Genomic DNA, 72,089 nt, shown 5'->3' on the forward strand with positions numbered 1-72,089 from the left:
GTTAGACCGGGGTTGGATAAAAGAAGAGCCTCTTGATTGAAATTTCGGGAGCGAGTCTGGCTGAAGACTCTTCTGTAAACTTAGCGCTTCCCGGGAGGCAACCCAGTAGAATGTTTTTGCTTTACTTTTATTTTTGTTTTGGGTTTTCTTGCTTTCTTGTGCTGGGTGTTTCTTGGTTTGTTTTCAAGTTGCTCTCGATGTTATTGGTTGGTTGATGATACCAAGTTTGATTCAAGTGTGGGGAGGTCATTAGTTGATTGATTGCCTCGTTGGTTCGTAAGTGACAGCTAGGTAGAGAGCACTGGAGTGTGAGGCTTTCGTTCGAATTGGAGGGCACTTGGCACGACTCACAGGCAATATTGTCATATTTACTAGGGGAGTCTGTTCCATTTTACTTATATTTGAATGTGCTTTAATTTATGTCTTTTTCCTGTCTTATTGAGGACAATGTGACATTTAAGTGTGGGGATAGGAAACTGACGTTTTTATAATTAATACGCTTATGGATGTTTCATGCTATCACCATGACTCTACCGATCTCTCTGCCGAATATTGAAGACTTTTGGAGAACGGTTGAGTATGATTGTTGGGTGGAACCTCTGGTTATGCGTGCTACCATCAATCGACAGGTGGTACAGTTCTCAGCTAATCGGTTCGGGATTAAAACTACTCAGGATCCAACTGAGTATTTAGCTACCTTTAGGAAAGAGGCCTTTCTTCGCATGGGGTACTTAGGTCCGTTGGAAGACTCTCAACGCCGAAAGGGGTTTTTTCTAGACCAATGGCGTTTATTGATGCATGTGTTGATCGTTTGCATGTCTGCTCGCAAAGCCGGCTCCGATGGTATGGGTGCGACAATGCAGTCTGCTATGACCGCGCTGGCATATAATAAACCATTTAGCTTCAGTCAAATGGTGTTCTATGAGATTGATCGTCAGCAGAGGGCAATGGCTCGGGAACGTTTCTTGATGTATCTCAGCTTTTTACAGATGATTCTTAATCACGTAGCTCCGAATCTTTAATAGCGTCGTCCTATTTCTTTTGTGGAAAGTGTGAACAAGAGGATTTTTGCTTAGTGTCGAACATCGAGCGCACGAAGTAATGTTGACTGTCGCCCGAGGCACACAATTTTATTTGGGTTTCTTGTGAATCCAGCATATGTGGCTCCACCAAATGATGGATTTGTTTGTTCAACCACATGATGATATCATACAACCACCTCCTGTTGTTCAAGATGCCCAAGCCCAAGTTGCTCCAGTTCATGATGCTCCTGTAGATGCTCCTATTATGTCTGTCGTTGAGTAAGTAGATCTTGATGTTGCTTTTGGAACACAAGGTATATTTGGTATGTCATCGGTCGGTGCTTCTGAAGTTCTAGTTTCGTTGGTTGATGTGTCTGGGGTTCTGGTTCCTTTAGTTGCTTCATCTGTGGGACGGTCAGTACCATCAGCCAAGGACTTTAAAGAAACTTTATATGATTCCTCCACTGATGAGGCTAATGAGGCTCAGCAGGTTCTTGCCTCTCAAGAAAGGGTACAAGGGAAACGAAAGAAAGATTCTGATGATGACAGTGACTTGGATTATGAGAAAGAGTTGTATGCTCTAGTCCGTAGATCCAAAAAGGCTAGGGCTGGTTTGCTCCTTCACAGTTATCCGGTATGTCTACACTAATACCATCCTCATCTGCACCCTTAACTGTGACGTCTAGTAAACCCACGGTGGCTTTGTCAGCACCATCCCTTGTACCACCTACAGTTGAGATGTTAGTGCCAAAGATTGTTTCCTTATCACAACGTTCTGTTACTCCATCTGAAGTGGTGGCCATATTTGTTGAATCTACTGTGGTGGCAATTGTTGTGTCCTCGGTTTCAATTCCTCCTCCGATTACTATTTCATCTTCATCAGAGATTCCGGTAACTTTGGGTATCCCTCCGTCATATGCTCAGGACATTTCTCACATGTCGTTTGCCTTTGATACTTCGTTGTCAGATTCAAAGCGGATAGCGGCTCTAGAACGTGTAGTAGCTGAGCAGTCAACAATTAATCTCATTCAGAAGCACGCTATTCAACGCTAGTGGCTGAAAATCAAATTCAGTTGTATCTCCTTATTGAACATGGTAAACTTTTTGATGCTTTAAAGCAGTTCTTAGCATCTCAAGGGGAGAGTAGTTGTAAAGGCGATGAGTTGAGAACATAGATGATGATCCCAATGCATCGAAAGATGCATGTGGTGAGCTGCCAAGAACTGAAAAAACTCTTGGGGCTTCCACATCTCAGGGGGAGTCTACTGCTCCATCTAGCAGTGCAAGAGGTGAGACTGTTGTGGTAGATGATGAGGTCGATATGGTTGAGATGTGTTGTCTTTTAGTGAGATTGAAAAGATTGGTGAACAGATTGAAATTAACAGTGGCTTAGAGGAAGGTGAAATACCAGATGATAGTGTTGAACATGATATTCCAAGTGGTGGTCAGGAACAGGTAAGTCAAGATAATAGTGGAGTTTGGGAGTCTAAGTGGGAAGAAAAACCATGGTGGAAAGAAGAGTGTGTTTACTGGTTTAACAAGACAAAGACACCGAAGGTGACTCCGATGTTCACAAGGAGTTACAATATCAAGGGGTATGCTGAATCAAAGAAAGGTATCATATGTTGGTTGTATGACGATTAACTCAAGGTGTTCGTGGTTAAAAGATATGATGGAATTCATTACTTTGCCAAGAAGCTGAGATCGTTTAACACATTGCCTGAATGTGAGGTAAAGGATTTGACTCGTCTGAGGTTGATTAACAGGAGTGAGGATATATTTGGTAGCTGGGTCGGTAAGATTGTGTGGAGTGAGGTGGTTAAAGAAAAAAGTTTCGGTTGTTAAAGCCTCAGAAAGTGAAATTGATTGAAGATACTGAAAGAGGGATGCGAGAAGATGGTAAGCCTTGGATAGTGACGAAGTGCAAACCGATTTGATGTCTAAAAGAGGTTCCGATGAAGACAATGCCTCAAGACGTGATGAAAGACTTGAAGTGGTGGTATGTAGATTTCCAGACTGCTGAAGCTGTGATGGAAGATCAAGATGAACATGAGATCTTAAGGGTGTATTATCCTATGCACCTGGTTAACTTGTCTCAAGCTGATTTGCAGGTGCTCAATGAAAAGAAGATCTTTTATATTCCGGCTTGGAAAGATGAGGCAAAGAAATATCAACGGTGGTCTCAGTTTGTGTGAGACACGGTGTGTGTGCCTGAAGTTCGTGGGTACGACTTATTGGATTACAAGACGAGACGAAACTATAAGAAAAATGAAGCTCTGCCAAGGGGGAGTATGTTGGTGCAATATGCCAGTAGTTCATTAGTCTTGAGTTTATCGTGTCTGTAATCGCTACTTTGGTTGTTACGTTTTGATGAACTTGTTAGTTTGTTCTTTTGGTTTAGCGAAGATAGCTGACAGCGAGGTTAGGGACAACTTCGCTTAGCTTGTTAGGCGAAGTTGTCATGGATATATAAACCTAACTTCTGCCGTTCTTTGTTCAGGTTTTTGGATCATTTGATGTGGACGGATAGGTTTATCGGGTAATAGTTTCTTATAGCTAATAACAGTTAAACCTTGTTCTTACGTGTTCATTACGTTCTTTCGTATATACACTCGTATCGCATACGTAGGGGATTCCGCACCCTTTGTGTACGAGATACTCCTATGTTGATCCGGCTGGAAACCTACATCTACGTTCCATTATAATCCGGGTTTAAAAAACAAAAAATTTATGGTGGATTGAATGATTACCTTTTTCTTACCAAATGACAATAATGCCCTTGAAAAGTGGGTCCATCAATATTGTTTATTAATGTTAGTTGTGCGTGTTTAAAGGTAAACTTAGAAATTGGCTAGTAAATTTTTAAAGTGGACACTTGTAATGGGACAAATAAAAAAGGAAATGTGGACACTAATAATGGGACGGAGGGAGTAAATAAAATTTCACATTTTCGGTCCTACAGGTCAAAACCCGAGATCGACCCGAACACCAAAGACGCCTAAATTAGTAACTGAGATTTGATCGATATGCTAGCATTTAATCCGGGTTCGGTCTTTTTTTGGGTCGGTTTTCAGTTAATTTCGGCCCGACACTAAATTTGCTCACCCCTGAGATAGGCAGAGTAAATGAGTAATATGAATATTTTTCTGAAAACTATCTAAAAAAAATTGAAAATGAATTATAAATTAAAAGTATATCTTCACAAAAATTGGAAAATGAAAGAAAAATACAAAAAATATAATCAAAAAATGTTTTTTTAATAATTAAACGAGCCAACATGTTTTTATACGGTTGTGTGTCGTGTTAAAAATTGACGACCCAAACCCGACCCACTTTTAGCGAGTTGTGTTAGTCGACCCGTACATAGGTTGTGTGTCGTGTTAAAAATTGACGCCCCTATTGAGATTCATTCATAACCCTAGATCCAAATCTAGAACAAAGCCATTAGACCAGACGACCAATATAAGCCACCACCACGTTACTACAATTGCCACCATAATGACCACCATTGCAACTTCGATTTCCCCACTGACAGTCACCATTAGATTAAAATTATGAAGCAAATTCATATCGAAAACACCACACAGATGCTTTTTGACCGGATTTATAATAATTACGAAAAATTATCTTCGTATAGAATGCTCAGACATCACCACCACTACCAGTCTCTAGTATCGAATTTGTAACAATTATGTAAATTAAGTCGTTTTTCAGTACAATTACCAAACAAGATTTATTTGCGTTAATTCTTTGTAGATTATTTTTTGTAATTTAATCACCTCAAGTCCAGCATAAGGCATAATATCCATCATATGCATCTAAGTTTTTTTTTAAATTACTCAAACATTCGGAATGACTCGTCAAACTCGTGTCAAGATCATACCCATGTAAACACTACAAGTGTATTGGATCAGCGGTAGTGTTTGGTTAATATAACAAGTGTGTGGCCTCGTTACATATGTCGTTAGAGCATCACCAATGCAGCATAGTCGTTCTTGTTTCAATCCATAAGCACAACACCTATTATATACTAAATAAATTAAATATATATATATAAAACAACAACAACAACAAATATGAACTTTGTGTGCATATTAGGTTTGTAATTTCTACTTTCTGATTTTTACCTTATAGTTTGAAGTTAGTAAGGAATAAAGAATATTATATATGTTCATAGTAACATGATGGTTTGGTTCTCTCCACGTTTTCCAGTGATTTAAAATCGTGAGTTAATTGCAGTTTAAAACTTATGTAAACACGGTTTTGCTGGCTGCTAATTTCACCCCAACTTTTAAAACCCCAGCTTATTAAACCCACGGTCTTCGTTTTTGGAACATTTCGTAACCGCTGTAACCACCCTCGTCTTCATCAGTTGCATCTAATTTGTCCGAGCTATGACAATTCACTTTTTCGCTATACTCGACACCTCATTGTTTATACGCAAGCTGAATAATCCGAAGTTGAAGTGATTCAACCAAAATCGAGTATGGTTTTAAGTTAAATGTAACCTTTTGTAAGGGGAATCGAGCTTTTTTCCACCCAGGGCTACCTCTGATTGCAAGTGACGGTAGTTTTGAAGAGATGGTCGGCCACATATCAACTACATGTTCCTCTTGGTTCATGGACCTAGGCTAATAAAGTAGGATTAGGATTAAGATTCGAAACCATAGCTTATTAAACCTCACGGTATTCATTTTTGGGGCAATTCATAACCCCGTAACGACCACCGTCTTCATCTAGTGCATCTGAGATTAAGCTATGGCAATCCACCTTTTCGCTATCCTCAATATCCCATTGTTCATTCCGGTAAGTTGAATAATCTGAAGTTGAATTGAAATTCAACCAAAATCGGGCAGGGTTTTAAGTTAAATGTAACCTTTTCTAGATGGAATCAAGATTTTTTGGAATCCATGGCCACCTCTGATTTCTAGTGGCGGTAGTCTTAAAGGGATGGTTGGTCGCATATATATCAACTACATGTTCCTCTTGGTTCGTGGGCCGGGAGCCCATCGAGTAGTATTAGGATAATATTATGATTTAGTATATGCAATATATTAGTTTAATAACTTGTTTTGTATGATCAAGTGTAACTTGATCGTATTATCGTAACTGAATTAAATAACCAATATGTTATATGATCAAGGTCTTTTTGTTTGATCAAATGTATTTTGATCAAGTTTTCACCTTGAACACTGTTTGTAAATTAACTACTTAACAAGCTAAGTACTTTAACTTTAATTATATATGTATTTTTTTAATTGTTGTGTGTATATTTCTTGTTTCGTATATATTCATTTTTATGTTAGTTCACATAATAACAAATCACAAAATAATAAGATGATTAGGTTTTTACTCAAGGGGTATGCAATATGATACTTTTATGCATAAGTGTTTACGTATTGTATGCAATCAGGTTAATAAGATGATTATATAACAAAATAGTAAGATCAGGTTAATAAGATGAGTAGTGTATAAAGTTTAGTTGCCGTAGTGGTAGTCTTATGCTTATGTGCATATGCAATGTGTAATCATGTTAGTTAACCTTGGTTAAAGTGTGTGTGTGCAATCTTGTACCTAATGATTAGCTAATTTATTAGTTTAGTTAAGAATTAGGTTAGCTATATGTAGTACATTAGTAGTGTAAGTGTGTTTAATACTTGTATATGTATGCTAGTTAATCAATTTTATGTTAGTTATAGCTTAGTTAATCAATTTCGGTTATGGGCCATTCTATAGTTCCTAATTTGGTTTAGGTATGTAACTTAATCCTTCATTGCACACCTATAACCTGAAACCTAAAGTTTATAATCATGCAACCTGTTTTATGTAACACATAAGTATGAAATATGTATGTAATGTGTATGGAATAAGAATGGAATGTATGCAATGAATATGTATGCAATTTACGCAATGAATATATATGAAATGTAAAAGGAAAACACAAACAACCAATATGTATGAAATGAAACAATTTAGTATATCCAATGTATATGGAGTGTGTATTAAAACAAATGGTTAAACACAAAGTCAAACATAATGGTCAAACACAAAGTCAACTATCAGTATTAAGTATGATGCTAGTTAATCGTGTCAACATTAGCATTATGTTAGTCAAACACAAAGTTAACTGTTAGTAATCGGTATTATATTTGTTCATCCGGTCAATTTGAGAATTATGGTAGTATAACAAAAAGTCAACTATTAATATTATGTATGGTAAAAGTAAAAGTAAAAAAAGTCAAACACACCATGTGTTATTAAGATATTGTGGGAGGAATAAACGAGGGTTTAAACTTTGTATTTCTAATAACCACAGGGATAGAAAGTACATGGGTATAATAGTCTTTTCAATGGAATTCGAACATACGGCAAACGGTGGGGTAATCTTAGGGCTTAAATTGTCCCACCTTGCGATGTTAGGGTCTCGATTGTTTGAAATTTACCCTAGGGGGAACCAACAAAACATTGTTTGCTATAAGGGTGAAAACTACAGTTACTCTAATTTACTTAATACTAAATCATTTTTTTAACAAGACCAGCGTTTGATATCTATGTGTTACCATTCAGTCAACAACCCCTATTTTTTTCTTTGAAATATAAACTTCATTAACCAAAAAAAACAAAACAACCACTAGAAGAAACAGTGCCCCTCCAACGAGCCCGGAGGAACCACTGCCAACACAACCAATTACATCAAGATAAACTTTCACAAATTAACCCAATTACCCGAAAACAAATTAGATCTATTCTTAACCAACAAAAAACACAAAGATATAATTTCATCAAGAACCTCCATTTAAGTGTCTTTCCCTTCGTGAATCTTCTTATATCTAGCCTTCCACAAACTCCAACAAGAAATAACCATAATTCCTTGAATGATATTCTTCCCGGTCTCACCTTTGTTAACCTTGTTGTCACACCTCGACCAAGGCGGCGGTGGAACATGTTGGAGCGTAACTTATTGATAGGACAGTAGCTCAAAATACACTAATTAAGGCGACAACAAGTTCAATAATTTCATTAACATTAAACAAGTACACAAATTCAATAATCATAACAAATATATCATAATTCTTTATTTGAATAAATATCCTATGGTAAAACTAATATCTTCAAACTTGAACAATATCACTACTTGTACTTGTAGCATGTATAAAAATAATGGAAGTTTGTCAACATGAATGTTGGTGTGAATACATAATTTTTAGTTGTATATATATAGAGGTAAATCATAATTCATATGTAAATGGTGAGCATAAAAATCTTATGAAAATGTAAAGAACAAAATAGATGTGGACCTGTTCACATTGATACAAAATCAATGTACTTAGGTAATTTATGATCATACTAGATGAGAATATGTGAGGATGAGATACCAAACCACCAAACAATAAATTAAACATTAAGCACATAAAGCAAAATCATAAAGCATGCAATAATCACACATAAACATAAACTGAATTGTGAATAAGGTATACATGCTACCCCTAAAATATAAAAGATGGAAAAAAAGGTATGTAAACTCACCTTTACGAGTGGATTAACGAAGATGAGATGGTCATAAAAATTAAGATAGAAACGGTCAAGCTCCTCGGGACACGTCGACAAAAGTTCCTAGTTTTTAACGATAATATAAATTAATTATAATGACATTATTACAAATACAAGACTTTTGTCGGATTTGTGATTTGATAGGGTTTAAGTAAAATTGCAATTATAATATCATTAGTTTAACTATTATTATATTTGAAAATAATTTAAGTAAGCTAGAGAGTATAAACAGATAAAATAATGCAACACAATATAACGGTTACTAATAGGTTTAAAAAGGATTTGGAGTCTTTTAGGGTTTAAACTATTATTATTATTATTATCATTATTTTTATTGTAGATTTACAAATAATTGAATTACATATGTAATAACGAGAAGGGTATATGAAAATTAATTATGTCCAAAAATATAGTTTGGTTCCTTAATTGAGAACTCAAAATATTGTTCTCATATATATATATATATATATATATATATATATATATATATATATTATTGATTTATTAAGAAACACAAGTTCATAAACAAGAAAAAAATAACCCGGGGTTCGGTTTATCATGATAATGTTTATCTAATGTTATACATGTATAATAATAATTAAAATTTATAATTTTTTTTTTAAAAAATTATAATTCCAAAAACTGGGCCTGGGGTCTTTGTTGGTGCTTTTGGTGTGTCAGTACTTCATAGGTTTATTGTTTGTCTTGTCTGTCATAAACAATATGTTTGTTTTTTGTCTTATAGTTAAACGACTTAGGGGTTAGCGAAGTTGTTAGTGCACGGTTTTGCGTCCTGAGTTTTTGTAATTGTCGTTAACGTATTGTTTATTATTTAATGTAATAATTAGAATAATTATTATCTAGTTCGTTATGTGTAAAGTCTAGTTCGCTAGGGGATGTTAACGAACTAAGACATTAAGTGTATTCCCTCCTGCTTCGTTAGGGGATGTTAACGAATCAGGAGGTGTTTCGTCTAATTAATGTATGTAACGAAGTAGTGTCTGGTTCGCTAGGGGATGTTAGCGAACCAGACCTGTCTTCTATATATAGTGAACACTGTTCACACATAATTTAAAGTTTTTGGAGAGTTTTAATTAACAAAAACCTTGTCCGATTCCTCTCTCGAATCTTCATCTTACTATTATATGAAATACTGATAATACATATACATATACAACATTAAATCTATAGTAATTATGAGCTAGATCCATATAAATGTATTAATCGATTATACACAGATCTGTGATCTGTTAGTGTTATAGTTATTAGATTTATACGAGAAGTAATCAGGGTTCAACAAGTGGTATTAGAGCTTTCGGGGCTCAATTACACTTGATTTGGTGTTTATTTAGAGTTTAAATGCTTAATTAGTTAATATGTTCTGTTTTGGTTGAATTTGAATCAATTTATGGATAGTTGATTTATTTATAGTTGGTTTGAATTGGATTTGAGGTGTTTGACGTATTGGGAAGGTGTTGAGAATTGGAATTGAGGTTTGGATTGGTTTTAGATTGATTCGGTATTGGCTTGGTTTGTGGCCGAAACAGGGTCGGTTTTTTGGGATAATTGAGCTAGTTATCAGAAATAATAGGTTAAGAGGGTTGTGGTATTGGATTCGCGATTGTGTTACGAGTATTTTGATAGATAATTTGTGGTTTTTGGTTACGAACTGAGAGTGTATTACGGATCTGAAACTTCTGGGTTTCTGGGTTTTGATGTTCATCATTTCCAGATTTCTGGAAATCTTCTTTATAGATTTGAAGATTTGAAGATGAATATGATTCGTTATCTTCTTTCTGATGATTCGTTATATTATTCACTTTAATTCGTTATTTAAGTTGGTTGATTCGTTATAAACTTCAAGTGATTCGCTAGCCAGTTCGTATCATTTATTGGTTCGTGTTATCTAATTTGTTATTTGGGTTAAGTAATTCGTGTGACACGCATCCACTTCGGGATTTGTGTTATAACAACCTTTGCCACGTGGCATAAGGTGTCAGAGTATGTTACAAACGGTTGTAACAACCTGATTCGTTATAGTTGATTTGCTAATCAACTGTGGGTGGTTCGTTATCTATTTCGCTAAGTTTTCCTTGGTGATTCGCTACTGAATACTTTTTAATTCGTTAAGCCTCTCTTATCAATTCGCTAGCTAATTCGTTAGTCAATTCGTTCGTTTGACTTTCTGATTCGTTAGATTAATTCGTTAAATTCAATTGTGGTTCGTTTGACTGATCAATCTTAACTTCATTAAGATTTGATTCGTTTTTTTATTGTTCACAATTCACTACAACTGTTCACAGTTTGCTACAACTGTTCACAGTTTGTTAACCTTATTAGTTGTTTGTTTCGTTACACCCTTGAACTTTCAAACTTGTCAAAGATGGCCGATATGTATGCATTGGCGTCTCAAAACATGTTGATGCAACAAATGTTGCAACTTGATACCAAGATAGGTTCACATTCGAAATGTCCAAGATTGATGAAGATCAGTGACCTTGCCAAGTGGAAACCTAGGTTTCATGCTCATTTAGGATCAGTTCATCCTGATTGTTCATATTGTTTAGATGAAGTCTATACAGTTCCTATGATTGGAGATGAGACTATTGGTTATACACCTAAGGCCATTTCATAATACTCAATTGAAGAAAAGAAAGCATTAGAGATAGAAACAAAAGCTTATTCTACTCTAACCATGGCTTTGCCTGAGAATATTTTTCATAAAGTGGGTAGCATAAAAATATGTGCTTCTTTTTTCAACACATTCGAATGAGAAGTATGGGTAACACAGCTGAAAGAAAGAAGGTGATACTTAAGTTTCAATTCAGAAACTTTAATTTACTCAATGGTGAGACAGTTGAAGAAATGACAACTAGATTCAATCACTTAATTGCTGAAATGGACAAGATGAGATTAGATGTCTCTGAGAGGGATAAAATTGACACTATTAAGAGTGTACTTCCAAGTTCTTATTCCAAATTATTAATGGTTCTCAAGGAGAATAATTATTTCTTGAATGAAGATTTGACTGCTATTGAATTCTTACAAAAGATTGAAGCTAGGGAATATGATCTTAAGTGCCAGAAATCTTCTAAGGAAAGTTAAGATCCTTCTTTCTATGGTGGTAGTATGCCTCTAAGTTCAACTATTTCTCCACTAACAGCTTTCCTTACTCAAGCTACAAGTGAGAATGCTACTACAATGTATAGTGATCCACGAGCCTGTTTCTACACAGCTGGAAATACTGGATCTTCTGGTATCTCTGGTTCATCTGGAGGATCGGGAACTTCATCATCTACAAGTCAATTTTCATCTCAAACTAATGTAAACATAAAGGAAGCTGAACAAAACTTTGTATTTTTGTCTGCCTTTATGTCTTCTTACGAGAATTTGGTGAGTAGCAAGATTGCAACAAGTGATTTAACCAATGAAGACTATGATCAAATTGATCCCGATGATCTTGAACTCATGGATGTAAAGTGGAACATGGCAATGATTGTTCGTAAGTTAAAAAGATTCATGCAAAGGACCGGAAAAGATCTTCCTGCTCTGAATAAGAAGTTGGGTTTTGACAAGTTGAAGGTAAAATGTTATAATTGTCAAGAATTCGGACACTTTGCTAAAGAATGTGACAAGCCAAAGAAGGAGTATACTGGTCCTCGTGGTCAAAATCAAAACTCTTCTACACCACGAATCAATGATACTGAAAAGAAACCATCTACTTCTGGGTCACATGCAGTGTTAGCTGATGGAGGTGTTGGTCACAACGACTACTGTGCAATAATAATCAAGCTAATCTAGCTATGTTTGGGTTTCCTGAATACACACAAGATATAAGTGGAAGTGAAGTTTCTTTTGACGCTGAAACTGAGTCTGAATCTGATAATCAAAGTGAAAAGCTTCCAACTAGCTTTGCTTGTATGGCTAAGATCAGTGATTCTGCTACATCTACTTTCATTGCCAAACAAAGCGAGGTTAGTAATTCAAATTCTTAAATTATCATGTGTTGATTGTGAGTATACTAAGTTAAAGATAGACTCATTAAAACTTCAAAATGATAATCTGTTAAAAGAGATTGTGTCTTTAAAAGATACTTATAGGCAATCCTTGACCTATCAAATCAACTCGAGAGAGAAAATTGAGGCATTGACTATAAGCAATCATGATCTTAAAGTAGAGTTATCTATGAAAATGACAATCAATGACCAAAAGTTTCAAGAAATCTTGAAACATCGTTCGAAAATAACCGAACTTGAAAATGAGGTTCTTGAGTTGAAGAACAAATTGGGTAAATTTCGAAACTCCTCGTTTTTGTTGAGTGAAATTATTGAAGTTTCTGGAAAACAAAAGGATTTAAAGAAAGGTATAGGTTTTGTTGAAATTCCACCACCATTTCACAATGATTATAAAATTAATCCTTTTGCTCCAACTGAAGAAGATGTTATTCTTAAAGAGCCTATGATTTCAGAAAATTCTAAACCAAGTAAGTCTGAAACTGTTAAAACCCAGTCTGTTTCTCAGAAACCTCATGTTCAAAGCAACAAAGTTTTTGTTGAAAATGTTGACAAAGTTATCATCGAGGATGTGTTTGAACCTGAGATTATACACAAGAACAAGAATATTCCAAGTTCTAATCACATACTGTGTGAACCTCATGAATTTGAGGAGGCTGTGTATGGTTCGCACACAACTAAGATGAAGCAAGATGTTTTTGTCAAACCGGTGAAGGCTAAGAAACCAGAAAAACCCAAAATTTCTGATGAGGATTTGTTGTGTTTTATAAATCCTAATGCACTTAAGCCGTCATCTGCTCGTGTTTTTAAGTTAAAGGGGATGGATACGATGTTCACTGAAAAAGACATTCCTCTTAGTATCATTAAACCTGAACTGATTGAGAGTGTGTTTTACAATGAAACTTCCAAGGTTCATGAACTTGAACGTCAATATGCTCATGCAAAAACATCAGTTTCATCAGATCCGATGACAAGAGCAAAGCAAGTTTTAAACAAGCTAAACAAGTTAAATTTGTAAAATCTACCCGAACTGACACGTTGAAAAGTTTTTCGAACTGTTCTAATCTAAATTTTTACTTGAAAAAGAAATCTGAATTATCTGATGAGTTTGCTAAGAGCATGACCAAAAATGTGAGTCATCATCAAAATTCTGCTTCATTCGTTCCAACTACTTCTCAACATCATCGTGTAGACATGCGAAGTTGCTTTCTTTGTGGTCAACATGGTCATGTTGTAAGAAATTGTAACCAAAATATCCATCAGAATCTTCACCCTTTTATCAAGGACCATTCTAAGCCGGTTCCTGTAGTAAAAGAGATTCTGAAACGACCAGTGTCATATGCTGATGATACTCATATCATGTTTTCAGATGTACATCCTCAAAAAGTAGTTCATATGAATGAAACTCATGGTTCTGTCAAACCTAAGTTTATTCCTACTGAACCACTATGCAAAAATGAAAATTCAAATGTATTTCAAGCCGCTTACTTAACACGAAAGTCTAGAAAGCCTGTAACTTATTCCCAAGTTACTAAACAACAATTGAATGCAGCTAAAGTTAACTTTTCTCAAGAAAACCAAAAGGTTCCCAAGACCGAGGCCTGGGCTGCCTTTTTGAACTAATCATTTTCTTTTGTGTGTAGGGTTCATCCAAGACCATTTCTGGTGAAAACTGGATCATGGACAGTGGATGTTCTCGTCATATTACTTGAAATCTCAACCTCTTATCAAACGTGAGAAATATTCAAGGTGTTTATATGGCGTTTGCTGGGAATTCTGGGGGTATGATTACACAGGAAGGTGATGTGTCGAATGGAAATATTACCTTTGAAAAGGTTAATTATTGTGATAAGGTGGATCATAATTTATTGAGTGTGTCGCAAATTTGTGATAAGCAATACACGATGGTGTTTACAGATAAAGAGTGTCTTATTCTGAAACCGGGTTATGTGATTCCCAAAGACATGGTTGTCATGCGATCACCACGATCAAATGATATTTATGTCTTAAATATGAATTCTAAAGTATCTACATCGATCGAAACGTGTTTTATCTCAAAAGCAACCGAGAAACTCCGTACTTTGGCATCGAAGAATGGGTCACATACATGTTCGAAAGATGAATTATTTAATGGCACACGATCTGGTAGATGGGGTGTCGTTGAAAAATTTTAAGTTATCCGATCACTGTGTTCTTTTAAGAAAGGCAAACAGAAGAAGAAATCGCACCCATCTAAGGTATTGAATTCCATTGATACTCCGCTTGAACGACTTCATATGGATTTGTTCGGTCCAGTGAATCGGGCTAGTATTTCTGGAGACTGGTATTACCTAGTCGTGACTGATGATTATTTGAGACACTCATGGGTCTTATTTATGAGTTCAAAAGATCAAACTCCTGTTTTGGTACAAAATCTTATCACTAAAATCGAATCACTTTACAAAAAAAAAAGTGAGGAGAATTCGAAGTGATAATGGAACTGAATTCAAAACACTATATTGGATTTCTTTTGTGTTCAAAAAGGAATTCACCGTGAATATAGTGCACCTTATGTACCTCAACAAAATGGTGTTGCAGAACGAAAGAATAGAACCTTGATTGAAGTTGCAAGAACTATGCTCGCTGATTCTAAGCTTCCTGTCCAATTCTGGAGTGAGGCGGTGAACACAGCTTGTTACACGCTTAATCGGGTTTTGACTGTTAAACGACTCAAGAAGACAAGTTATGAGCTCTTGAACAATCGAAAGCCTAACTTAAAGTACCTGGAACCCTTTGGGTGTCCTTGTACAATATTGAAGAAGGATGCGGGTAAATTTGAGGAAAAAGCGATCGAAGGTTATTTTTTAGGGTATGCATCTCCAAAGAAAAGGGTATATAATTTTACATCTGGTTGTGTTGAAGAATGGTTCCATGTGGACTGTCAATGGTACACTACTCCTCCTCAGGGGAAAGGTCCCGATTGGATGTTTGACTACGATAGTTTATTTAATTCATTTACTCCATCAATCGATCATCCACATGAAGATTTAGTCCGTGCTTATTTAGAAGAACATTTGGACATTCCAAGATTTGCAAGTTCCAATGATGTTGAAGCTCCATTTGTTGCTTCAACTGAAGAACATGATCATGAATCTCCTGTTTATTATGATACTGCTTCGTCTTCATCCGATGATAATGCAATTGTGAATGAGGATAATGTTTCATCTCCTGAATTGGGTGGGTGAACATTATACTAACTTATTTGAAAATGTTGCTGTTTCTGAAAATCCTACTCTTAGGATTCATAATTACCATCCACAAGAAAACATTATTGGAGATCTTGATGTAGGGGTTCAGACACGACATCAAATTGCCTCTTCAAGTGACAATAATGCTCTATGTGCTCATGCTGACTTACACGCATCTGAAATTGCAACTGTTGCTAAATTTACTTGTTTTCTATCTCAAGTTGAGCCTACAACTCCTCGTGTGGCTCTGCAAGATCCTTCTTGGGTAGAAACTATGCAAGAAGAATTACAAAAATTTGCACGTTTAGGTGTTTGGGATCTTATTGACAAACCTGCTAGAGTCAAGAAGGCAATTCCGACTAAGTGGGTATATAAGTGTAAGAAAGGTGATCGTGGAGTAATTATGAGAAACAAAGCACGTTTGGTGGTGCAAGGTTTTCATCAGCAAGAGGGTATTGATTACACTGAGGTTTATGCTCCAGTTGCAAAATTAGAGTCAATTTGAATCTTCCTGGCTTATGCTGCTTACAAGAATATCAAAGTGTATCAAATGGATTTTAAAAGTGCTTTTCTCAAAAGTGAACTTCATGAGGAAGTGTTTGTTCTACAGCCTCCAGGCTTTGAAGATCCTGAGTATCCTGACCGCATTTACCGATTAAACAAGGCATTTTATGGTCTACATCAAGCCCCGAGAGCTTGGTATGGCACGCTCACCGACCATCTGACGGATAACGGCTTCAAACGTGGAACTGTTGACTGCACTCTATTTTATAAGAATATTGGTGATGATCTTCTACTCGTTCAGATTTATGTTGATGACATTATCTTTGGGTCTACAAACGATTCATTGTGTAAGGAGTTCAAGAAATCTATGCAGACCAAGTTCGAGATGAGCTCGATGTGAGAGATGAATTTCTTTTTAGGGTTGCAGGTTCATCAGTCTGCGAAGGGAATCTTCATTCATCAGAAAAAATATGTGAACGACGTCTTGAGCCGATTCAAGATTACCGCCGGAAAAATCCCCACTACTCCTCTTCTCGTGGGTCACAATTTATCACCAGATGAATTGGGGGATACCATTGATCTGACCCTCTATCGTGCCTTAATTGGTTCTTTAATGTATTTAACTGCTTCTCGACCTGACATAATGTTTGATGTTTATTTATGTGCTAGGTACCAAGCGAGTCCCCGAGTGACTCACCTGGCAGCGGTCAAGCGTATTCTGCAATATCTACGGGGAAATCCTGACATCGGGTTATGGTACCCCAAAGATGACACTTTCGATCTTACCGCTTACCCAGACTCAGATTATGGAGGATGCAAGATCAATTTCAAATCTACTACAACAGGTTGTCAATTCTTAGGAAGCCGGCTTGTTTCCTGGCAGTGTAAGAAGCAGACAACGGTCTCCACTTCAACCGCCGAAGCTGAGTATGTTGCAGCCTCGAGTTGCTGTTCCCAGGTTTTGTGGATACAACAACATCTTCGCGACTACGTTTTGAAGTTTCTTGCTACTCCCATCTTGATTGATAACCCTGCTGCTATTAGTATCACCAAGAATCCCGTCCAACATTCTAAAACGAAACATATCAAAATTCGATATCATTTTATACGGGATTGTTATGAAAAGAAATTAATTCATCTTGAGAAAGTGCACACTGATTTTCAAAAAACCGATCTATTTACCAAAACTTTTGATAAAACACGTTTTAACTTTTTCCTAGGTTTAAATGGATTGAAGACCCTTACTAAGATCCTATATTTAGGATGATTATCTTTATTTTTAGTTTTGTTCTAGTTTATAATTTTAGTTATTAGGTTTTAGGGGGTGAATTCTAGAAAATACAAAAATATTGTGCTTTGACTTTGTATAGATAAAAGCCAAAAATATTAGAAAACATAGAAAAATCAAAAATATTGTTCTTTCTTGTTTTATTTTAGTATCTGAAAAACCAAAAACATTTTAAAATTAGAAAATTCCAAAAAAATTGTGATTTCTGAAAAAGTCAAAAAGAATGTGAATTTTCTTGTCTTTGTAAAGAAATATCCGAAAAAGACAAAAAGATTGTGTTTTTAATTTGTAAAGAGAAAAACCAAAAAGATTTTTGCTTATGTTCGCTGAAAATTATGTCATTTACTTCTATTTCGAAGAACATATACTTGTATATGTTTGATCCTGATAATTTCTTGGAATCTTCGGGTTAGCCATTTATCTGACAAATGAAAAGTAATTGGGGCGTTTGTTAAGCTCTCTACTTTATTTTTAGCTGAGAATTTAGTCAGTTATTTAAGTTTGTGAAGCGTGCTTGCATGTTTTGGTCCTATTCTCTACTTGTAGATGACTAGGATAGCCATTAATTTATGAACTAAAATTAACTGGGGCAATTTAAATCATTTTGTTTTATGCTCCTCAAAATCTTGAGTTTTTGAAGCAAAAAGAGAAAATGATAGTACATTGACTATTTGACCCCAAATCCAGAAAGAAATAAGCTTAAAAGACTGTGTGCTTAATCATTGGTGCATTGATAGGTCTTAAACAAGCTGCTAGAGTAAAATAAGTGATATAAATTTAAAGAAAAACCAAACTGAAAGAGGTGTTAGTCTCTAGCAAAAGTCTCGGTGAAGATGGCAGAAATGTAATAACCGATCATACTCAAGCCCTATAATTGTTGATCACCCAAAAATATAATAAAGCAAATAACAAGCGTTAGGATTCTGGACACTGTGAGTCTTTATGCGGCTTAATCATCTGGGTATTCATAAGCATGAATATTTCACTCGCTTCTAGAGCAAACCCAAATTCATTAAACTTGATTACTGCTGTACTCTGTACAATCTAAATTACTAACTTGATCAAAATCCGCTGTTAGTCATACAATTGCTCCTCCCTTGCGTGCGTCTCAATACCAATAAGAAACGGACCCCAGGGGATACAATGTATGTAAGCCGACAGATGGACTCGTGCATACTCACTCACAGTAAAGGAAACCTGATGCATTGCTCAAATATTCAAAAAGTTTCAAATTTTGATCAACATTATAATGGTTTAAGTCAAGTTGGGGTGATTTGGCAAAAATCAAATTAAGCTTGAACCGAGATTAGGGGCTGATAGTTTCTGATATTCTGTGCGCTAATTGAACCATAAATCATATCACAAAAATGCTCGAAGGTTTGTTATACGATTTAAGTGGACAACAATATCAATGACCGACTTAACGCCAGTCATAATATCGCTGAAATAAAAAACTGTGATGGAAGGGCATTTTGGTCAATATGATTCTCTGCTCAAACTCAACAAAAATACAAAAATAAGTACTGTTTTTGATAAATCATTGAAAAACACAAAAATATTGTCAATTTTCTAATTCGGATATTCTTTTGTAAATACATTCTTTAATTTTTACAAAATACCAAAAATATTTTATTTTTCGTACTTTACATATTATTTAATGGTTTTAAGTTATGTTTCGTAAAAATAAAACGATTTTAAGGTACTTAGTTATCGGGATAAAACGGTTCTCGGTAATTCTTTTAAGTTAAAATTTTATTTAATTAATTCATTATTTATTTCATTTAATTATTTTATTTAAAATTAAATAAAGATTTTAATTCGTTAAAAGATACTTCGTTATTTATGGATAACGAACTAGGTGATTCTTTAGCGAACTGGTTTTTAGTTCGCTCACCTAATTCGCTTCCGCACTCTGTAACGAATCATCCCTTTTTTGTTATACATATTTAATGAATCAAGACATGAATCATGGCTTGTTCGCTACCCAAAGGTAACAAACTGGAATAGAGAATTAGCTAATTCGTTATTTAAAATTCAAACGAATTGCGTAATTCGCACACTGTGTACCTTGGGTAGCGTGTTAAGCTATATAGGACAAGAAACACGAACAGTTCTTCACTGTTCATCTTCTTCCTTCACACTAAAGATACACTCTTCAAAATTTTCTCTGAAATTTCGACTGTCACATTTCGATATTTCAAGGATATCTTTGTGTTTCTCAGGTATAGATGATCACGGCGATGTGTTTTTCTTCAAAAATGATTGTGTATTCATAGATAAATTATGGACTTTTGTGGTTTAAGGGTTTTCCCGAGTTTATAAACTCATTTTATTTATGATTTGTGTTGTTGAACTTAATTATTTATGTTTCAATGAAATCGAAATGCATTTCCGATACCCTTGGTGGACTTTAATCGACGTTTGAATATAGTTTGCCAGGTTGATTATGTATTCATGGTCTCTGTGTTTATATTTGCTTCGGTTAGCCTTAGTATATATGGGTTTTGAGTCTCAATCTCATTACCATGAGCTTACTAGTGTGTTTCCGAGTTCAACACGCTCATTATCTTGATGATTCAACGATAGTTATGGATTAATTGATTCTGGATTCATATTGTTGACTATCTGTGTTCATATTAATTTTGACTTTGACACTGCAGGTCAAAGATTAAGTCTAATAAATTGACCATTCGTTCTCCTTAGCGAATTGGAACTGTATCGTGTCCAATTCGTTAAGGACATGTACGAACTAGCTCAGCGAAGAATGGAGTTCACGAATCAGATGTGGATTCGTTAAAACCATAATGAACTAGTTCCTTAGTTCGTCATTTTGAATAGTAATTCGCTAAGACTACTTCGTTAGCTTATTTACCTGATAGCGAATCGCACAATTCGTTACTGTATAGTAACGAATCAGTGAGATATTTAACGAATGACATTCAATTTTAATTTTTTAATTAAATTTAAAATTTACTTTTTAAATTAATTAAAGTTTCTATAAACCGTCTAAACGGGTAAATAAATTAAAAACAATGAATACACCACTTGTTAATAACTAGACATATATATTAATATTTAATACATATTACGTCTTCACATTTCTCATATTCGTTTATATTTATTCAGTATAAATGGCTGATCAAGTAAATCAAGATCCACCGATTGCCGATCAAGGGCAACACGGGCAACCACCACCAGAACAACCTCCACAAGATCAACCACCACAACAAGAACAACAAGACGATGTTATTTTACTACCATTTGACAAGAAACATAGTATCTGTGCTTACGTGAATCAAGATGTGGCAAATGTGGATGTGTTTGCGGATATGTTAGCCTTCTTACGACGCTCAGTGATACACTATGCTATAACTGCTAGACCTAAAGTGTATCTGAGTATTATCAGGCAATTTTGGAACATAGCTGAATATGTTGAGGACGACAAATACATTCGAGCTACAATCAATCAAACCCCAATTACGATTGATGTTGAGGTTATTCGCCGCGTACTTCAATTTGGTGATAATGATAACAACCCAAGTGAATTCGACAGGCCGTTGGTTAAAGGTTTATTCACACGCTTGCGTTATGGTGGCGGCATTAATAAGTCTATGTTGAACAAGAACGGGTTGTGTCCACCATACAAGTATCTTCTACATGTTCTACTTCATTGTATGAGTGGTCGTCGTGGTGGGTTTGACGAATGTAGACTTAGCTTGCAGTCAACCTTTGTTGCTTTGATTCTGAACAAGCCATTTAATTTCTCAGAGTTAGTCTTCGACCATTTGACAGAACAAGTTCAGCAAACACTTCAGTCAATGAAGTTCTTGATGTATCCTCGCTTTCTACAGCTGATTATTCAAGATTTAATTCCGAATTTGGCTATTGATCAAACGTTGGTGAACGATGTACTTCATATGGAACACATGACAGCTGAAACTGTGCATCGAATGTTAACTTATAGATGGGAGAAGCCACAAAATAAACGAATGATTGGTCATATAATCAATCCGAATTATGTATGTCCTCCTAATGAACGTTGGATCCATGACGATTCGGATTTCGAGCGTGAAGGGGGAGAAGGTGGGAATGATGATGGTGGAAATGATGATGATAATGATGGTAATGGTGAAGTTGGTAATGCTGCTTTTCAAGAGCAACAAGAGGCAGTCAATGCTGCTTTAGCTGCCACCATTGCAGCTCAACAAGAAAGGAAAAGGAAAGGGAAAGCGGTGGCAACTGGTGAGACATCAAAGAAGAGACGTGTTTCAGAGGGGGCTGGGGTAATTTTTGGGGTTCCACCACCACGTCAATCAACGCCTCAACGCTCGGCAGTGTTGCCTACTACTAGCACTCCGATGCTTACATTGACGACGACGTTGGTGTCACATGAACGGCTTGGTTTAATCCCTCAAATGGCGTTATCTGAGATACCAAGGCCTCCTGATACATTATCTACAGTCCCTTCAACACCTTCGATGAGGCCTCCTCCTCCTCCTCCTCCTCCTCATACTCCACCACCACCAAGTGACGTTTCGTTTATCAGAATCACTCGACCTCAAGGTCCAATCCAACCAGTTCATCCATCTTTGTATAACATGCCATCAAACCGTCAGACTAAGATGCTGCTGAATCTTCTACATCTTTATGAAAACCAAATGGCAGCTGATCGTCAGAACCAAGAAAGACTTATGGAGAATCAACGACGGTTGATGAGTTATATCTCATTTTGTCAGAAAGAGACTAAGTCGTTGCGTACGATTGTTGAGTCTCAGGGGGTGAAATTAAAGGAACAAGAGGAGTTAATTCTTCAACTGACATGCAAAGAAGATGCTCTGAAGAAAATCAAAGATGATTATAAAGACCCTGATGAGTCTGGTGTAGGAGGTGAGCCTAAACAACCGCATGGTTCATCTTCCGGTGCTGGTAAGTGGCGGTGAATACTCGGGTAAATAGATTATTGTGTATCAAGATCCAACTGCCGCCAAGCCAATTGAGATGATTGCGGCTAACACTGTGATATTTGTGGATGGTCCAGGGGTGTTTAAAAGTGTGGTGAACAGGGATGAGATAGCGGTTGGGGAGTTTGTGGAGAGGTCTACGACACGGGAACAAATTTCCATACTGCTAGGGCTGAATGACGAACAATTAACTCTGTTAGAAACTGAACCTGATGTTGAAGTGGTGAATGAAGAAGGATTAGAAGATAATCCGTCTATTCAGATGAATACGGATTTTATTTATGAAGAAGAGGATATTGAGATGGAAGACGTCAATGCTGAGGAGTACCCTGTCTTGTTTCAACACACTAATGTTCATCAAGGTGCTCCAGTATTCGATGAGCAAACATTTAAAGAAACTGAGGATGAGTTGGAAAAGATCTTGAAGTGTAAGCGGACAGTTCACTCACTTGAGTCATAACGGATGATGATATTGCATGATGGTTTAAAAATCAAAAGGTGGGTAAAATTATTAGTGCGTATCGATATGTTGATCGAGAACGGAAAGACACTGCTGCTGCTTGGGTCAAAGCAAATCAAGTGACCTCTTTCAAGACTGTTTTTAAGGTACATGGTGATATTGTCTCCTGGCTTTATGATTCTGAGCTGAAAGTATGTATAATCAAATGGGAGAAGGGGATCCAATACTATGAAAAGATAAGGGACGTTCTGACATTACCTCGGTGGGATGTTCGTACCCTCGCGAGACGTCCATTTATCAATCGTGGGGGTTACCGAACAGCTGAGTGGTTCATCAACACTTACTGTTTGAGGTCAATCATAGCTTCATGTTTTTCAACCCCAGGTCCCAAGACGTAAGCGTATTGACGAGATTGATCCGAGGACTGGCTGGAGAAAACTTGTCCTGAAGGTGAAGCCGCCAAAGATGATGAAGCAGGTTCCTGTGAAGACGATGCCTCAAGAAATGCATCTCTCATTCAACCGCTGGTACTATGACAATCGTACTGGCGAGGCCATCATTGTTCTTGGTAGAGGACTGAAGACTGAGCTCATCAAGATAATCGACCCGATGTGGTTGGTTAATTTATCAGAGACAGACAATGACGTGCTCCACAGGAAGCAGATTTTGTTCGAGAGCCATGATGACTACGACCTGGCTATGCAATTCCGACGAGTTGTTCGTGTATGTCATGAGCATGAAATTCATAGTTTCAGAGACTGGCAGTCCAAGCGCTTAAAATAATTTAAAGACAAAGAGCTCAAGATGAGGGGGTGTCTGTTAGTGCACGGTTTTGCGTCTTGAGTCTTTGTAATTGTCGTTAACGTTTTGTTTATTATTTAATGTAATAATTAGAATAATTATTATCTAGTTCGTTATGTGTAAAGTCTAGTTCGCTAGGGGATGTTAGCGAACTAAAACATTAAGTGTATTCCCTCCTGATTCGTTAGGGGATGTTAACGAATCAGGAGGTGTTTCGTCTAATTAATGTATGTAACGAAGTAGTGTCTGGTTCGTTAGGGGATGTTAGCGAACCAGACCTGTCTTCTATATATAGTGAACACTGTTCACACATAATTTAAAGTTTTTGGAGAGTTTTAATTAACAAAAACCTTGTCTGATTCCTCTCTCGAATCTTCATCTTAATATTATACGAAATACTGATAATACATATACATATACAACATTAAATCTACAGTAATTATGAGCTAGATCCATATAAATGTATTAATCGATTATACACAGATCTGTGATCTGTTAGTGTTACAGTTATTAGATTTATACGAGAAGTAATCGGGGTTCAACAGAAATTAAAGTTTAAGCAATGTTAATATAACTTCGCATAACATGAAGATATGTGTTATATAAACATATCTTCGGCTTAGGGTTTGCAGTTGTTCAATATTTAGTCCAGCCGTTCGAAATTGTGAAGTGCTTTACCGTGCATTGATTGATACCAGGATATTATTCAATATTAGTAAACGTTTGTTACAATCCTTGTTGTTGTGCTCTAGTTATTTACTAATACCCGTAAACCAAATACTTAGGGGATGCTGCACTCGTTGTGTTTGTGATATCTCATGTAGCGATCCATCCCAGGGACCTACAATTGGTATCAGAGCATTTTCTCTTAATTGTATGGTTCGGGAGTATCAACGATTATTATTACTTGAACCAAGGATTTTTCCACAAGTTTGATGCCCGGACATACCAAAAATTGATTCCATAGCCTACCCTCACTCAACAAACACCCCTCATAAGCCCTACACTCAAAACACAGTCATAAGAAACGAAAAACCAAACTTTCCAGCCGTCACAACGAAGTTGTCACTAGGGTTTTTGGCGAAGGTAGAAGTTAGACGAACTTGTTCCAGCGAAGTTAAGTTAGGCAAGGCGAACCCCTACAATTGACTTAGGCGAAGATGACTTATACGTTTGTCTAGGAGAAGTTTGATCAATCGGTTTGACCAGGCGAAGTTACATAACTTCGCTTACTTTCTGGAGAAGGCAAACTTAACAGACTGTTAGAATAAAAATAATATAATAATAATAATGTTCTAAAAATTTATATATAAAATTTTCTAATCATGCCATCAATGAGTATTTCAGAACTGATTAAATTGGAAGTGGAGTCGGGTTCTAGTACTAAAACACCCAAACTACTTAAAGGAACCAACTTCGTACAATGGAAAGATAGGTTCGAACAATACACAAAGTGGCAAGATGCCAAGATGTGGGTGTGTATTCAAGATGGTTATATACCACCCACGACCACATTTGAAGGAAGAGAACAACTGAAGAAGTACATTTAGATGGAAGATGATGAAAAGAAAATGTATGAGGCTGAAAGCAAGGCTCTAGCAGCGATAACCATGGCATTACTGCAGGAGAACCTTCACACTTTCAAAAAACATAAGATTTATAGGGATCTATGGGATGCGTTGGAGAGTAGATATGAAGGTGTCACACCCCGACTAGGTAATTGCGGAAGCGTAATACGGGAATGTAACAGATAAATCTGGTATCGCTGCGGAAGCGTAATTGCGGAAGCGTAATACGCGGAAGCGTAATTAGTTTGTTTATAAAGAAATTCAACAAACTAATTTACATCATATTACATGGATTGGTACTATGTTTACAAACTAGATGAAAATCACATAACCGGTTCACGAGGAGCTTCTTATTCATTACTATGTATTTACGTCTATTCATAGCTATTCAACTTCACTTCTAACACCAAGCACGTAAGCAATTCATTCCAACTTTGGTTTACCTGAAAAGCATGTTAAAACGGGTCAACTACGTCTAATTGGTGAGTTTCAAGTTTCACGAGTACGAACAAAATCAGTATACGAGTTCGTAAAGTTCACAATACGTATGTATTTATGTATATATGTGCATGATGTTTTTATACTAAGCCACAAGTGAAACCAAGACAGCTCGCACGCATGGCCACCCTTGCCCGTGTACTCCCGTTGGCATTTAACAACCACTTTGCCCCAAAGTATGTACTATGTCTAACACCACATAGCATAATGTAACAAATTTAAATGACAATGTGCAACTGGGTTAACATGTTCCGGCATACCCCTCCGGCCCTGTCAGTTGGGTTTGTCAAACTGATAGTACTATCCACACGTCACTGGCACGAAGTTAATCATTTGTGTTTGTGGGGGCTTTCAAGTGTTAGTACCTAGATAATTCACATCATCACAAGTTTTCAAGTATATAAGTACATGCTTTCCACCCCAAAAGTTCATAAAACAGTTTAGAAAGTGGAGTCGTGAAACTCACCTTATCGTAGTTTGAGCTGGTAATACGTGTCAGTAAGTAATATGTCTCGATTATAGCTTGAATCCTATAACCGGTATTGTACTGTTAATACTAGTACAATGTTTAACCAAATCGGGCTATATAACTAGTCTGGGTATAGCTGTTAGGCATAGAACATGACCATAGTCTTAGATTGTGACGTTGTACACTATGAAATGTTCAAAATCAGACTTGGCTCAGTTTCACCGTTTTCCGAGCCTAGCCAAGTTGATCGTTTATGCGTTTCGGGATTAGGTAAGTTCACACAAACTTAAGTAAATATATTGATTGAATAAATCATTTGATTTATGAAAGAATTTTGAAGTTTTGGTATCTGGATTGATCGCAGGGTTTGTTTCCGTTTTCACACGGGTTTGATTATACAAAACGCGTACAATCCACTCGAATTGTCCGGAATTCTCGTAGAAGGTTCGTTTTTATCAAATTCATTCAAAAATATGATATTTGACCACTTTTGACATTTTGACATACCAGTCAGTCCGTTAAACACAAAACTGTCGGTTTCGTTAAAACAATTATAGTTTAAATCTTTGATTAATCATAACTAATTATGTACTTATATATAAATTATGGGAGTTTTTGTAAAAATATATTAAAATATGGAGAATTTTATAAAAATGTTTTCATAAATTTTATGATTAATTATCTATTTATAAAAATTCATTTAATGTGTTATAATTAAGTAATAAATAGTCCGTTTATACCAAACGACATCCGAAAAATCCGATAATTTTTCCAAGTGGTCTTAATATCATCACATAGCCCCTGAAAAATCTCCAGAACCTAACTCTTTTGCCAAGATGCCTTTTTGCGTGTTTTTCAGCTATTAAAACTTGATTAAAACACAATTGCACAATTAATACTTAGACATCTCCAAATGTTCTAAAACTTTACCAGTAGTCTTAAAATAACAGTTATGTGTTCCAAGACAAATTTCATAATTTTTTATGAAGTTTATCTATTTTTCCTGAATAAACGCCAATAAACGGAAATAAATTCGCCAAATATTCTCGGTTTATCAAAAAATTACCAAATTTGAACAGGGACTCATTTACATGATCCCTAATGTCCCTGAAATCTTTCATAATATAACAACAAGCACGTCACAATCGATGCACAAACAGCCCCTAAACGAGTAATACGGCATTACCTTGTCGGTTTTCGGTGGTTTTGATGGTTTAAACGACTCTCCGGGTCTTGGGTCGCAAACTCAGTGTATCTACATATCATATAACATCAAACCAAGCATAAATCATCCATTGAACAACCTTGTTAACTAGTTTTTGGTTTTGGTTTCAAACCGAACTTTCAAACCGTAAAAACGTTATATTCATGTTCTAATCCGCCTTTTTGACCAAAAATTTATATGATACTGCTTTGTAGACATGTTTAACATCAAAACAAAATTTTACTTGATTTTTATGGTTTTTGAATGGTTAAACATGTTTAAAACTAGTCAAAGACTAATTTTACATGTTTAATCCCTACTAAACAAGCTTGAAATCTCATGAAACTAGGAGTTTACCTTTAGGGTTTTTGGCTGAAACATGAAGAAAGTGAGCAGAAATGAAGCTTCTTGATTTGGGTTTGTTAAACATGTTTAAAACTAGTCAAAGACTAATTTTACATGTTTAATCCTTACTAAACAAGCTTGAAATCTCATGAAACTAGGAGTTTACCTTTAGGGTTTTTGGCTGAAACATGAAGAAAGTGAGCAGAAATGAAGCTTCTTGATTTGGGTTTGTGAAAATATCTAACTTAGTTTAATATATATAAGCTACTAGAAAAAGTGAGGGTATTCCCTCTTTGTGGTAGCAAGTATAAGGGGCCCATTGGGCCTCTTTTTGGCCCAATGGTGCCTCGGTTTTTGTGCCACGCGTAAACGTCGGTCAATAATTTAATTCGGGTCCGGTTTTTTGAAAGAGAATTAATTCGGGTGTGAGAAATAGCGCGAAAACGAGTGTTTTTCAGCTTATTTTTGTAAAATAAGAAAACATAATGACTCGTTGTAAAAATCCAAAATATTTTCACGGATTGCTTAGAACATGTCATATAAGTGTTTCATAAATCGTTTTCGGCTTAACGGATGCTACAATGCTCGTTTTGATGTTAACGATTGCGTTTAAACTCATAGCGTATCAATAAACGAAACCTTTTTCGTTTAAGTGGTTTTAAACGTACTGGGTCCTAAATATCAATATGTTAGCCTCTATAATATATATATAACTTGTATATGACCCCTCAGTATATATACGGGTCATAATCAGTATCGGTCGGTTACTCGTTTAAGCACTACGAATTAACCGATTTATCGTTTACTCGCTACGTAGTGAATATAGTATACCTCGTTTTGTCACGAATGTCACAGAAGGAAATGTCACAATTAGAAATTCGAAGACAAAACTATTAAAGACTCAATAATCGGTCTTCAAATACTAAAAGAATGAGACATTGGATGACATCATCACTCGATATTACCATCTTATTACTAAGCTTGATAATTTTAACATAAAGATAGTCAAAACAGAAAAGGTTGAAAAGCTTCTTGATGCACTTCCACCTAAATGGAAAATGAATACAGTAAGGATTTGAGATAAAAAGGATTCCGACACGTATGAACAAGAGGATGTTGTTAAATGACTTAGAGGTTATGAGTTGAACAAGAAGAGAATGGGAATAGTGATTGATCAAGTACATGATCCTTCTATATATGGGGCCAAAAGTTCTTTAGTTTCAAGCTCGGGGTCTGCAACATATTACTCTGGAAATGGTAATGAAGCGGGAAGTCCACAAGTAGGAATGAACTCAGATGGTGAAATATGTTTTGTAGCGGGTGGAAGTACACCATCAAAATGTCAGGGAAGTTCCACCTGGTCTATGAGTAGTCATCAAAGCATTAACTACTCGTCTATGCCAGTAAGTGTAAAGTCGGCTGCGCAACAGTTTGCCTTGTATGCTTCATTTCTAGCGTCTTATGAAAACTACATCAAAGGAAAGATTTTGGATCCGACAACATTTGATGTGGATTATGATCTGATTTATGTTGATGAGTTGGAAGAAATGGACTTACAGTGGCAGATGGCAATGATAATAAGAAGAGTGAAGAGGTTTATGAACAAGACTGGAAGAAAGTTCGTAGGAAAAAGTCTAGGTTTTGATAAGTCTAAATTGAGGTACTATATTTTTTAGAGGTACATGCACTTTTCTCAAGAGTGCACAAATGAAAGAGTTTAAAGAAACAATAACACACAATCGGGTAGTTAGCTTGGAGGTAGATCAGAGGTAAAAGTGATGGTATCCCAACAAAGTGGTGGATATAATTTGAATGTTAAGGTAGAAGAGTGCAATGAGCAAGTTCATGTGGTGAAGTTGTATTTTGACAAGGAAGACGGAAAATCTTCAAGTGTTAGTGAACAGGCATACATGGCTGAACTAAACGATCTACTATCTGTAAGGCCCCGTCACCGGTAACCCTACCTTCATTTACTCATAAACACAGTTCTAAATATCAGAGTTAATTAAAAACTTTACGCGGAATATAAAACTTTCATAAAACATTACATATCCATTCATAATCATGTCTTAAAACATTCCTCTTGTCTTTCAAAATCAAAACATAACTTATAAAACATATCAGATCTTCTGATGCCAGGCTTTAGTCTTCTGCCATGTGTCCTCCACTCAAGCCAGCTGTCTCATCCTACTCACCTGCGTGCATACTAAAAGTCAGCCACGCTGAGTGAGTTCTAGTTAATCATACAATACCATACAATACCTTATTACATACATACGTACTTAACCTCATAACTTTCTTTCATACACACATAAGTACTCATACCTTCATTCTTACCTACATACTTTCTTTCTTACTTACATACTTTCTTTACATTCATAATCATACGTTTTAAAGAGCCTTTCGCCCTATAACCTCACAGATATTATAAGGGTCTGGTCCCTAACATCACAGATATTATAAGGGTCTGGTCCCTAACATCACAGATATTATGAGGGTCTGGTCCCTATCCTCACAGATATTGTAAGGGCTGGTCCCTAACATCACAGATATTATAAGGGTCTGGTCCCTAACATAACAGATATTATAAGGGTCTGGTCCCTTGTTTTCGAATATTAGTAGGGTTCGATTCCCTCTTCGTTACCATACAACCATACATCATACCTCGAGTATTATTAGGGCTCGGTACCCTTTTCGTAACCATACAACCATACAACCGTCATTTCCTTCTTTTATTAACTTTATTACGTTCATACACATAAACATACATATCATACTTACCATATTTATAACGTTACAACCTGACAGTACGTGCAATATCCGAAGATCGTTCACGTACCATCAAGCAATCATTCATACATATCACATATATCACATATGGCATACACTTATCACTTAGGATAAATGTATTAACAAGACATCAAGTATGCACACAGCCCCGAAAACATAACAAGGAATGGGGCTAGAAACTCAATTGGATCCTGTTACGCTCGCCGTTGATCGTAATTCCTTTCTTTAACTGGGCTCGGCTAACTGTACAATATTTACACATATCAATTAACTACTACTACTCGTTTTGTATTTCTATCTATATATGACCCACAACGAACGGGGGTCCGGGGGCAGCGCCCCTGGCAGCGGGGTTCTAGGGGCGGCAGCCCCTAGCGGGGTCCAAGGGGCAGAGCCCCTGGCTGGGGTTAAGCTTGGAAAAATTTTATTTTTGATAACTGCCTTAACACATTTTCCATTAGGTTTTTAATTTATTTTCTAAACGAACTTCACTTCAGGCGAAGTTAAACCTCGGGCGAACTTGGCTTCAGGCGAAGTTAAACCTTAGGCGAACTTGGCTTCAGGCGAAGTTAAACCTTAGGCGAACTTGGCTTCAGGCGAAGTTAAACCTTAGGCGAACTTGGCTTCAGGCGAAGTTAAACCTTAGGCGAACTTGGCTTCAGGCGAAGTTACGCTTGAAGGCGAAGTTCATCAGGCGAACTTAATCTTGCAGGCGAAGTTATCGCGCTGCAGATCTGTTTGCCCATAAATCCTTCGTTTCTTAGCCAAATAACTCGATTTTGGTACCCACGGAATCGTATGATCGGCGCCTACAAATCTCAACCATCAAATCGGCCTAAAATCGACGTTTTAGGGGTCCGATTTGGGCAGTTTGGTTTTCGGGTCCGGTTAACCCATCCAATCCTAACCATTTTCAGTAATATTAGCTTTGGAGGATTTGTTCTTACCTTACCAACTCAGATCTATCAACAAAATCTCGGGTCTCGGCTTCGAATCTTGATCGGTTAGAATGTGTGTGTTTTGAGTGTGTGAAGAAAGAAGGTGGAAATGAAAGATTGGGTTAGGGATGGGATATTTATATCCCTCTAAGCCCACGGACCCGAGGCCCATCCTCATTTAACCCATCTTACGCAATCTAAGCCCAACTCCCTCCTTACTCGACATTAAATAATTAACAATGTGCAATCACTAAACATAACTTTCTTTATTTATAATTAAAATTTTAGGATGTTACACTATCTGAGGTAAGTAGTAATGAGCCATATACCAGGTGCCAAAACTTAGCTGAACAAGTTAATATCTTAAATACTCAAAATAAACAATTTAATAAAATAGGTAAGCTCTTTAAAGGAAGACAATCAAAACATAAGGGATAATATCACCAATATAATCTAAAAGTTAAAAAGTCTTGAATAAGATTTAAGAATTTAAAAACCACACTTGGTGAAAAAGACCAAGTGATCGATATCTCATATGAAGTGGTTGAAGAAAAAACTAAGATAATTTCTAACAAGGATAAGGAAATAGCTTATTTCCAAGTTAAATTTGTTGAACTAAATAGAAAACTTGGACAATTCATAAATTCGTCTTTTATCCTGGATCATGCTTTAAGTTCTTTAAGGTCATCAACTGAAAAGGAGGGACTTGGTTACGTGGAAGTTCCTCCTCCTTTTAATAATAACTATACTTTTATTTACTCCCTCTTAGGAGCTTGACGAAGATAAGCCAAGTTCTTATCCGTGTTTATCAAGTGCCACAACATCGAAATCCAACTCAGGAACAATGAACTTATCCAAGTTCACCGTCCCTGATCTGGAAAACTTAAGTAAGATGAAGTTACATAACTTCGTTGAACATCAAGAAGCGAAGTTAAGCAACTTCGCCTCACCTGTTGGGCAAAAATTAAATCCGTCATATTTGAGAGGTCTCGCGCCGGTTAAATTGGTTAAAGGAAATTTGATGGACGAAGATGCGGGAACATTATCAAGGGAGGCAAATGTGGAGTTCATAAAACGAATAACTGGTTTAAACCCAGTTGTTTCTCCTTATGTTAAATTATCAAATTTGGGTACTACCTCATCTTTTAACCATGTGACCAAAAGTCAAGAATCTAAAGTGTACTCATTGGAAAATTAGTCCTGCTTTAGAATGGTAACTTAAGGGACACGTGGCAAGTATTTGTCCCTTGAAGAAATGACTACAAGCAGAAAGAAAAGTAAAACAAATGCCGAGGAAACAATCAACATATGACAATACAAGTTCTCGTAAAATGTACGTTCCAAAAATTAACCAAAGGATTTGGTTTGGTCCTCGTTTCCAAAGGAATCAACCACCATTTATCGTGAGCACTAAGGTTAATTATATTAAACGAGATTTTTATAATAATCAGCCTCGTTAACCCTTTTTCACTGCTAGTGCTCATTTCACATAATAGGTCACAAGGAATACCAAGTATGCAAAGTCAAGTAAATGGACGACCCAAGACCTCAAAAGCTTGGGTCCCTTGTACTAATTAAGTTCTCTTCCGTGTGCAAGAACAGTTAGAAAAAATTGCGCACAACAAGTGGGTTGTAGATAGTGGTTGTTCAAGGCACATGACTTGCAACAGAGATTTGTTTCAGGATTGGAAGAGTATATATGGTGGACGAGTTAGATTTGCGGGTGAAAATGGTGGTAGTATAAGTGGTATTGGTATTGTGACAAATGGAAATATCAAGTTAGAAAAGGTGAATTTCGTGGAAGAATTGAAACACACCCTTATTAGTGTCTCTCAAGTGTGTGACAAGGGTTATTCAATGCACTTTACAAACAAAGAAGCCCCGATGTTACATGTAACATTCGTTAATTTTTAAACCCGAAAACCCGACCCCATTTTAAATTTTTGGTTTTGTTCTATTTAGATTTATATATCTTTATAATATTATTAATTAATCTCAATTTTCGTTTCATGTATTTATGTTATCATTTCTATGCAAATATACTTTTTACCACACTTGTAGTATTGCATACTTATTTAAAACATTCATAATCAAGATAATTTATTCATAAACTTTTCCCATGAAAATCACTAGAATAAATCTTGGATTATTATTATTACAATTTTTTTCATATGTTGTATTTTTTTAACTCATAAAAATAAACCAATGAATGTTTAATTAAATAAAATTTACTGAAAGAGTTAAACACTTTGAAAACCTTTTAAACCATTTTAATTTTTGTTTTTAATGATATTAAATATGATTAAATTTCATAAATTCCATAAGACAAAAGAACTCTATATTTTCACTATAAAAGGAGGACAAATCCTTCATTATTTTCACACATCAATCCACTATTTTCTTAAGATTGAAAGCACTAACAAGTAAGTTTTATGATTTCATGCACTTTATAGTTTTTGTTTTGATTTAATTTTGAATGTTCATAATTTGTTTTTCATGGTCGTGATACTTTTATAATAAAAATATTATATTTTGGTTATAAGAAATCACTATGATCATGGATATCCAAGATAAACACTTTGATTTTCTAAATATTATGTCAAAACTTGTTATTTTGCAAGAACAAATATAAATATTATCTAGATGTTATTATCCGTTGATAATCATAAACTTATAAACCTTTTTATTTTAAATAAGATGATATATACAAACTGATTGTAATGAAAGATTTCTTACAATAGAACTAGTATACTTGGTTATCTAAATAATTAATTATTGATTATTTTATTTAAACATAAACTAATATCTATAATTTTTTTAAAATAATTTATTGAAAACAATTAAGTTACATTAATTAGTAAATTAATTAATTATGTTAATAGAATAAAAATAAAACGTTTAATCATAAATTGTTATTAATATTGTTATTTAATCTTATATTAATAAGTTATAATTATTCATCTACAAATCATTCTTCAACTAATAAATATCAAATGATTTATATAAACTTTAATTTATTTTTTTTAAACTCATTTTTAATAAAGAAATGCCCCAGGTCCCCATTTGCTATAAGTTAATTAACTTTGTAATTCCGGTAGCTAGTCCTTGATTTTGTATCTTCGTTATTATTTATAGTTTCGTGAGATTCAATTGCTTCGTTTGTTAACTGGCTTTCAGTTATGATTTCAAGTTGTCTCCAATATCAAATGTGAGTTTCTCACACCCATTTTTTTAACATCTTACATATTTTGGGGGTAACATATATATCGTATTCAAGCCCATTTGCTTATTTATTCTTATTACAAACTACAATTCGCATCATGGACTTGTGTGCTTACTTGTTACTTGCTCAAATATTACGTGCATTGATTTCTTCGATAAGTATGATCATACGCCCCCCTTTCACTTAGGATCGTGTTTCGAGTGGAAAAAGGGACCCCGATCGGAGTACGTTGGTGCACAATCCCAACTGGAAAAGACCTTCATTTATTCTTTACACCCAGGACATTTGATTTGAGTGTAAAGAACCCTTATTTGTTTTTCACAAGTTTTCATGGAATTGTATGGTTTTTATGTAGAATTTAAATGTGTGAACTCACCAACTATTAAAGTTAGTTGACATTATTTTATATATACGTTACAGGTACAATTATTAGAGGATGAAACGGACGAAGACACTTAGACCTAGGATATTTTAAATAAGAGTTGAATGTTTCATTTTCATTGTAATTTCTTTATTTGCCACTACTTGTAACTTGATGCATTTGAATGAATAAATGATAATATTTTCACTTAATAGTGGCACATGTGTTTTTAACAATCTATACGTCACACTCGGGCGTATTCTGCTTTAGTCGGGGTGTTACATTACACCCTGGATTTAAGATACCAGAGAAGTGGATACTGATGAGAGCACCAAGAGAGAAGAATACTTATGTAATGGACATGAAAGAAGTGTCAGCAGCAAATGAAGAATCCTGTTTGCTCTCACATTCATATAAGGAAGATGAATACATTGTGAAAACTGTGGTATTGGGAGTTCCTCTGAAGACTTTTAGTTTGAATATTAGTGTATCCCTTGCAAGAAAGGAAAGCAGCACAAGAAATCTCATCTTTCTAAGCTGATCAACCAATCGTTACACCATTAGATCTTCTTCACATGGAACTCTTTGGTCCAATAAATGTTAAAAGTCTTAGGGGGAGATACTATTTCTTGGTGATCACTGACGATTACACACGTTACTCATGGGTATATTTTTTGGTGATCAAGGATGAGACAGTTCAAGTAGAAATTAACCTGATTACCAAGGTTGAGAACATTGTTGGGGAAAAGTGAAGTACATCAGGAGTGACAATGGAACTGAATTCAAAACTACCTAAAGGATACCTTCTTCTTACAGAAAGGAATAGAGAATCATTTCAGTGCATCGTACATGCCACAACAAAATGGAGTTGCAGAAAGGAAGAATACAAATTTGATTGAGGTTGCTAGAACCGTGCTGACAGATTCCAAACTTCCTGTCATATTCTAGGAAATGGTTGTAGCCACAACTTTTTATATCCTTAAAAGAGTTTTAGTTGTTAAAAGATTAAATAAAACATGTTACGAGTTAATCATAAGCGAAAACCAAACATGAAAGGATTTGAACCTTTTGGATCCCCATGCACGATTTTAAAGAAAAATTCAAAGTTTGTTGAAGTGGCTGACGAAGGTTTCTTTGTTGGTTACGTAGTTGGTTCACCAAATAATGTGTTTTAAACATTGCAACTAACAGGGTAGAAATTGTGTGCAATACGAACATCACGAGTTATTCTGCACCTCTATCATGTTCGGGATCCGAAGGGCTTTAGATTATGACAAATTTTTTAAATATTTTCATATGCATGTCATGTTTGATGCATATTTGGAAGAATAATTGGCAATGAAGATGATGTATGATGATGGAGAAGCATCAATCCCCAAGATCTTAGACACGACTGTTACACAACAAACACCTAATGTGGATACAGAAAACAATGATGAGTTTCACAATCCTTCCACATTCAGACATATGCTGATGAAGTTCAAACTAACTTGGGAGATGACTTGGTAGTTGATCTATTTTCAAACCTTAAAGTTCACAAAGATCACCCAGCCGACAACATAATTGGTAATCTGAATGAATGGGGACAAACAAGAAGGAGAATTGCAGAGAATATGTGTGTTTATGTGGAGATTCAAGAGTCGGGAATCATTGATGAATGTCTTTACTCGTGTTTCATTAGTCAAGTAGAACCTAAGAATTATCAGATGGCTTTAAAGGAAAGCTCCTTGGTTGAAGCAGTGCAAGAGGAGCTAGCTCAATTCAAGAAAATGGATGTATAGACGCTAATTGAGAAACCAGATAATGTTAAAAGGTTTCAACCAACAACAGGGTATAAACCAACAACAGGGTATAAACCACAAAGGCGTAGTGATCATAAATAAAGCGCGTCCGATGGTAAAGTGGGTGTTCAAATTCAAGTAAGATGACAAAGGCGTAGTGATCATAAATAAAGCGTGTCCGATGGTAAAAGGTTTCAACCAACAACAGGGTATAAACCACAATGATGTTTTTGCGCCAATTGCAAGATTGGAAGCAATTAGACTATTTCTAGCCTTTGTAGCATGTAAGGATTTCAAGGTTTTCCAACTAGATATGAAGAGTGCATTTCTAAATGGGAAAGTTGATGAGTTGGTCTATATTGAGCAGCCATCGGGGTTTACTAATCCAAACTATCCTAAACAATTGTATCGTTTGAGCAAGGATCTATATGGGTTACATCAAGCACCTAGAGCACGGTATGATACATTGTCAAAGTATCTTCTAGAAAATGGTTTTTAGAGGGAAGACATATAGCACTTTGTTCCTTAAGTGGCACAAAATAGACTTTTTGTTGGTCCAGGTTTGCATGGATGGATTTATCTTTGGGGCGCCAAAGGTTGAGATGTGTAGAGACTTTGAAAAGGTAATGAAGAAGAAGGTTGAAATGAACGCAATGGGGGAGTTGACTTTTTTTAGGGTTGCAAGTCGATCAGAAGGAAGATGGATTGTTTATTCATCAAACCAAATATGTTTATGATATGTTTGAAAAGTTCAACATGATGGACAGTGCACCCTACGAAACTCTAGTTTGCATGAATCATAAGCTAGGATCCGATGCAGACAGCTTAGAGGATGTGGATCCAACCCTCTACTGCTCTATGATAAGTTCTTTAATGTACTTAAGTGCTTCTAGATCGGATATTATGTTTGCATTTTGTTTGTGTGCTCATTTTCAGGCAAATCCGAAGGAATCACATTTGTCACACCCCGTTAAGCAAATTGCGAAAGCGTAAAACGGAAATGCAACAAATACAACTGGTATCAAATACATTGTTCATAAATAAACATTACTAACTAATTTACAATTTATTACATCGTTCTAACATCTTTTACAAACTAGGTGATACAATTTAACCTGTTCTTCAATCACTTTACTTCTAACTCAAATGCCCACGACATCAATCACCAATCAGACACGTAACGCACAGGTAATTACTTCTCATATCTGATTACCTGAAAAGCATGTTAAAACAGGTTAACTACGAATAGTTGGTGAGTTTCATAAGTTTTAACGAAATCAGTTCTGCGCACCATACAGTCATAGTTTGTATGTACGCGCGTATGTAAAAATATGTATTTACGGTTGTATAAATATGTACAGCCATATCCTTGTGTGTGCATATGCACACATGTAGGTTTATAATATAAATTCAAAATTTCGATAAAATCGTGATTGTTTGTTCGTACTACCTGTTTCCAATTTCCGTGTTTAACCAACCACTGTGGATCCCCTTTCTCCCACAACGGTTCCACATAAACTCAAACACTGTGGCCCCCCTTCCGCCCACAACGGTTCCGCGTTAACATCAACCACTGTGGTCCCCCTTCCACCCACAATGATTCCATGTAAACTCAAACATTATATAGTGTACATGCAAATAATTAGTATATTCTACACATAGTATTTCCTACGGCTAATCACATAGCATGTATATAGACACATATACACATATAGTATTTATCACGTATCACAAAATACTGTGGCTCCCCATCCGCCCACAATACGCATAATCACATTATTTTCTTAACATTCATGTCATAATCAAGTTAGTTCGTTTAATAAGTTGAAGCAGAACTTGGCTCATAGGCCACACTCAACTTTAGTTTATAAGTTGCAGCAGAACTTGGCTCATAGGCCATACTCAACTTTAGTTTAGTAAGTTGCAGCAGAACTTGGCTCATAGGCCATACTCAACTTTAGTTTATAAGTTGCAGTAGAACTTAGCTCTTAGGCCATACTCAATTTTAGTTTAGTAAGTTGCAGCAGAACTTGGCTCATAGGCCATACTCAAATTAAGTTTATTAGTTGCAGCAGAACTTGGCTCTTAGACCATACTCAACTTTAGTTTGATACTATTGTGGCCCCCCTTTTGCCCACAACAGCCCCATAATCATCACAGACCACGTTATCCCAATGGCCATTACAGACCAAATTAGTTATGTTTAACATTACATAACGTGTTTGTATAAACATGTTGTCACGTGTAATTTCGTTATGTTTTGCAATTCGTATTATCTCCACTCAATATATCAATCAACGATAATAATCATCTTTCATCAGCACGTAATCAATCATTATGTTTGAAGGGACTTTTCATATATAAATGTTCAGATATTTTAAATCCTGATCCGTGTTTAGATAAATAACGTGTATAAACATGCTTTCCACTCCAAAAGTTCGTAAAATAGTTTAAAGAGTGGGGTCATGAAACTCACCTTATCGTAGTTCGCACAGAAATTATGTATCAATAGGTCAGGTGCCTCGCTTATAGCCTGATTCCTATAAACGGTATTGTACTGTTAATACTAGTACAGTGTTTAAACTAAATCGGGTTATATAACAAGTTTGGTTATAGCTGTTAGGCCCAGAACATGACCATAGTCTTAGATTTTGACGTTGTATACTATGAAATGATTAAAATCAGACTTGGCTCAGTTTCACCGTTTCCCGAGCCTAGCCAAGTTGATCGTTTACGCTTTTAGGGAATAGGTAAAATATGGAGAATTTTATAAAAATATTTTCAGAAATTTTATGATTAATTATTTATTTATAAAAATTCATTTAATAGGTTATAATCGTGTAATAAATGGCCCGTTTATATCAAACGACCTCAGAAAAATCCGATAATTTTTTCAAATGACCTAAATGTTATTACATAGCCCCTTCAAAATCACCAGAACCTAACTCTTTTGACAAAATACCTTTTTGTGTGTTTTTCGGCTGTTAAAATTCGGTTAATTCATAATTGCACAAACCATACTTAGGAATTTCCAATGATCCCCAAACTTTACCAGTGATCTTAGCATCACATATTAATCTCCAAAGCCAAGTTTCATAATATTTCAATATGTTTAGCTATTTTTCCCAAATAAACGCTCATAAACGGAAATAAATTCACCAAATATTCTCCGTTTATCGAAAAATTACCAAATTTGAACAGGGACTCATTTAAATGATCCCTAATGTCCCTGCAAATTTTCATAAGCTAAAAATAAGCACAACATAACCTAATACTAAACAGCCCTTAAACGAGTGTTACGGGTTTACCTTGTCGGTTTTCGATGAGTTTTGCTAGCTTAAACGACTTTTCGGGTCTCGGGTTGCAAACTCAGTGTATCTACATATCATATAACATCAAACCAAGCATAAATCATCCATGTGACAGCCTTGATAATTAGGGTTTCGGTTTTGGGTTCAAACCGAACTTTCAAACCGTAAAAACGTTGTATTCGTGTTCTAATCCGCGTTTTTGACCAAAAAAGTATATGTTCCTGGTTTGTAAACATGTTTAACATCAAAACATGGTTTTACTTGATTTTTATGGTTTTTGGATGGTTAAACATGTTTAAAACTAATCAAGAACTAATTTTTTATGTTTAAACTATGTTAATTAAGTATGAAATCAATGAAAATTAGATGGTTTACCTCAAAACATTGGCTGAAACTTGAAGAACACAGCTGAGAGGTTTCTAGGTTGTATTTGGTATAACTTATATTTTTATGTTCTAGCTTATTTTACAAGCTATACAAAGGGGGGTCCATCCCCCTTCTTGCGGCCGCAATTAACAAGGGCCCATTGGGCCTCTTTTTGGCCCAATGGTGCCTCGGTTTTCGTGCCACACGTAAAAGTCGGTCCAAAATTTAGTTCGGGTTCGGTTTTTCGCCAGAAAACTAGTTCGAGTGCGAAAACCAACGCAAAAACGAGTGTTTTTCAGCTTCTTTTTGTAAAATAAGAAAAACGTACTGACTCGTTGTAAAATTCCAAAATATTTTCAAGGATTGCTTAGAACATGTCATATAAGTTTTATAAATCTTTTTCGGCTTAACGGATGCTGCAATGCTCGTTTTGATATTAACGATTGCGTTTATGCTTATAGCGTATCGATAAACGAAACCTTTTTCGTTTAAAGAGTTTTAAACGTACTGGGGCCTAAATATCAATATGTTAGCCACTATAATATATATATAACTCGTATATGACCCCTCTGTATATATACGGGTCATAATTAGTATCGGTCGGTTACTCGTTTAAGCACTACGAATTAACCGATTTATCGTTTACTTGTTACGTAATGAATATAGTATACCTCGTTTTGTTATGAATGTCACATATATCGCTTATAGATAGCACCCTGGGATATCCGGACCATAACCAGACCCGTTTGGTTATTCGTTTGTTCGTTACGCAATAAGCGGTTAAACGCTTATTCGAGTTTGTAAGTACTAAGGTGTACTCGGTTTTGCCACGGATGTCACATTCTCCCCCAGTTAAGAAATTTCATCCCCGAAATTCAATATGCCAAATATGCTCTTTTTGGGGAAAATTTTGTAATCATTTGTTTCGGAATTCATTTTTCTGTTTCCGAACACGTTTGATTCCCCGTTGTGGATTCCACTGAATTTCATTCAATGAGATTTTATTGTGTCGCAACTATTTGATTTTCCCCGCTCAGAATTTTCACGAGTCTCTTTATAGAGTTTAGTTGTATAAAAGTTTTCAAATAATACTAATTCTGCGCTGTCAGTAAGGCACTCATTTTGATTCAATATATGAAATATCGGGAGTGAAATAATTTTGTTTAATACGTTATGGGGTTAACTTTCAAGGCAATTTTGTACAGTGCTATATATTTTAGAATTAACTCACCATTCCACAACTCAACTAACAACATTCAAAATTTGATAACTTCTCGTATTTCTCAGTATAGCCCTCTTGTTAGCCTTAGGCGGCTTTCGGTTTGTTATTAATATTACGAGCTTTATTTATGATTCTCGAAATCGAATCGGATTTTGTATTTTGGATGTCACCAATTTTTTTCAATTTTAATAAGATGGCGAGTTACATTCTTGCTCGTATAATATAGTATATTACCACTTGTATAATATTATGATGACTGCTAATGTACGAGGATTGAAATTACTGGTCTCACTTTCCTCTATTGTTTGAATAGTTTATTTGATTTGATTTTTTATAGAGGATTATAGACCATGCTTAGGCCAATTAGGGATCTAAAATTTCATACACTATTCACCAAGAGTAAGATTTTGTTAAGGCGAGTTTTTCAGTTGGATAGTTGTTACAAATCAGAAGAAGGTATTTGGAGTGGATTAGTCAGGGAACTATCATTCAGCTTGAATTGCTTTCTTGGGATGTTTAAGGAACACATATTAAAGGTTCTATTCTAGTTTGTTTCCCACTTCCAATGGGGTATCTCGAATTGTTGTAGCATCTCCGAGGATCTTTAGTATTCCCCTAGAACTTATAATAGTGCACACTTTACAACACATGAGCCTATGATTCCTTCATATATTTCGCTTGCATCTTTATACTAGTACTCAGTTTATCCAAACATCTGGCCTGACTTTTCCTTGTTCATCACTCAGTTATTAAGGCTATAAAAGTTTAAAGTTCAAGTTTCGGTTACGGATAGTATAGTTTTCCTCATCTGTGTTTCATCATTGAGGTACTAGGTTTTGTTCCGTGTACGGGATCACTTCTTTATCTAGAAGAGGCAGTATAACTGTTCTATTTCTATATATAACCTTCATTTGAACTCAACCAACTAGTCCATACTGACTATTACACAATGACTCCTCACTTCCACCGGGAGTGCATCGATAGGGAATAGCTAGTTATTTAGGTTAAGAGGGTAGTTTTTCGAGTAATATGGTTAGTATTTATAGTCTTACTTTTGGTGGTTTCTATAGTATACAAAATTGTTATTTTACTAGACGGTATATTTTCCAAGGTAATAACTTGTAGGAACGAAACGTCTATCAGTGTCCGTAATAAATAAACTAAAGTATATTAGGCATTACTAGGAACGTACCTATTACTACATTTGTTCTATCCGGTTTATTCACAATACTTGACCCCTAGTCGAGTTAGACGTCGATGTCGGTCCTGCCTTTGTCTTCCCGTCGCAATTGGGTTCAATCTAGGGCAGTCTTTCTTGATGTGCTTCACACTACCACACTCATAACAGGCATTACGGTTTATTATGGTTTGGTTTGGTAGACTGGTTGTTGTCGTGTTGGTTGCGGTTGGGGTAGTTGTGAGTCCTGGATTTGGGTTGGTGGATTTATAGTATTCATAACGGTTCTACAATTTCGGGCATAGTGTCCCACTTTCCCACATTTGTGACACACATTGGTCCGACATTCACCAACATGATGATAACCACATTTTCCACATCTAGGCAAAGGCCCGGTATACTTATCTTGCTTCACATCGAAACTGATCATAGTGTAATTTTGTATTGCAAGGCGCGCACATTTATTCTGTTGTCTTTCTTGTATTCCCACTCCATAATTGGTTCGTTTTGTACCAGATGATTCCCCGGGCATTCTTAACGCACCACTTCTAATCAAATCAGAAGTTACAATGCCAGCTTGTAACACGGCATTTTCGAAAGTTACAGGGCCAGTTGAATTAACCAAACTCCTGACTTCGGGGGCTAAACCCCAAATGTAGCGTTCAGTACGTTTAGATTCTGGAGTAGCTAACCATGGGACTAGACGAGCCAGTTCGTTAAAGCGATGGGTATACTCCAAGTTATCTGCACCATTCATTTCTAGATTCCAAAGTTCTTGCTCTAATTTCTGAATTTCGTTTATCGAAAAAAAGTGTTTTATCATAAGATTTTGAAGTTCTGTCCAAGACATACGATTGGTTGCCTCTTGTCCTCGAATTTGCACAGCAGTATTTCACTACATTAGCGCGTGGTCTACAAATGTAGAAGTAGCAAATTTGACAATACAATCTGGTGGACAGTTAGTGATATTAATGATGGATTCAGTCTTTTCGATCCACTTTACCGGTCCATTTGGTCCTTCAGTACCGCTAAATTCCATAGGTTTACATAGCATGAAGTTCTTAAGTTGATATCCGTGTTGCGGGGGATTTTGATTGTTACAACTATTGTTCAAGTTCGGTGGGAGATTATCATTATTGAAAGTAATATTGGTATTCAACGGGGGAGTATTAGTTGTGATAGTATCAGTATTTATCGGGGGAGCATTTGTGGTTGTATTAGTATTTGTTGAGGAATTAGTATTTACGGCCGCGTTAGCGTTCGGCACTTGATTTGTATTCATAGTTGTATGGATACCAGCAGCGAATTGTGCTGCTATTGTCGGAAGTACTGTTTGTAGTTGTCGAGCGATCATCTCGGCTATATCTGCCTCAAACAACATGTTTACTTTCTTCGGGGCCATTCTATAACAATAACCAGTTATCCAACTTAACAAAATTCACATACACTAATGATCACAAAAGGAATTACAATAACAAGTAATCAGGTATTTCAATTAACACGTATATATCACATTGGTTTGTTCTCGAGTCTGAATACTAAGGATAGTATGTAAAATTAGCCTAGCAAACGCCAAAGTTTGCATATATATTAAAAGTTGTCATCTCATGACAAGAAATTTTAACCTAATAGGGGTCAATGTTTGTATTAAAAATGCCCAAATCGTCCTCCATATTAGCATAGCGCACCACCATATGCTTGTATGGAGTATTAGAAGCTATACACGACAATACCATACTATCCTTATCTATCAAAGCACGCGTTATAACAATTATAAATAGTTCACAACTTATACGACAATTGTTCCTATACGATCCCATTATTGGGAAGCTGTTTTTGTTCGGTCTCTACTGTAGGTAGATATTTTCTCATTACGAGTTTAATCAGTACCTTATAATGGGAATGCACGTGTACATTCCACTTGACTTCTGAATGTTTGTTAACTATAATCGTAAAATATATTCTTTCGCCAGGTCATCCAGTTTTCGTAGGCATGTCGGACTTAATAAAAGTAGTAGTTTACTAGTTGGAGGTAAGTAGGTTCCATTCCAGTCGGGGCACGTCATCATTTCGTGAGCATGAGATTTCTCTCCTATAATAACCAATTGGAATAGAAAAATATAGGAGAGGTTGGAGGTTGTCTTTCGTAGATGGTTCGAAGAGTTTGCTAGTTAGGGAGGTTCATCAGAGTTAGTTGTACTGGTGATATGTAAAGGAAATTACTATTATTAATATTTCTTTTTGAAATATTATTTGTACATTATATGTACTGGTAGTAACGATTGCTCGTATTATAATTGAAAACTCAGTTTTGGTAATTATCATATTTATAATTTGATAAATCGGGCTCATCACTAGGTATTTCCCCTAGGGATGGTGTTTGTTTCTGAACAACAAAATTGGAAGGATGACCGGAAAATAGTTTAGATTAATGTCAAAGGAACCAGTTTATAAGATAGGATTGGATTCAAACTGTGGAGTATTATATATATATATATATATATATATATATATATATATATGTCTTCTTGAAATTATTATCTGTAAATCACACCTCCAACGGTTCGTTCCCGGGCCTTATATATTAAGCCCCTTTTGTGGTTCCGTCACATCACCAGATTTAGTTTAAACTTATTGAAGCGTTCTTGTATTCTCACTCACGGGCAACACCGGTTCTTCATCAATTTTAAAACTACTCACATCTTTCGGTGCAATCGCTAATCAGAAGAGAATGTTTTTCTATAGTTTAGATCCGCACAAAAGATATTATTAATTAGGGCAGAAATAAAATATTTTATTTGTTATGAACAGATATAATATTAATTACAATAAAATATAATATTAATTTTGGTAAGATATAATTTTGATTAGAATAGGAATTAATAGTGATTATAACCGAATATAATATTGGTTATGATATGATTCAATGTCATCCGTAGTACCATACGTACACGTATCCCTATACCTCGTCTCAGATAAGCACGTATGCACATGTCATATATACTTCACATCACCTTTATGCACGTAAGTTGCCATTTTTACCTATCAATATGTTCCGCGACTTCTACCCGAATTTCCTCGTACAAGCAAGTCTGTTATTACGTTCCGGACCATATAACTCACTTTCCCTTCGAGTTCATCCCGGCATCCATCAGTATCTATCGTTACTCATTATTAACTTTCCCAGTGATAATCGAGCCTACGGTTATATTATAGGTATCCTATGGGAGAACCTAATTTTTTATAACCAATGGCTCTGATACCAACTTCTGTCACACCCCGTTAAGCGAATTGCGGAAGCGTAAAACGGAAATGCAACAGATACAACTGGTATCAAATACATTGTTCATAAATAAACATTACTAACTAATTTACAATTTATTACATCATTCTAACATCTTTTACAAACTAGGTGATACAATTTAACCTGTTCTTCAATCACTTTACTTCTAACTCAAATGCCCACGACATCAATCACCAATCAGACACGTAACGCACAGGAAATTACTTCACATATCTGATTACCTGAAAAGCATGTTAAAATAGGTCAACTACGAATAGTTGGTGAGTTTCATAAGTTTTAAGGAAATCAGTTCTGCGCACCATACAGTCATAGTTTGTATGTATGCTCGTATGTAAAAATATGTATTTCCGGTTGTATAAATATGTACAGCCATATCCTTGTGTGTGCATATGCACACATGTAGGTTTATAATATAAATTCGAAATTTCGGTAAAATCGTGATTGTTTGTTCGTACTACCTGTTTCCAATTTCCGTGTTTAACCAACCACTGTGAACCCCCTTTCTCCCACAAGGGTTCCACATAAACTCAACCACTGTGGCCCCCCTTCCGCCCACAACGGTTCCGCGTTAACATCAACCACTGTGGTCCCCCTTCCACCCACAATGATTCCATGTAAACCCAAACATTATATAGTGTACACGCAAATAATTAGTATATTCTACACATAGTATTTCCTACGGCTAATCACATAGCATGTATATAGACACATATACACATATAGTATTTATCACGTATCACCAAATACTGTGGCTTCCCATCCGCCCACAATACGCATAATCACATTATTTTCTTAACATTCATGTCATAATCAAGTTAGTTCGTTTAATAAGTTGTAGCAGAACTTGGCTCATAGGCCATACTCAACTTTAGTTTATAAGTTGCAGCAGAACTTGGCTCATAGGCCATACTCAACTTTAGTTTAATAAGTTGCAGCAGAACTTGGCTCATAGGCCATACTCAACTTTAGTTTATAAGTTGCAGCAGAACTTGGCTCTTAGCCCATACTCAACTTTAGTTTAGTAAGTTGCAGCAGAACTTGGCTCATAAGCCATACTCAACTTTAGTTTATAAGTTGCAGCAGAACTTGGCTCTTAGGCCATACTCAACTTTAGTTTGTTACTATTGTGCCCCCCTTCTGCCCACAACAGCCCCATAATCATCACAGACCACGTTATCCCCATGGCCATTACAGACCACGTTGTCTCCCAAATTAGTTATGTTTAACATTACATAACGTGTTTGTATAAACATGCTGTCACGTGTAATTTCATTATGTTTTGCAATTCGTATTATCTCCACTCAATATATCAATCAACGATAATAATCATCTTTCATCAGCACGTAGTCAATCATTATGTTTGTAGGGACTTTTCATATATAAATGTTCAGATATTTTATATCCTGATCCGTGTTTAGATAAATAACGTGTATAAACATGTTTTCCACCCCAAAAGTTCGTAAAATAGTTTAAAGAGTGGGGTCATGAAACTCACCGTATCGTAGTTCGCACAGAAATTATGTATCAATAGGTCAGGTGCCTCGCTTATAGCTTGATTCCTATAAACGGTATTGTACTGTTAATACTAGTACAGTGTTTTAAACCAAATCGGGCTGTATAACTAGTTTGGTTATAGTTGTTAGGCCCAGAACATGACCATAGTCTTAGATTGTGACGTTGTATACTATGAAATGATTAAAATCAGACTTGGCTCAGTTTCACCGTTTCCCGAGCCTAGCCAAGTTGATCGTTTACGCGTTTAGGGAATAGGTAAGATCACACAAACTTAAGTAAACATGTTGATTGTTAAAATGATTTGATTTATGAAAGCATCTTGAGGTTTCGGTATCTGGATTGATCGCAGGGTTTGTTTTCGTTTTCATACGGGTTTGATTATACAAAACGCGTACAATCCACCCGAATTGTCCGGAATTCTCGTAAAAAGTTCGTTTTTATCAATTTCATTCAAAAATACGATATTTGACCACTTTTGACATTTTGACAAACCAGTCAGTCCGTTAAACACAAAACTGCCGGTTTCATTAAAACAATTATAATTTAAATCTTCGATTAATCATAACTAAATATGTGCTTATATATAAATGATGTAAATTTTTGTAAAAATACATTAAAATATGGAGAATTTTATAAAAATATTTTCAGAAATTTTATTATTAATTATTTATTTATAAAAATTCATTTAATAGGTTATAATTGTGTAATAAATGGCCCGTTTATATCAAACGACCTCGGGAAAATCCGATAATTTTTGCAAATGGCCTCAATGTTATTACATAGCTCCTTCAAAATCTCCAGAACCTAACTCTTTTGAAAAAATGCCTTTTTGTGCGTTTTTCGGCTGTTAAAATTGGGTTAATTCATAATTGCACAAACCATACTTAGGCATTTCCAATGATCCCCAAACTTTACCAGTGATCTTACCATCACATATTAATCTCCAAATCCAAGTTTCATAATATTTAAATATGTTTATCTATTTTTCCCAAATAAACGCTCACAAACGGAAATAAATTCACCAAATATTCTCCGTTTATCGAAAAATTACCAAATTTGAAAAGGGACTCATTTAAATGATCCCTAATGTCCCTGAAAATTTTCACAAGCTAAAAACAAGCACGTCACAACCTAATACTAAACAGCCCTTAAACAAGTGTTACGGGTTTACCTTGTCGGTTTTCGATGAGTTTTGCTAGCTTAAACGACTTTCAGGGTCTCAAGTTGCAAACTCAGTGTATCTACATATAATATAACATTAAACCAAGCATAAATCATCCATGTGACAGCCTTGATAATTAGGGTTTCGGTTTTGGGTTCAAACCAACTTTCAAACCGTAAAAACGTTGTATTCGTGTTCTAATCCGCGTTTTTGACCAAAAAAGTATATGTTCCTGGTTTGTAAACATGTTTAACATCAAAACATGGTTTTACTTGATTTTTATGGTTTTTGGATGGTTAAACATGTTTAAAACTAATCAAGAACTAATTTTTCATGTTTAAACTATGTTAATTAAGTATGAAATCAATGAAAATTAGATGGTTTACCTCAAAACTTTGGCTGAAACTTGAAGAACACAGCTGAGAGGTTTCTAGGTTGTATTTGGTATAATTTATATTTTTATGTTCTAGCTTATTTAACAAGCTATACAAAGGGGGGTCCATCCCCTTCTTGCAGCCGCAATTAACAAGGGCCCATTGGGCCTCTTTTTGGCCCAATGGTGCCTCGGTTTTCGTGTCACGCGTAAAATTCGGTCCAAAATTTAGTTCGGGTTCGGTTTTTCGCAAGAAAACTAGTTCGAGTGCGAAAACCAACGCAAAAACGAGTGTTTTTCAGCTTCTTTTTGTAAAATAAGAAAAATGTACTGACTCGTTGTAAAATTCCAAAATATTTTCACGGATTGCTTAGAACATGTCATATAAGTGTTTTATAAATCTTTTTCGGCTTAACGGATCCTACAATGCTCGTTTTGATATTAACAATTGCATTTAAGCTTATAGCGTATCGATAAATGAAACCTTTTTCGTTTAAAGAGTTTTAAACGTACTGGGGCCTAAATATCAATATGTTAGCCTCTATAATATATATATAACTCGTATATTAGTGTCGGTCGGTTACTCGTTTAAGCACTACGAATTAACCGATTTATCGTTTATTTTTTACGTAATGAATATAGTATACCTCGTTTTGTCACGAATGTCACATATATTGCTTATAGATAGCACCCTGGGATATCCGGACCATAACCAGACCCGTTTGGTTATTCGTTTGTTCGTTACGCAATAAGCGGTTAAAAGCTTATTCGAGTTTGTAAGTACTAAGGTGTACTCTGTTTTGCCACGGATGTCACAACATTTGAAAGCAGTAAAAAGGATATTGCGGTATTTGAAGGGAAAGCCGAAGCTGGGATTGTGGTATCCAAAAGGTGGGGATTTGGATCTGGTGGCTTACACGGATTCTGATTATGGTAGGTGTAATTAAAATAGGAAATACACTATGGGCGGTTGTTAGCTTCTAGGTGGAAGACTTGTTTCATGGAAGCGCAAGAAGCAGACCTCTATTGTAATATCTACATGCGAAGCTGAATACATAACAGCCTTAGTTGTTGCTCACAGGTTTTGTAGATATAACAACAGATGCACGTTTATGGTATGAATTTCACTCATAATCCTATATTAATTGATAATGTTGATGCTATATCCGTCACTAACAACCCCGCTCATCACGGTAAACTAAACATATTGAAATTGGACATCATTTTATAAGAGATTTTGCTGAAAAGAAGTTAATTGTTTTAAAAAAGCCAACACATTGGACAATTTGGTAGTCTGTTAGCGCATGATTTGTTGTCCGCAGCTGATCGAATAAATTAAGGAAAGTTTAGTCTTTAGGCTATAATGTAATATGGCCCATCCATTATGATTGTATTGCGAATGGGGTCCATTCATTAGACTAACTGGCTATTCATTAAGTTAGGAGCCCATTCTCTAAGGAATTTAGCGGGTGTAGGCTCATTCATTATTTAAGGATGCCCATTCGTTATGGGATTTTACGAATGGGTAGCTCATTCTTTACGGAAACATCCCATTCGTTAGTGATGTTAACGAACGAGGGCTGGGCCTATAAATAGGCAGTTCTTATTTATTGAGCTTAAGATATCTGTTCTTAATGTATTAACATGCCGTTACCATGCCGGATTCTCTCCATAACATATTCATAATATATTCATCCTTAACGTATCATTAAAGTATTCGTTTAACGTATCGTCTCTTGTATCGGATTGATGTATTGTGTCAGTGACTAAATCTTGGCTCGTATAATGTCGGTTAACGTATTTACAACTGGTATCAGAGTCACTGCCCGATTGATTGAGTGATTATGTGCTAGTTTAACATCAATTGAGTGATAATTGAGTGTTAATTGTATTTAGTTTGATTCCAAGACTGTACGGAACAATATTTGTTCAATTATTCATTGATTTAAGGTTAATTGTTATGAAAATGATTCGCGGACTACTTGTAATCAAATCCTAAGTGTTAGTGAGTGATTAATTGTATTAGATTGCTTCAATTCAAGTGAATTGAAGAATTGTATGTTTTGGCGGGAACAAAGGTTAAAAAAATAGATTTTTGGTGAATTTGGATAAGTTTGGACTGATAATTGAGGTCTGGAATGGTTTGTTGATGTTCAGATGTTTGGATGAGTAATTTGGTTATTAGATTGTTGAAATTGGTTGAGATTTGGACTTGTAATCCAAGTTTTGTTGAAGTCTGGATTCACGTTTGAATCTGGAATGAGTATGAATGTTTGAATATTTGAATGTCTATTCGTTACAAGATTAACGCACATTCGTTACACATAAAAGTTCATTCGTTTGAATAGTAGAAACCGTATTTAACACGTGTCGTTTAGTTATAACTGATCATTCGTCTATAATGTCACATTCGTTACTCAAACCTCATTCCTTATTATTCTCTAGACCATTCGTTATAATATCATTCGTTTGAACAATATCTTGTTATTCTTCATCAATTGTGATTTTCACAGGACCATTCGTTACCAAAACATCAACCCATTCGTTACCAAAACCACTACTTAATTCGTTAAAGTATTTGTGTCATTAGTTAACCAAAACTTTCAATCTTTGATCGTTTTGACGCATAACTTTACAAGTTTGACTGTTTGAACCTTATATTTTCTGAAATGGCGTCTCAGAACATGATTATGCAATAAACGCTTCATTTGGATGCCGAGATCGGGCCTTATTCAAAGTGTCCAAGGCTGATAAAACTGAGTGACTTCGCCAAATGGAACCCGAGGTTTAGAACTCATATAGCATCCATACCACCTGATTGTGCTTTAAGTATCGATAATGTATAAAGTCCTCCCATGATTGGTGATCCAAGTACAAACTATGAAAAAAAACGTTTGATACATATTCTCAAGATGAGAAGAAAGCGTTGGAAATCGAAACGAAAGCATATTCGACATTGACAATGGCATTACCTGATAATATATTCCATCAAGTTGGGAGTATAAAGATTTGTGCTTCTCTTTTTCAAAACTTGAGAATGAGAAGTATGGGCAATACGTTGGAAAGCAAGAAAGTTACGTTGAAGTTTCAATACAAAAACTTTTGTTTTTTGAAATGTGAAACCATTTAGGGAATATTGACGATATTTTGTCATCTCATTGTTGAAATGACAAAACTGAAGATGAAACCTATTCAATTTGACCAAATTGACACAGTTAAGGATTCATTACCAACTTCATATTCTACTTTCTCACTAGTTTTGAAAGAAAAAAACTATTTCAAGAATGGTGATCTTACTTCATTAGAACTTATGCAAAAGATTGAATAAATAGAGTATGATTTGAGATGCAATAATTTTTCCAAGGATAATCAAGATCCTACTCTTTATGGTGGTTCTCTACCTACGAGTATCAGTTTGGTTCCTATCCCTGCTTTCTACTCACAGAATACTCAAGAAGTTCCACAAGCTGGTGAGTCTATCCTAACGTTTGTTTTATGGCATCTGGTTCCAACAATTCATCTGGAGGATCAAGTGCTTCATTTGATGGAGCGTGTAATTCTTCTACAACACAACCACCATAGGTCAATATGAAAGAATCACAATGTGATTTTTCTTTCTTAAGTGCATTCATAAGTTCCTATGAACAGCTGGTGGTTGGAAAAATTGCCACTAATGAATTAACCAATGAAGATTATGACCAAATTGACCCAGATTATTTGGAGCTTATGTATCTTAAGTGGAAAGTGGAAATGATCGTGAGGAGAGTCAAGATATATATGTAGAAGACAGGGAAAGATCTTGCTACTCTGAACAAAAGAGTTGGTTTTGGTAAATTAAAGATTCGTTGTTGCAATTGTAAAGGATTTGGCCATTTTGCTAAAGAGTGTGATAAACCAAAGAAAGAGTACCCGGGACCCCGTAAACAAGATATAAGTGCTGGAAAAAAGTATTTCGAATCCAAGGAAAAGACTTATGGGGTGAGTCAGTATAAACGGGTGGATCACAAGCTTTAGTAACCGCTGAGGGTATCGACTGGAATCAAAGGCTATTGGGAGATTCTGTTAATGGGAACCAGGAGAACATTGCCATGTTTAAGACAGCTGAATAGTTTCAAGATGTGAGCTGAGATGGATTGACAGAAGATAGTGACGAGTCAGAAACTGAATCGGATTATGAAGTTTCTATTCAAGAGCCTTAGGATTCTTTTGCGTGTATGGCTAAGATTGAGGAGGTTATTCCTAATCCTACTTCTATTGAATCTATTAATGTTAAATCAGAAACTGTTAATGAATCTAAAAGTTCATCTTGTTCTCAATATGATGAATCTAAGTCTAAGGTCGACTTAATTCGTAGTGACAATGAGACTTTGATGAAAGATCTAGCTATAGTTCGTGATAAGTATCGGCAGGCCTCTGATCTTAAGAAAAGATCTAAAGTTAAAATTGAGGGCTTGTCAAATAGTAATTATGATTTGAAGGCTGAACTTTCAGGAGAGTTAATAATCATTGATCGGCAGGTTCAAGAAATTTTAAAATCAAGAACTAAGATTACTGAACTTGAGAATGAGATTCTTGAATTGAAAAACAAACTTGGAAAGTTTAGAAATTACTCATTTATGTTAAATGAAATAATTGAAACATTTGGTAAATAGAAAGTGAGAGAGCTTGAGCAATAGTAGATTAATCAATTCATATCAATTAATAACCGGATCTAGTTATATGACATGCTTATGTGTGTGATAGGTCAACTGGTAAACGAAGTGTGTGAGCAAATTTGCAGAGCAACAGCTTGGAGAGCAAATACTTTAACACCACTTAAATTATGTTGGCTGGATCAGCCTATATATAGAAGATTAATGCCATTCATTACACATTCCTAACGAATGACCTTCATTCGTCTTCATTAAAAAATAACAAAATGGTATAACGAATGACTCTTTCGCTATACCCCATTCGTCAACATTCCATGACAAATGGATACATATCAATAACGATTAAGGTCCATTCGTTAAACATCCTTAACGAATGGACACGAATAACAAAATGACTACCATTTGTTAAGCATTCTTAACGAATGATTACTTATAAATTAATGAATGGGCTTGTAATTACCAAAATACCCTTACATTGTAATAATAATAAATGCAAACGATTACAAAGACTCGAGATGACCAAAACTGTGAACTAACAAACATCCCCTCGTCTCGTGTCCATGCTCTTTGTCTTTAAATTACTTGAACCTCTTTGACTTCTAGTCGGCACAACTATGAACTCTAAACACGTGACAAACACGAACAACGCGTTGGAATTGCATATCGCTGTCACAATGTTCATGTCTTGCAAAGAGAATCTTGTTCTCGAACATCACCGCATTGTCTATCTCGGATAAATTAACGAGATACATAGGATCTATGACTCGTATAAAGTTAGTGTTCAGCCCTTTCCCCTAAACAGTGACCGCCTCGCCCGTTTTGTTATCGTAGTACCACCGACTAAATGACAGATAAAGATCTTGCGGAAAGGTCTTCACCGGAACTCTCTTCATAGTCTTTGACGGCTTTACTTTAAGTACAAGTTTCCTCCAACCAGCATGAGGATCAATCTCATTGATGTATATCCTGGTTGGCACCTGCGATTTAAAGAATTTAAACCCTTTGTTGACCTCAAAGAACAGATGTTGGTGAAACCATCCTGCTAATTGATTTCTACCACAGTAAATGAATGGCCGATTGGCGAGCATCCGCACATCCCACCTCGGCAGTGAGAGAACGTCTGTAATATATTTTGAAAGTTCTGAAAGCCATTTTACCACTTGATAATACATACCCTTAACTCCGAATAATATAGCCAAGATATGATGTCACCTTTGACAGTTTGCACGATTTTAAACATATTCTTCTGATTTGCTTTGGTGTGTGCACTGACATCCTGCTTATGTTCTTGATCAACATATCGTTAAGCTTAGATAATCTTCGAAGTAAGGGATTTTTTGTGATTCCCGAACCAATCCTCAGTGTTAGGATCCAACGAACTTGACCCCTTAGCTGATACTTTACTTTTCTTCTCGGTTGTCTTCTCGATATGATCTTTGGAAGCTTTGACGTACTCTTCAGTTAATATTGAACACCCTGATCAACAGTTGAACGTGTATAAAGATCAGGGTACTCATCTGTTGTCACATCTTCGATCTCTATCTCCACGTCCTCATAATAAACCTCGTATTCCCATGAGTAATACTCGTATCAAACTGGACTTCCTCATCATTAACTACGTCAACATCTTCCTCAGCCTCTAACGCATCTAACTCTTCAACATTCAACCGCAATAATAAAGAAATCTGATCACGAGTCAAGGCATGATTACCAAACTCACCCTCCTCGATCTCTTCGGCATTGGCATTACTCATCACCACACCCTTTTTATAATCCATATATAATATGGTGTAGGCTTTGATCGACTCGATAGGCTTGACATTAGTAATATCTTGATAAACTACTATCTGTCAATCATTGCCCTCACCACTACTAGTACCTGCAACAGATGAATTGTGAGCTTGTTTTGGCACACTGCCACTTGGACCAGCAGCATCAGGATCCTTATCAGTATCATCAGTCTTTAGCTTCTTCAACACATTGTCTTTACATGTTAACTAAAGAATGATCTCCTCATGTTCCTTTATTTTCTCTCCCTTAGAAGTAAAAATCTCACGGAGTTCCTTTGTCTCTTTCTGGCAGTAAGAGATATAACTCATCAGTATTCTTTGATTCATCAACATCTGATCCTGTTGTTGACGATTAGCTGCCAATTGATTCTCGTATAAGTGAATCAAGCTGAGAAGCATGTCCATCTGTTGAGTGTGCGGTAAAACATGAAAGTTTGGCGAAACAGGCTACGTCGGGTCTTGTGGACGAGCAACTCTCATAAATGATAAAGCCGAAGGTTGTGTTGGCATCATTGTAGTAGCCGGAGAAGCTACCATCAATGTCACATGAGGTGTAGGCATGGGAGATAGTATCGATTGAGGAATCGAGCCAAACCTCAGATCTGATGATGCAGTTTTCATAAGAGTAATTGTCGGGGTGCTAACAGTTTGCGACACCACCGGCCTTTGTTGCACAGACGACCTAGGCACTTGTGGACCTATCTCCACACCCAAACCGTGCCTAATCTGACGCTTGGCGGTTGATCTTGAAGCTTTTCTTTGCCCTTGCGTTTAAGTTGAGAAGCATATGAACCGGATGCCTCAACGTCAGCTCGTCGTCCATCACCTCCGTTTCCACCGTCTCCACCTTCATCATTACCACCACCTTCACCATCGTTCCCACATGGTCCCTCTTCGGATCAGAATCCAAGTCGTCATGGATCCAACGATCATTAGATGGACACACGTAATATGGATTCGCCAAATGACCAATTAAATGCTTGGTCCTTGGACGATCCTCTGGTGCTTGATTGCGATACGTCTTCATTCTCTTCATCGTATCAGTCGTCATGTGTTCTAATTTCACCACATCATTTTGTAACGACAGATCAATCACTAGATCAGGAATCAAATCTTAAATAAATAACTGAACGAAGCATGGATACATAAGAAAGTTGTTTCGATGATTCTTAACTAGACAATTCTCCTTCATATGGTAGAAGATAAGCTTAGAGCATTGAACACTTTGTTCAATATAATTTCAACAAAAGCGGATTGAAGCATTATCCAACATTCGTCATAACCACATTTTCTTCCCCAAGGAAATGGATCAACACGTGTAGTAAGTACTTGTATATAGCAAACAAGTACGCCTTGTTATATTGGGAGTGCTCACGGTCTCCAGTATAGAACAATATCTGAAATAACAACGTATCAGCGCCTTATCGAATTCACATGGAAGATCCATGTTATCAGCAAACCTCAACACCCGATGTATCACACCATGAGTGATCATAATTGTCATCTTGTTGATCTCGACAACGATGTGGTTCTCGTAATCAACATACTTGGCTGAATCCCAAGATGGACAGATCATGCTAAAATGTATAGGAACATGAGCATTTATAGCGTAATAGATCCGGGATTGGCGTAAAAATGCGATAATATCTCAAAGACTGTTAGTGCACGGTTTTATCGTCTCGAGTCTTTGTATTTATCATTGTGTATATATTAATATTATAATGAAAAGATATTTATGTAATATCAGCTAGTTCGTTAATGTAAGGCTAACTCGTTAAGGATGTTTAACGAATTAGCCAGTTCGTTTAATGTAAAGCCCATTCGTTAAGGATGTTTAAAGAATGGACTTTTAGTTCGTTATGTATGTTCCCATTCGTCATGGAATGTTGACGAATGGGGGCATAACGAATCAAAGATTCGTTATGCTTTCCATTTGAGTTTGTAAGTTAACGAACTGGACACCAATTCGTTACGGGATGTGTAACGAATTGGTTCCATCGTCTATATATAGGGGTGTTCATACCCCTGTTAATTTAAGTTTTGATTATTGAGTAACGAACCCCTGTTTCTCTCTCGATCAATTCTTCATTTAACATATTACTAATACACATATCTAATAACTAATACATATATATATATATATAGGGGTGAGTTATAATAAAAAGAAATAGTTTTATAGGAAGAGTAAGAATAAATCTAAGCCCTTGGATCTATGATCTAGTGGTTGAGATTGGTAGTTTTTAAACTACCAAATAGTTTCCTAGGATCTAAGATTTAGGCTAAATAGTTTCCTAACTCTAAATTTTATGTTATTCCTACTCTTCTTACAAAACTATGTCTTTTTATTTTAACCCTTTTCTATATATATATATATATATATATATATATATATATATATATATATATATATATATATTACTAATTAAGAGTATAACAACGAACTAGATCCGGCTAAGGTATATTAGATCTACAATTGATAATAGATATCGTTTAGATCTGATTCATGTTTAACGAACCCCTGTCAACATTCTCTCTCGATTTATTCTTCATTTAACTTATTACTAATACACATATCTAATACCTAATACATATATATTACTAATTAAGAGTATAACAACGAACTAGATCCGGCTAAGGTATATTAGATATACAATTGATAATTGATATCGTTTAGATCTTATTCGTGTTTAACAAGTGGTATCAGAGCTTTTGGTGTTCTGATTGGTCTTGGTTATTGAATCTGTATTTGAAGGTTTTCGGCTCAATTAAGTTTTATTAAAATTCATTTGAATTCCGATTTGAATTTGAGAATTATGGGTTGAATTTTTTTTTGGGTTTGTGTTCGAGAAGGTTTGAGGTGATAGTGTGTGGATTGATTTGTGAATTGGAGTGGTTTTGGATTGATTTTGTTTTGGATAAGTTTATGTACGGAACAGAGGATTGATTTTGGTTTGATTGATCGATTAAGGTTACGGGATTGTGTTAATTGGATTCGCGTTTGATTTCCGAGTATTTTGAGGCATAATTTGAACGAATTGGTTTTGATTTGATTGTGTATTACAAATTTGAGTGTGTTTGTAATTCTGGAAATTTTCCAGATTTCTAGAAAAACGATTTGAAGATTTGAAGATCTTCATAGCTTTGTTTTAAGATTCAACAATAGAGATGATTCGTTATGGTTGATTCGTTACATAAGTTGATTCATTATATTTGATTCGTTACAAACATGTCTTATTCGTTACCTTTTTTGAACAGATTCTTGCCACGTGTCAGAGTTTGTTATAACCGTTTAACAACCTGATTTGTTATTTACTATAGTTGATTCGTTATCAACTGTAGCTAATTCGTGTCTCTTTCTTCGTTAACTTTAATCACTGATTCATCATCTTGATTCGTCAGTTGAATTCGTCATACTGATTCGGCATCTTGATTCGTCATTTTGATTCATCATCTTGATTCGTCATCTTGATTCGTCACTTTGATTCGTCATCTTGATTCGTCACTTTGATTCGTCATTTTGATTCGTTAACTTGATTCGTTACTAGGTCATTATAATCCTGATTCGTTGGCGATTCGTTAATGACGTGTCCTTGATTCGTTACTAACTTATTATAATCTATTTCGTTAGTGACGTGTCCTAGCTCGTTACTCAGACAACTTCTACTTCGTTAACAGATTTTGCATTTTTAAACCTCAAGTTTAACCTTTTATTAAGTTTGATCTTGGAATTTACCATGGCTGGTTTTTATGCTTTGCTATCTCAGAACACACTCATGAAGCAAATGTCACACCCCGACTAGGTAGTTGCGGAAGCGTAATACGGGGATGTAACAGATAACACTGGTATCAACAACATTGTTTATAAGGAAATTCATAACTAATTTACATCATAATACATGGGTTGGTACTAAGTTTACAAACTAGATGGGAAAAACACATAACCGGTTTACGAGCTTCTTATATAGTATTACATCTGCGTCTATTCACAGCTATTCAACTTGTCTTTCTAACACCAAGCATGTAAGCAAATCATTCCACTTTTGCTTTACCTGAAAAGCATGTTAAAACGGGTCAACTACGTCTAGTTGGTGAGTTTCAAGTTTCACGAGTTTCAATGAAATCAGTACCCGAGTTCGTAAAGTTTACAGTGTGTATGTATATATGTCTGTGTATGATGCATTATACTAAGCCACAAGTGAAACCGAAACGAGCTATACTGCATGGCCTCTCCTGCCCATGCACTCCTGTTGGCATTTAACAGCCAATTTTGCCCCATGTATGTACTATGTCTAACACCACATAGCAGTATGTAAATATATAATGACAATGTGCAACTGGTTTTACATATGTTCCGGCTTACCCCACCGGCTCTGTCACAGTTGGGTTTGTCAAACCGATAGTACTATCCACACGCCACCGGCACGAAGTTAATCACTTGTGTTTGTGGGGACTTGTCAAGTGTTAGTACTTAGATAATCCACGTCATCACACGTTTTCAAGTATAACAGTTCATGTAACACATGCTTTTCACCCCAAAAGTTCGTAAAACAGTTTAGAAAGTGGGGGTCGTGAAACTCACCTTATCGTAGTTCGCACAGAAATCACGTATCAAATAGTCAGATGTCTCGTTTATAGCCTGATTCCTATAAACGGTATCGTATCGTTAATACTAGTACAGTGTTCAAGCTAAGTCGGGCTGTATAGATAATCTGGGTATAGCTGTTAGGCCCAGAACATGACCATAGTCTTAGATTGTGACGTTGTATACTATGACATGTTTAAAACTGGATTTGGCTCAGTTTCACCGTTTTCCGAGCCTAGCTCAGTTGATCGTTTATACGTTTCGGGATTAGGTAAGATCACATAAAACTTAAGTAAATATATTGATTGATAAAATAATTTGATTTATGAAAGAATTTTAAGGTTTCGGTGTCTGGTTTGATTGCAGGGTTCGTTTCCGTTTTTACACGGTTTTGATTATACAAAACGCGCACAATTCATCCGAATTGTCCGGAATTCCCGTAAAAAGTTCGTTTTTATCAATATCATTCAAAAATATGATATTTGACCACTTTTGACATTTTGACATACCAGTCAGTCCGTTAAACACAAAACTGCCGGTTTCGTTAAAACAATTATAATTTAAATCTTTGATAAATCATAACTAAATATGTAATTATATATAAATTATGTAAATTTTTGTAAAAATACATTAAGACATGGAGAATTTTATAAAAATATTTCCAGAAATTTTATGATTAATTATTTATTTATAAAAATTCATTTAATAGGCTATAATCGTGTAATAAATGGCCCGTTTATATCAAACGACCTCCGAAAAATCCGATAATTTTTACCAATGGCCTTAATGTGATTACATAGCCCCTACAAAATTTCCAGAACCTAACTCTTTTGACAAAATGCTTTTTTGTGCGTTTTTCGGCTGTTAAAACTCGGTTAAACCATGATTGCACAAACCATACTTAGGCATTTCCAATGATTCCCAAACTTTACCAGTGATCTTACCATCCCATATCAAACTCCAAAACCAAGTTTCATAATTTTTCAATATGTTTAGCTATTTTTCCCAAATAAACGCTCATAAACGGGAATAAATTCACCAAATATTCTCCGTTTATCGAAAGATTACCAAATTTGAACAGGGACTCATTTATATGATCCCTAATGTCCCTGAAAATTTTCACAAGCTAACAACAAGCACGTCACAACCTAATACTAAACAGCCCCTAAACGAGTATTACGGGTTTACCTTGTCGGTTTTCGATGAATTTTGCTAGCTTAAACGACTTTCCGGGTCTCGGGTTGCAAACTCAGTATATCTAAATATCATATAACATCAAACCAAGCATAAATCATCCATGTAACAGCCTTGATAATTAGGGTTTCGGTTTTGGGTTCAAACCAAACTTTCTAACCGTAAAAACGTTGTATTCATGTTCTAATCCGTGTTTTTGACCAAAAAAGTATATGTTCCTGGTTTGTAAACATGTTTAACATCAAAACATAATTTTAGTTGATTTTTAGGGTTTTTGGATGGTTAAACATGTTTAACACTAATCAAAACATGTTTATATGATAATCATATGGATCAAACTTTGTTAAAACTTGGTAGAATTGAATCTTACCTTAGGGTTTTTGAAAGGAACTTGAGAGAACAGGACTAGAGCTGCTGGACTTGAAAAGTTTTGAGAATTAAAATGAATAGGAAAGCTTGTTGAGTAAGCTTTATAAAAGAAAAAAAAACATGTGGGGGGGGGGGGGTTACATGCTGTCCGATCGGAACTCTCCATGGGTTCTTAATGGGCTGTTTTGGCCCATTAAACTATACACACAAGCCCAAACATGAAAAGCCCACTTTAAATTTAGTTCGGGTCCGGTTTTTCGCAAGAAAATTAATTCGGGTGTGAGAAATAACGTAAAAACGTGTGTTTTTCAGCTTGTTTTTGTAAAATAAGAAAAACGTACTGACTCGTTGTAAAATTCCAAAATATTTTCACGGATGGCTTAGAACATGTCATATAAGTGTTTTATAAATCTTTTTCGGCTTAACGGATGCTACAATGCTTGTTTTGATATTAACGATTGCGTTTAAGCTTATAGCGTATCGATAAACGAAACCTTTTTCGTTTAAAGAGTTTTAAACGTACCGAGGCCTAAATATCAATATGTTAGCCTCTATAATATATATATAACTCGTATATGACCCCTCAGTATGTATACGGGTCATAATTAGTATCGGTCGGTTACTCGTTTAAGCACTACGAATTAACCGATTTATCGTTTACTTGTTACGTAAAGAATATAGTGTACCTCGTTTTGTCATGAATGTCACATTCTCCCCCCGTTAAGAAATTTCGTCCCCGAAATTTAATGTGTCATCGGTTTTCTAGGGAACAGGTGTGGGTATTTCTTTCGGAATTCGTCCTTTCGTTCCCAAGTATATTCGGGTCCTTGTTTTGAATTCCATCGAACTTTTACTAATGAAATTTTGTTGTGTCGTAACTGTTTGGTTTTCCCATCTACAATTTCTACCGGTTCCTCTACGAAGTTGAGTTTTTCGTTGATCTGAACATCTTCCAGTGGTACTATTGTCGTTTCATCAGTCAAACACTTTTTCAGATTAGATACATGAAACACGTCGTGAATAGTGCTCAGTTCTAAGGGTAGTTTTAATCGGTAAGCTACGGGACCAATTTTTGCAATAATCTCAAAAGGTCCGATGTATCTCGGGGCTAGTTTACCAGTCTTTCCAAATCTTATAACACCTTTCCATGGCAATACTTTTAAAAATACCTTGTCACCTATTTCAAAAGATAACGGTTTTCTGCGAACATCAGCATAACTCTTTTGTTGGTCACGGGCAGCTTTCAATTTTTGCTTAATCTGGTGAATTTTATCGGTGGTTTCCTGAATTAAATCGGATCTTGAAATTTGAGTATCACCCACTTCTGTCCAACATAGTGGTGATCTACATTTTCGCCCGTATAGAGCTTCATAAGGTGCTGCTTGTATACTACTGTGATAACTGTTATTGTAAGAGAATTCAATGAGCGGGAGGTGTTGATCCCAATTCCCTTTGAAGTCCAGTACACAAGCACGAAGTAAATCTTCTAAGGTTTGGATGGTTCGTTCAGATTGACCATCGGTTTGGGGATGGTAAGCCGTACTTAGGTCGATTCGGGTTCCCAAGGCTTCTTGTACTGCTTGCCAGAAATGTGAAGTAAAGTGACTGTCTCGATCGGAAATAATCGAAAGAGGTACTCCGTGTCGAGATACTATTTCATCGATGTAAATTTGAGCGAGTTTTTCGGTGGTGTAGTTGTTACGGATGGGAATAAAGTGTGCGGATTTGGTTAACCGGTCTACAATTACCCAAATTGCGTTGTGTCCTCTAGAGGTTTTAGGAAGGTGTGTCACAAAGTCCATGGTAATTTGTTCCCATTTCCATTGTGGGATTTCGGGTTGTTGTAACATTCCCGAAAGTTTTTGATATTCTGCCTTTACCCTTGCACATGTTGCACATTTACTTATATACACGGCTATATCCTTTTTCATACCAGGCCACCAGTAAAATTCTTTGACATCCTTATACATCTTATCAACACCTGGATGAATAGAATATTTGGATTTGTGTGCTTCATCAAGTATCAGCTTTCGGAGTTTATGAAGTGTTGGAATCCAGACCCGGTTTTTGTAATAATATACTTCATCGGTTTTCTTCTCAAAATTCTTTTCATTTCCATGTAGTTCTTCTTTTTCTAGCTGATCTGCCTTCAAGGCCTCATCTTGTGCAACGCGAACCTGTTCGGTTAGGCTACTTTGAACAATCATTCCGAGTGCTCGTACCCTTAATGGTTTGATTCTGTCTTTTCGGCTTAAAGCATCAGCTACTACGTTGGCTTTACCCGGATGGTATTTAATCTCACAATCATAATCATTTAACAGTTCTATCCATCTCCTTTGTCTCATGTTTAGCTCTTTCTGATCGAATATGTGTTGTAGGCTTTTGTGATCAGTATAGATGGTACATTTAGTGCCATACAAGTAATGTCTCCAAATCTTCAATGCAAAGATAACCGCTCCTAATTCCAAATCATGGGTCGTATAATTCTTTTCATGCACTTTTAATTGTCGGGAAGCATATGCTATTACTTTCTTTCTTTGCATCAGTACGCATCCTAAACCTTTACGAGATGCGTCACAATATACCACCAATTCATCTGTTCCATCTGGAAGGCTTAATATTGGAGCCTCACATAACTTCTGTTTTAACACTTGGAAGGCCATTTCTTGTTCTTCTCCCCATTCATATGCTCGATCTTTTTGAGTTAGGAGGGTTAAAGGTTGTGCAATACTTGAAAAGTTTTCAATGAATCTTCTATAATACCCGGCTAGTCCTAAGAATTGACGAATTTCTCTTGGTGACTTAGGCACTTGCCAATTCTTAATGGCCTCAATTTTACTTGGGTCTACTTGGATCCCTTGATGGTTCACAATGTGTCCCAAAAACTGTACTTCTTGTAGCCAAAACTCACATTTGGACAACTTTGCGTATAACTTCTCTTGCCTCAATAATTTTAAGATTTCCCGCAAATGTTGTTCGTGTTCCTCCTTACTTCTCGAATATATCAAAATGTCATCGATAAACACTATCACAAACTTGTCAAGGTAAGGTTTGCAAACTCGGTTCATGAGGTCCATAAACACTGCAGGTGCATTTGTCAATCCAAACGGCATAACCAAAAATTCATAGTGACCATACCGAGTTCGGAAGGCTGTTTTTGGTACGTCTTCTTCCTGAATTCTCACTTGATGATAACCAGATCTAAGATCAATTTTTGAAAAATACTTCGCACCTTGGAGCTGATCAAACAAGTCATCAATTCGAGGTAAGGGGTATCTATTCTTTATAGTCACTTTATTCAATTCCCGGTAATCAATACACATTCGAAAACTCCCATCCTTCTTCTTTACAAATAACACTGGTGCTCCCCACGGTGAGTAACTAGGGCGAATAAAACCCCTGTCCAGTAATTCTTGTAACTGGTTGGACAGTTCTTGCATTTCAGAAGGCGCAAGTCTATAAGGTGCCTTAGCAATGGGTGCTGCTCCCGGTATCAAGTCAATACGGAATTCAACTTGTCGGGTTGGTGGTAAACCAGGCAACTCATCGGGGAATACATCTGAATACTCGTGTACCACTGGGATGTCTTCCATTCGTTTTTCCTCGGGTTCCTTAACTGTTACACTCGCCAAGTATAAAGTACAACCTTGGCGTAAATATCTCAATGCCATAAGTTGAGATATGAGAGGCAGTACCGTACCAGATTTCTCACCTTGAACAATCATAGCTTCGTCATTCGAAAGAGGTATTCTAACGGTCTTATCCTTACAGACAATTTCAGCTTTATACTTAGATAGCCAGTCCATCCCGACTATAATATCGAAACTTCCCAATTCCACTGGAAGTAAATCAATAAGGAATGGGTGGTCGTTTAGGATAAGGGAACAGTCTCGGACTATTCGGTTAACAAGTATAGGCTTACCGTTAGCGAGTTCTATAGTATATGGTTTTGTTAGTTCACTAACCGGCATATTTTCTAAAGGTAAGAAATTAACAGATACGAAACTTCTATCGGCACCCGTATCAAACAAAACTGAAGCATACTGACCCGAAACTAAGAATGTACCTGTCACCACATTAGGATCATGACGCGCTTCACCCGGTCCTAATACAAACGCGCGTCCCTTAGCTGCATTGGAGGTTGATGTTTGTGCTTGGTTCTGCCTTCTCACTGCACCCGAGTTCAAATTGGGGCAGTATCTCCGAAAGTGTTCCGTACTGCCACATTCATAGCAGGCACGGAGGTTCGTGGTAGGTGGGGTTTGTTGGTTGAGTTGTGGGCGGGTTGGTTGAGGTCGAGGGAGTTGAGTTGATTGCGGTGGACGGTTAACAGTGTTGGTAGGGGTTCTACAGTTGGGGGCATAGTGTCCCGTTCTTCCACACTTTTGACAAACGATCGGTTTGCAATCACCCACATGATGAAAGTTACATCTTCTGCACTTCGGTAACGTCCCTTTATAGGCCTCTTGTTTTATATTAGAACTGGTCATGGCATAACTTCGGGTATTCGGACGAGCCCGCTTGTTTTGAAGGTTTCCTTGCATTTTTGTCCCGTAATCAGTTCGTTTTAAACTTGTTGTTTCACCTGGCATTCTTATCACTCCACTTCTCATCAGGTCAAAAGTAACGACACCCGTTTGAGATACAGCACTTTCTAATGTCGGGTGGGCAACTGAATTCACTATACTTCTCACAGCAGGGGTCAGCCCCCAGATATAACGTTCAATTCGTTTCGCTTCCGGTGTAACTAACCACGGAACTAAGCGGGACAGTTCGTTAAAATGATTCGTGTATCCCACATGATCCGCTCCTTTCATTTCCAGATTCCATAACTCGTGTTCCAACCTCTGAATCTCACTTTTAGGAAAAAAATGCTCTAACATGAGGGTTTTTAATTCAGTCCATGACATACGATTAATAGCATCTTGTCCCCTTATTTGGACTACTGTGTTCCACCACATCAGCGCTTGGTCCAGAAACATACTGGTAGCAAATTTGACCACGCGGTTCGGTGGACACTCACTGATATTAATTACTGACTCGGTCTTTTCTATCCATTTGACCAGCCCGATAGGTCCTTCAATACCCTTAAACTCAATTGGTTTACATGATGTAAATTGTTTGTATGAGTACTCCTGACGCGGGGGTTCTCGGTTATTATTATTATTAGTTGTGTTAACAACCGGTACAGGGTTCGGGTTCGGGATATTATCAGGGTGCACAACAGGTTCTGGGTTCCCAGTGACATTCATAGTTGGGAGAGTGTTATTATTATTTATGACATTATCAGTATTCACCGGGGTAGTAACACCCGGGGCTACGTTAGTGTCCGGCGGAGGTGTATTAACAGTGGCCGTGGTGGTGCTCGTAGGTTGATTAACAGTATTGTTAGCACGTATGCCTGCAGTGACTTGGGCTACAATTGTTGGTATCACTGCTTGTAGTTGACGAGCAATCATTGCGGCCACTTCCCCCTCAGACAAAGTGTTTGTTTTCTTCGGGGCCATTCTATAGAATAATCAATTATATAATAATCAATATCGTTTCACTATGATCAACACAACTTTACAATATTACAATTTCACAACACATAACTATGCCAAAGAAAACACGTTTGTATTAATTATAATCATTACTGTACATATGCATCCAAAATTAGCGCATAGGCTTAACCTGGTATAGGCCAGCGCTTGTATATGCGTATCAAAATTTGTCACTAAGTGACATGTAGACTTAACCCGATAAGGGCCAGTGCTTGAGATAGTACAAAACCACAAACAACTCCCAAGCCAGCCCAACACGCTGTAACAAAATGCTGCTTGGGATATCAAAAGACTATATACATAAGACCAGACTACTAGGTCCTATCCATTCTTTGCAACATGGAACCACAACCAAATCACAGCAGCCACTAGGGCCTCATTAACCGCTAAACACGCCCCCAGTAGTATCATCGCTCGATCCTGACGCCCGTGGCTGTCAGCACTGGATCTTTGTACAATTCTGATTTCCTGCTGCATATACCTCATGTGATCATACATATCGTGTCTATGCTGGTTTAGGCTATTTATCGTATGTGAGTGTTCTAAAAGCTGATCAGTCGCTAAACCAAACCATGCTGAATCAGAATGACGAGGTGGCTCCGGTACCGGGGCGGGTAAACCCCAAGTAGGAATAGGTATCTCTGTTACCCGGACACGCGATGTTTCTCCCCTATGGTACGTAGATCGAGGTGGGAAAGAAGTGTGCTCAGGTGGACGCACTGAAATACGAGCGGTCTGACGGTTTCTAATAGTGGGTGGGGGTACTGGTGCATGCTGTACAGGTGGAGTAGGGGATCTGGGTGCTCTAACAGGTGAACGATAAGCACTAGTAGCTCCCTGTTCTAGTACATTCCTAGGGGATTCCCTAGGGGGATAGGTGTCACAACGATAACCCGATAAGTCGGGTTGATCTGGGGGTACCTCGCGAGGAATTACCGCGTTTGCACCTTCTCCTATCTCCTCTGGTTCCTCCTTCGTTTCTTCTTCCGGATCCTCCTCCTCCTCCTCAGGCCTTGCTTGTAGGGCATTAGGTACACGATCAGTAGATCTTGACATCTTCCTGCACAATGGTTAGTGATAAGAATAATATCCTTCTATATTAATCATAGTAAAATACGTGCAGGTATTTATACACATAAGCACAAATAATCGTTTATATACACAAATATTCATCTATTATTATATTTTATACACATATGTTGCTGTTTTTACCTATTCGATTGTTTATCGACTTCTTCTCGAATTTCCTCGTATAAACAAGTCCGTTATTACGTTCCGGACCATAATAACCCACTTGTCCATTCGCGTTCATCACGAGAATCATTCGTGTATATTATTTAATATTATTTTATTCCCAGAGTTAATCGAGCCTACGGTTATCTTAGGGTATCCTAAGGGACATCCTAATTCTTTATAACCAATGGCTCTGATACCAACTTCTGTCACACCCCGACTAGGTAGTTGCGGAAGCGTAATACGGGGATGTAACAGATAACACTGGTATCAACAACATTGTTTATAAGGAAATTCATAACTAATTTACATCATAATACATGGGTTGGTACTAAGTTTACAAACTAGATGTGAAAAACACATAACCGGTTTACGAGCTTCTTATATAGTATTACATCTGCGTCTATTCACAGCTATTCAACTTGTCTTTCTAACACCAAGAATGTAAGCAAATCATTCCACTTTTGCTTTACCTGAAAAGCATGTTAAAACGGGTCAACTACGTCTAGTTGGTGAGTTTCAAGTTTCACGAGTTTCAATGAAATCAGTACACGAGTTCGTAAAGTTTACAGTGTGTATGTATATATGTCTGTGTATGATGCATTATACTAAGCCACAAGTGAAACCGAAACGAGCTATACTGCATGGCCTCTCCTGCCCATGCACTCCTGTTGGCATTTAACAGCCAATTTTGCCCCATGTATGTACTATGTCTAACACCACATAGCAGTATGTAAATATATAATGACAATGTGCAACTGGTTTTACATATGTTCCGGCTTACCCCACCGGCTCTGTCACAGTTGGGTTAGTCAAACCGATAGTACTATCCACACGCCACCGGCACGAAGTTAATCACTTGTGTTTGTGGGGACTTGTCAAGTGTTAGTACTTAGATAATCCACATCATCACACGTTTTCAAGTATAACAGTTCATGTAAACATGCTTTTCACCCCAAAAGTTCGTAAAACAGTTTAGAAAGTGGGGGTCGTGAAACTCACCTTATTGTAGTTCGCACAGAAATCACGTATCAAATAGTCAGATGTCTCGTTTATAGCCTGATTCCTATAAACGGTATAGTATCGTTAATACTAGTACAGTGTTCAAGCTAAGTCGGGCTGTATAGATAATCTGGGTATAGCTGTTAGGCCCAGAACATGACCATAGTCTTAGATTGTGACGTTGTATACTATGACATGTTTAAAACTGGATTTGGCTCAGTTTCACCGTTTTCCGAGCCTAGCTCAGTTGATCGTTTATACGTTTCGGGATTAGGTAAGATCACATAAAACTTAAGTAAATATATTGATTGATAAAATAATTTGATTTATGAAAGAATTTTAAGGTTTCGGTGTCTGGTTTGATTGCAGGGTTCGTTTCCGTTTTTACACGGTTTTGATTATACAAAACGCGCACAATTCATCCGAATTGTCCGGAATTCTCGTAAAAAGTTCGTTTTTATCAATATCATTCAAAAATATGATATTTGACCACTTTTGACATTTTGACATACCAGTCAGTCCGTTAAACACAAAACTGCCGGTTTCGTTAAAACAATTATAATTTAAATCTTTGATAAATCATAACTAAATATGTAATTATATATAAATTATGTAAATTTTTGTAAAAATACATTAAGACATGGAGAATTTTATAAAAATATTTCCAGAAATTTTATGATTAATTATTTATTTATAAAAATTCATTTAATAGGCTATAATCGTGTAATAAATGGCCCGTTTATATCAAACGACCTCCGAAAAATCCGATAATTTTTACCAATGGCCTTAATGTGTTTACATAGCCCCTGCAAAATTTCCAGAACCTAACTCTTTTGACAAAATGCCTTTTTGTGCGTTTTTCGGCTGTTAAAACTCGGTTAAACCATGATTGCACAAACCATACTTAGGCATTTCCAATGATTCCAAAAATTTACCAGTGATCTTACCATCTCATATCAAACTCCAAAACCAAGTTTCATAATTTTTCAATATGTTTAGCTATTTTTCCCAAATAAACGCTCATAAACGGGAATAAATTCACCAAATATTCTCCGTTTATCGAAAAATTACCAAATTTGAACAGGGACTCATTTATATGATCCCTAATGTCCCTGCAAATTTTCACAAGCTAACAACAAGCACGTCACAACCTAATACTAAACAGCCCCTAAACGAGTATTACGGGTTTACCTTGTCGGTTTTCGATGAAGTTTGCTAGCTTAAACGACTTTCCGGGTCTCGGGTTGCAAACTCAGTATATCTACATATCATATAACATCAAACCAAGCATAAATCATCCATGTAACAGCCTTGATAATTAGGGTTTCGGTTTTGGGTTCAAACCGAACTTTCTAACCGTAAAAACGTTGTATTCATGTTCTAATCCGTGTTTTTGACCAAAAAAGTATATGTTCCTGGTTTGTAAACATGTTTAACATCAAAACATAATTTTAGTTGATTTTTAGGGTTTTTGGATGGTTAAACATGTTTAACACTAATCAAAACATGTTTATATGATAATCATATGGATCAAACTTTGTTAAAACTTGGTAGAATTGAATCTTACCTTAGGGTTTTTGAAAGGAACTTGAGAGAACAGGACTAGAGCTGCTGGACTTGAAAAGTTTTGAGAATTAAAATGAATAGGAAAGCTTGTTGAGTAAGCTTTATAAAAGAAAAAAAAAACATGTGGGGGAGGGTTACATGCTGTCCGATCGGAACTCTCCATGGGTTCTTAATGGGCTGTTTTGGCCCATTAAACTATACACACAAGCCCAAACATGAAAAGCCCACTTTAAATTTAGTTCGGGTCCGGTTTTTCGCAAGAAAATTAATTCGGGTGTGAGAAATAACGTAAAAACGTGTGTTTTTCAGCTTGTTTTTGTAAAATAAGAAAAACGTACTGACTCGTTGTAAAATTCCAAAATATTTTCACGGATGGCTTAGAACATGTCATATAAGTGTTTTATAAATCTTTTTCGGCTTAACGGATGCTACAATGCTTGTTTTGATATTAACGATTGCGTTTAAGCTTATAGCGTATCGATAAACGAAACCTTTTTCGTTTAAAGAGTTTTAAACGTACCGAGGCCTAAATATCAATATGTTAGCCTCTATAATATATATATAACTCGTATATGACCCCTCAGTATGTATACGGGTCATAATTAGTATCGGTCGGTTACTCGTTTAAGCACTACGAATTAACCGATTTATCGTTTACTTGTTACGTAAAGAATATAGTGTACCTCGTTTTGTCATGAATGTCACAGCAAATGTTACACCTTGA

Source organism: Bidens hawaiensis, unplaced genomic scaffold (genome assembly GCF_021521415.1).
Source record: "Bidens hawaiensis isolate Kalapana, Puna unplaced genomic scaffold, B.hawaiensis_p1.1 tig00003956_1, whole genome shotgun sequence".
NCBI lineage: Eukaryota > Viridiplantae > Streptophyta > Magnoliopsida > Asterales > Asteraceae > Bidens > Bidens hawaiensis.